Below are 72089 nucleotides of genomic sequence, written 5' to 3'. Positions count from 1 at the left end.
AGTCATTCATTACATTACTTCGGTACTCATGACCAAGCTTACCCTTCTCATTCATACTTAAATTATTGTCTGGGTCGTAGCCCGCCCTACATTATGACTCCTACGGATCGATTATTAACACATTTAACACATAACGGGTTTAAAACTTCTTTCTTTCATTTTAAAACTTAGGTTTGTGTGCCCATTACGATCATCCTTTTGTTCATTTACTTTACATTTACTCATAGAACTCGTTTGGCATAACTACGGTCAATTATCGACACAATTCTGATGTGGGTAAATTTTATCCTTTATATGTTTTAAATCCGTCTTGCGGATTCAAATGTAACATCCATACATTTTACTACTTCTATATTTTGAATCCGTCTAGCGGTTTCTAACTTACCATTCATACATTTTCTTCCTTCTATGATTTGAATCCGTTTCGCAGATTCAAGCATGTCATTCTTGAATCCGTCTTGTGGATTCAAACATTCCCTTCGAGCCTTTCATTCCTTGAATCCGTCTCGCGGATTCAAACATTCCATTCATATCTTTCATTCCTTACACGTGCTGAATCCGTCTCGCGGATTCAACAGATCATTCATACTTCATTCCTTTCATGCTTCGAATCCGTCTCGCGGATTCCAACATATCATTCATACTTTCATTCCTGAAAGTCTTACATTTCTTTTCACCCCCACGTCCACCTACTACCTAATTCTAACGGACATACCTGTAACAATTATCACGGTCTCATGAATGTCATACGTTTCTTGTGTACTGGCCAGGTACACAATCCACATACTAGTTTCGTGCCTTCGCGTAATCGCCACCTTATGTCCGCAGAATTAAGTTTCGGCACGTGTAACATTTTCAAAACTTCCTTACTCTGTCATTATTATATTTCATTTAGAATTTTCTTTTACTTGCTTAATAATACCATTTCATGCACCAATAAGCTAAATCTACGTACCTCGGTCAATATGTCATATTACATACCTTGGTGCCAGCGTTAGACCGCATTTACAGATCATCATTTCCAAGCAATCATGCCGACCTTACATATAACATACTGTTAGTTATCTTCACATACATACTTAAGCACATACTTACCTTGGCATCTACCCTTAGATCTTGATCGAGTCTCGGATTGTACGGGTTCTTGGTCACGAGAGCACACCGGTTTGAGTTCAAGTATTTACCTCCTTCTACTTGATTCTCTCAAACCAGGGCTCTGATACCAACTTGTAACGCCCTAACACGCTTTAACTGAAAAAAACGCAGCGGAATTACGTACCATAAAATTTCTTTCATTAAAACGTTTTATCCTACTTGAAAGTTCATTATAAAATAACCTTTTTTACAATATACGCATCCTTCGTACTCATTTACAAAATGAGAGTCTAACTTATGTCTATCAATTTATATACTCCAGGATCCCCGTACAATCTATCTTATGACTCGGTCTTTGCTCGCTACACCTCATGATGATAATCTGTCATTCATACAACCTGCACCCACCACATACAATCGAAACATTAGCATGCATTATATACAAACAAGATTCTTAATCGTGTAATCTCGATATGTTCTATCCACATATTCTTTCAATCCCGTTATCTTTCTAGATTTAGTCATTCCATCCGGGTGTCTAATCCTTAGCGAAACCTCGATGGAGTACCTGCACTACATTTCATTCTCGAGGCACACTATTAATAACGTCAATACTTAAGTGTATTGAAACCACGTATGCATTACATACATAACTAAGTACATACAAACCTACATACATTCATACATACATTACGGCGTACAAAGATACCTACTTACATGCTTACATCCATACATACACACATACATTACTACTTACAAACATACCTACTCACATTCTTATATACATACATACATGCTTACATACATACATACATACATACATACATACATACATACATACATACATACATACATACATACATACATACATACATACATACATACATACATACATACATACATACATACATACATACATACAAATATACCTACTCACATACTTAATTCATTACCCCGCGTACTCGCTCACACATCCCGAACTTAATCACATGTCATAAATGCTTTTAAAATATCTTTCGGATATGTTTCGGATCTTAAGAATGAGTTCCGAACTCACCCGTAACTTACCAAGCCTTTCAATAGGGTTGAGGAACCTTATAAGGACTTAGCGAGGCTTGGAATGTGTCCACGGGGTCCGAATTCGAAGGAAAAACAAAGAAATCCTCAAACTTTACAATTACATCAGACCTCCACCGTAAGCTACGGTGGCTACCGTAGCTTATGGTGGCCCCCAAAGCTTTACGGTAGCTCTAGACTGCCTTACGGCAGAAAAAGGAAACCCAGCTCCCACCGTAACTTACGGTGGCACCGTAAGCTACGGTGGTGCCCAGATCAGCATTCCATTTTCACACTAAAATTCGCGTAACTTGCTCGTTTTGCATCCGTTTCACTTGAAACTTGTTCCTAAACATCCGTAAAATAATTCCTTACGTATTAGCCTAAGAACCCTTGCCCGGGTCCTTAATCATTACATATTTTATTACCAATTCTTCACTCATACTTATTTATTCGACCCGTTTGGTCCCACAAACTATCTTCGACTATCTAGATCATTACTTATCTTAATACCTTCATTTATTGTATATCATACATAATTTCCCCTCCTTAAAAAAAAACAATAAATTTCTTATGTATACTACGAAGTGAGTCGGGAGTCACTTACCTTGAGCGTTCGTTTTCTCATTGGCTTCCTTGTCCCCTCTTGACCCGTTAGTCCTTCTTGCTTGAGTCCATTTCCACATGATCCCTAATGCTTTCGTGTCACCGAAATCACATCCTTGTTAGTGTACACGATTTTGCATATAAATGATCATATCAAAAGCATAGCTCACATTTGACATCCATGGTCAAGTCTAATAAGCATAAAGCATACATCCAAAATCACATCTTTTCAAACTCAGGTAATCCATCATGTTAACGCATAAAACGCATATTAATTTAGCACATACCATATGACACTATATACTTTTCATACTTATGATAAAATGTACTTACAACCACATGATCACATAATCATACTCGCATACACATTTTCTTACATATACTTTCACATGTAATTGTTTTATGATTCTACATTTGATAATATAATCCATGGTATTAATACGACATAACTTCCGACATTATTACTTACCAATTAACTATTCGTTTCACATATCATACGCATTCACTCTTAATTACCATGATTCAAGCGCATCAAATACAAGGCGAGCATTACACCTTTCAAGCACAAGATACAAGTTCCTAATACCTAATCTTTATCGAAACATACATTCTTCCGAATACTCATACGAATTCTATCTAAAGCACACTATTCAAGTTAGTTTGCTACTAACCTCGTCTTTCCACCACTCATTCATAATCTCAAGCTGTTTCATATAATTCTCATATCCAAACGTCACTTAGACATTTCATCAAACACTTGGTGGGTGTACCATTAATTAAGCATAGTGTACAAGTATCATTTGCATAACATGACCAATCCATATCAATATCATCAAGAACATCAAATTCAATAGAATTTCACATAACTTCTCTTCTAATTCAGTTCTAACTAACAATTTATCAATATGAACAATCATCATACATACCCTCAACCAATTTCACACTTTACAACTCATACTCATTCTATTCTAAGTGGGTTTCCACTCCCAACATTGATTTAATCAATTTTAAGCATTCATAATGTTCTAGATGGTGATCTTAGCTCAATATTATGCTAATTTCATATAAACTCATAGAATTTCTTGAAACCCAACATATTCAAGATCATCAAACTATCAAATTCTTCTTACCTTAAGCTTTAATAGGCCTAGATGATCAAGAAATCATTGACATGCATGAGTAACAGCCACGATTAGGGCTTCAATTGGCTGGATTTGAGTGATTAGAAGGGTTTCCCTTCCCTTCCTTGGCTCTGTCGTCGAACACACACACACGCGCGCCTGATGTGTGTGTGTTTTATTCTTGTTTTCATTTTATCATTCAAAGTTTCTTAATTTGTCACCATTAGTCCCTTAAGTTCATGACACCATCATATTTAGCTTTAATTTAATTCCTTTACTTAATTTGCTAGACATTTAACTAGGTTTACTAACCCAGTTATTATACCTCATTTTGTTAAACATGATAACAGACTAGCAAATTGATAATTCGGTTTTTGGGGTGTTACAACACACCTCACTTTTTCGTTTCATGATTCATCTCCTTTATCAATCATTTAATCTACATCTCTTCCGTCTGTATTCCTCCGGTACTGATCGGAATTAAACTCCGGCGACATCTATTCTTTTAGATCCATCACATATCAACCGACTAGATTATAGAAAATCAAAATTACTTCAATATTTTAACAGATTTGATTGATTTTATTACCTAACCTGCTTTAATTGAAACATTTGTCCCCGTTTTCTAACGTGCGGTACCGATTTGCTTCGTGGTGATGCTCAGAGTGGTGAGTGGATGGGCCTGGAAGCCGCGATGGACCGGAATCGTGTTCCTACGGTTCCGGTTGAAGTTATGAGGGTTTGTTTGGACCGCTGGGATTCGGTGCACGACAGTTGTGGCTAGCGTGTACGGCTCTATCTGTGTTTTCTTTTGGACGTCGGATGTTGTCGGAAGTTACGAGAGAGAGAGAAAGAACGAAAGGATGAGGATGAGCATGAGCTGTCGCCTCCGTGTGCAGTGGTGGTTGTGGAGTCAGTGCCAGTGGATCAGTGCGGTGACGGAAGTGGCGTTGATGTTAAGTGAGGATTCAGTATTTCTGTTGTTGATTTTTATTTGTTGATTGTGATATGTGTGATATAGGTATTTGAAGTTTGTTTTTTTTCTTTTTGAGCACCTGTGGGTGTGTTGATTCAGTCTGGTGGAAATATGACGTTGAACGTTCAGACATTTAAGTTTAAACTGTGTGACGATTGTGATAGGGTGGAGACGACGTTTCTCCCTATGGTATGCTTCAGAACAGTTGTCGTCGGACGGGAAAATGATTATCTATACCTAACCACGTTAACGCCACTAACATAATGTGTGTAACAAAGTCCAAAACGCTTGACGTTGCCACCGCAACGTGCGGCACGGGTAAAAATCTAGTCATATATTAATTTATAAAACTCACATAATGTCTAACACTACAAACATGTACAAACAACCAAAGGAAGGGTACAACTAAAAATAGCATAAACCACAACTAAAGGCACACTTACAACACCACATTGCACTAACGTGTTGCAAATTGATATATTATAAATTGCTTCCATTCTAAGAGGGTGTTTGGGGTTGAGTTTTGAAGGAGATTTTTAGATTATTGAGTTTTGAAATCGTAAATAGTCAGTTTTGAGTGTTTGGGTAAAAAAAAATTAAAAATGGATTATTTGCGTTTAGAAAGTTACAAAACGCAGTTTTCCAAAAGCAGCTCCCCCCTACTGCAACAAAACGCAGTTTTCCAAAAATTGATTATTTGCGTTAGAAAAGGATTTTCACTTGTTTATTTTTTTAAATATATATTTGCCAAACACTCAAATAGTTGATTATCTGATATTGTGATATCAAGCAACATAATCAAATCCAAACACTATCTTTCAACATCACGTTTTGTTACAGTTAATTATCTGATTCTGATTATTCAAAACGCGTAATTTATTTTCAAAACTCAACCCCAAACACCCCCTAATTATATAAACGTATGAATCATCGGATGTTATGGATATACACATTTTCGAGTTGTTTGGTTTTAATTCTAAGTTGTTATTTTTCATTTCTTAAGATTTTGTAATACATGTTGGCATTGAGATTTTCCTAAAAAAGGAAGCTTGGTGTAATGGTTTTCTCATTCGAATTTTCCTCTAAAGCGGTGTAATTTTGTGTTTTTTCTCTACGTCAAGTTATTTGCAGTTTGGTTTTCAAGAGACCAAGTTAAAGTTTATGAGGAGACCAAGTCAAATGTGATGAACAAATTAATTTCTTATTTACCCTCTTTAGGCAATCAGTTCATTGTTGATCAGTTCTGTTTAGACATAAAGGAAAACATGAAAACATACCTGATTGCAGCAGTACAGGCCAACAGAGAATCCAGATGGAGACACAGTATAAGTTTTGACATGATTGTCATCTTGGTCTGGTTCCTCCTTAGGGTGCAATCTAATGATGGTGATGATAAGAAACCGACAAGGGAATCGGTTATGGAGAGGGAGACGAGATTGATGTTATGTGCTATTAGGGTTTGTGAAATTGTCTAACCCTTTAACCTCCACATTATTCTCCTTATATATACACCCAGGAGGAAACCCTAATTAGTTAATAAGGGTAATTAGGCCCATCAACAATTACCAACTAATTATTTAATAGGATTGTTAATATTTTGATCCATAAAATGTAAATGATTATAATAGGTACTGGATTAAATATAGAATAACTATATTTAATCTTACATTCATTCTTCATTGTTTGGTCATAGAAAGGTGAACACTATTTTTGCTATTGATATTTGCTCGATGATTGTTCGGTATGCTCCTCATAAGCTCATAAAAACGAGTTCTTGGCGTCAATGAAAATGTTACAACAATTATTTAATGAAGTTAGGTCATCTCTATACTCCTAAAGAAAAAAAGGAGTTTCTTTTGCAACAAAGGTGCAAATTATTTTAATAGTAGTATATGTAAAGTTTCATTGTTGACACATCTTCTAATCTTCTAATCTTCTAATTCTAATAAAAGAGTCCTATTAATGCCACATGGTATTTTCTCATTCAAAAGTCCTATTAAAGCCATATGGCATTTTCTAATTCAATTCACTAATAATATATATTTCATATGCATAAATATTATAATGCATAACAATAACAATTATCTAATACTAATAAAAGAATCATGTTAATGTCACATGACATTTTCTCTTTAAAATTATATCTTAATGCCATGTGACATTCTCTCCTTTACTATTATTATTAATTCTTCTTCTTATTATTATATATTAATATACAATTTATTAATTTATACACAATAACAAATAAATAAATATTGATATTATATCATATTAATATATCCAATTTATTAATCTATACATAAGTATAAATAAATACGTAATACATAAAAATATTTATCTTATACAATTGATGTATTTTATTTATTTATTTTTATTTTTATATGTGACATTAAATTTTATTTTTTAATCATTGCTGATCAAACCAAATTAGGTTATATACTTGTAGACCTAGATTGTCTAATCTAACAAAATAATTTGTTTGCAAATAACTAAACACAGGTATCTCTTAGTTTAGCAATATTATTATTTTATTAATAATATATTAGATTAATATCCAACTATTATTATTAATATATAACACATGTGGTGTCCGATACAAAAAAAAAACTTTATTGCGAATATAACTCTTTATTCAACGAATTTTATACCTCCATGCCAATAAACCTATAAAAACGAATATGGTATATAGTTTAAAATTTAAATTATATTTTTATAATTTAGATTATATTTTAATTTATTTTTGTAATTAAATATCAACAATGATTAAGTTAAATAGAAGGTATTTACATAGCTTTTTAAGTTCACATTTAAGCGATGACATAAATTAGTGGGGTGGGTTTTATTTGGATTAAAAAACAATAAATTTAATAAGTAAAAAGACAAAAATACCCCTCATTAAACCGACTTTTTTGATGAAGTTAATGTGCTGGATGAAAATGACAAAAAGAATGCAAAACTCAGAAACAAATGAGAAAAATTGTTATTGCTATTGTTATTATTATCTATTCGTAATTATTATATTATTATAATTATGAATTATTATCATCTAAGTCACTAGGTTATAGTATATGTATTACACGGATTTACGTAACATATTGTTTGTATCCAATCCGTGTAATACACGGGTCTATAAACTAGTTATACATACTAAAAACATATACAAAGGAGAGTGAGATGGTCAGTACTCTAGACACACAAGGTTGTTTTTAGAATCCTGAAAATATAGAGCCCTAGACTAATAGAAAAAGTGAGCCCATAAAAATATAAAATATATATAAAAATAAATTTTATATGACAATTTAATTTTTAAACTTCTAGTAGACCCTGGCGGCTCCCGTCGGTGATGCACATACACGTTAGTATCACAAATTCCTTTTTAGGATTCTATTATTATAATTGATTTTAAGCATATTTGTTTTTTTCTTATAACTTTTAAGATACGATGTTTTATAAAAATCCGAGTATGACGTTGCGACGCGTTTAATTTTATCTACGTCTAAAATATAAATTTTACTCAAAGACGAGTTGTGAATAATAATGTACTAATGACTGAAGCACAAAGTCACAAACACACATGTTATTAAAGGTGCCTGGCGGTTTAGTTTTTATTCAAAGTGTGGTCTTATCCTTTTCGTTAATTTAGTAATACAATATAACATTTTATTATTTCATATATAAGTTTGCAACTTTTTTGTGCAATATCACTTGTACATTGTGTTTTGGGTGTTTTCTAAAAAAAAGTTGATTTTTTATTTTTAACCCAAAGGTTTTTACCTTTTACAATTCTAACCCTACATAATTTGTTTTTTAACTTTAACCCAAAACTTTTCATTATTTGCAATTTAACTTCACAACTTTTGTCACTTATACTTTTCATCTTTCGCAAATTTTCATTTTACGTATAGTTCTAAATTTTTCGAGTTAATACGACGCAATGTGCATGTGTGGTTCAACGTGTTTACCTCTATTTTTCCATGTTTGACAAGTTCGTCGCAACACGCATATCCTAGGTCGAGTCAGTGTTGGTGGTCGATGACGGTTGTGTGATATTAGTATTATTTGACATCGTTTTACGCCCCGCCGCAACGCGGGGTGTGCTTTGCGGGGTTTTCAAAGAAAAAATGGTTATGCATATGGTTGTCGTAACGTTGGCTTTAAGGGTTTTCCAAAAAAAAATTGATTTTTTTTTTTTACTTTTCACCCAAAAGTATTTCATAAATTACTTTTAACTCAAAACTATTTGTTTTTTTTTACTTTTAACCCAAAACTTTTTATCTTTTGCAATCTATCCTCATAACTTTTTTTACTTTCAACTTTGGTCCTTTATAGTTTTCATTTCCGCAAATTTTTCGCTTTATGCTTGGTTCTAAATTTTGTGACTTAACACATCGCAACGTGCGTCTTTGGTTTAACGTTTTTACGTTTCGTTCTAAATTTTGTGAGTTAAAACGACGCAACGTGTGTGTGTGGGTGAACGTTTTTACATCATCTATTTTTTCCCCGTTTGACAGATTTAACATAACGTGCAGGTCCTAGATTGACTTAGTTATAACTAAAGAATCCCTGCCGCATTGCGGCGGGTCGCAATCCTAGTTACTATAAATAAGCAATAAAAACATGCAATAGAACTTGTATATTGTGCTTTATGAGTTTTTCAAAAAAAAAACTTGATTTTTTTATTTTTAACCCAAAGGTTTTTACCTTTTGCAAATTTAACCCTACATAATTTGTTTTTTTAACTTTAACTCAAAACTTTTCATTACTTTTAACCCGAAGGTTTTTACCTTTTGCAATTTTAACCCTACATAATTTGTTTTTTAACTTTAACCCAAAACTCTTCATTTTTTGCAATTTAACTTCACAACTTTTGTCACTTATACTTTTCATCTTTGGCAAATTTTCGACTTACGTATAGTTCTAAGTTTTTCGAGTTAATACGACGCAACGTACGAGTGTGGTTCAACTTTTTTATGTTTTGTTTCAAATTTTGCAAGTTAGCACGGCGCAACGTGCATGAATGGTTCAACTTTTTTACCTATATTTTTTTATGTTTGACAGGTTCGTCGCAACACGCAGATCCGAGGTCGAGTCAGTGTTGGTGGTCGATAACGGTTGTGTGACATTAGAACTATTTGACACCGTTTTACGCCCCGCCGTAACACGGGGTGTGCTTTGGGGGTTTTCCAAAGAAAACATGGTTATGCATATAGTTGTCGTAATCTTGGCTTTGGGGGTTTAAAAAAAATGACTTTTTTACTTTTTACCCAAAAGTATTTCATAAATTACTTTTAACCCAAAACTATTTGTTTTTTTACTTTAACCCAAAGTTTTTTATCTTTTGCAATCTATCCTCAAAACTTTTTTTTACTTTCAACTTTGGTCCTTTATAGTTTTCATTTTTCGCAAATTTTTCGCTTTATGCTTGGTTCTAAATTTTGTGACTTAACACATCGCAACGTGCGTCTTTGGTGTAATGTTTTTACGTTTCGTTCTAAATTTTGCGACTTAACACGACGCAAAGTGTGTGTTTGGGTGAATGTTTTTACATCGTCTATTTTTTCCCCGTTTGACAGGTTTAACATAACGTGCGGGTCCTAGGTCGACTGCGTCTTTGGTTTAACGTTTTTACGTTTCGTTCTAAATTTTGTGAGTTAACACGATGCAACGTGCGTCTGTGGGTGAACGTTTTTACATCGTCTATTTCTTCCCCGTTTGACAGGTTTAACATACCGTTCGGGTCGTAGATCAACTTAGTTATAACTAAAGAATCCCGCCGCATTGCGGCGGGTCTCAATCCTAGTTTTATACAATTTGGAAAAAAATAAATTGTGATGTGCTTACTTTTATCTTCTACTCAATAAAATTTAATTTGAACGAGTCAAAATGATTTTTGTATTTTTTTTCCGTGACAAACCGAACAGATACCGTCTGAACAATATAGTATAAAACTCGTTGAAAATAGAATTGTATTCGCAATACAGTATTTTTTGGTACCGTAAGCTACAACGAGGGCAGAATGGTACTGGTATCGTTACAAACCACCTAATACTGACTAAACCCAACCGATACCGGTTGAAAAAAATTAGTAATGGTATTTTGTTTTATGGTTTTCGATCGATGTATGTTGTGCGACTGGTCGGTTAGAAACACCAAAGGTGGATCTGTCGGTGGATTTTTCGGCATAAGGATGTCGGAGATGAGGAGATCGGGAGGGGAGATGCTGACGACAGTGTCTTGTATCAAACTTTAAGTTTTGAGAGCGTGAATTAGGGTTATGCTGGTGATTTGAATTTCAAAAACCCTGTTACTTGTCTCGATTGCCACCAACTATAAGTCATTCTAAGATGATTCCTTCTTGAAATGTTTTACACAGTGCTTTTTACAGTTGTACATGTCAAAAAAGTGGTAAATTACCAAAGTTATCCTTTCAATATGCATATATATATATATATATATATATATATATATATATATATATATATATATATATATATATATATATATATAGGAGAAGGATCATTACAGAACACTAATTATTGCGAGAACAAAAAGAACAACTCTAAATCACTAAATTTTGGGATTTAAAGTTCATATTTCTTAAATTTTCTGTTTCTTACATTCATATGTGTATTATTTATACATAAAAAAATCATATATTTTTCCCCACACATAGTTTACAAACATGTAGGTAATTTAGCCTACACATAACCTACATGTGTGTAGGTTTATTTAATACCTAAAGATTTTTCATATTTTGTTTTAAATTCTAGTGTGAGAAACAATAAATCTTACATTTATGACATTTTCATTTACTTTTTAGGTTTTTAGGATTGAAAAAATGAGTGATTCATTTTGTTCTGCGTGTTCTCGCAATATTTAGTGTTCTGCATAGAACCTTCCCCTATATATATATATATATATATATATATATATATATATATATATATATATATATATATATATATATATATATATATATATATATATATATATAAACGGGATCAGAAGAAAACGTTCAAAAGTGTGAGAACGGTGAGAACGCTTCCGGGCCCAACACGTGTCACGCCGCTTAGAAAAGGGTGGAGGGGCTTTTTTGTCCTTTCATCTTCTGCTTTTCCTGTTCCGCTTTTTCCCAATGTTGTTTTAATTTTTGGTTTTTGAGAATTTTGGCGTTAACCAAATTCAATAATTAATGGCGTTTTAATGGTTCCATTGTATCAACATTTTGGCGTTTATGGCGTTTATTCACAACGTATGCCATTAGAGCCCGGGGGGGGGGGGGTAGGAAATCTATTTGAATGGCGTTTTTGAAGGAGTTTTAAACAAGATGGCTCATTATTTTATTATTTTTTATAAACATTTTGCGTTTGGGTTATCTTGGCGTTTTACAATTGTTGGATTATATTTCAGCTAGCCACAGTAAAAAAAAAAAAACAAGCGAAGAAAATAAATTGAAAATGCTAATCGGATCTCTCCTCACAATATTCACTGTCATCAGTCTCTCTGTTCTTTAATAGTACAAGAACTGACACCAAAATATGGCGTTTTATGTAAAACTTAACAAACCCATCGGTTTGATTATTTTGCCTGCTCGTCTGTTGTAGTGGTTTTTTTCCTGGATGTTTGGGGACATAGATCTATGACGTGTGGGTGGGTTTTTCGCTTTTTCTTCATGCTGATCTTCATTTTTATCATCATCCCACTCTTCATTGTCCTTAATCTCTTCTCCTCATCCAAGCCTTCTTCAAGAACAAAAAATACAAAATGCCATATGACTGACATTAGTATCTTTTTCTTGATTTTTTGTCCATCTCATGCAGCAAAATCTTACTGAGTTACTTGCCTCCATAACAATTCACTCAGTGAAACTTGACGAATAACAATACTGAATATCCAAGAAAGCATATTAGCCATCTTGATTTTTTTGGCGTTTTACAGTGAGTGGTATTTTAGTAGTATTGGCGTTTGTTTGTTTTTTTTGTTTGATCAAATGGAAGTTGCTGAGATGTATCGTTTTAGAGGATCTCTTTTTGGCGCGTAAGTTAGGCGGTGCGTTATTATAATAAAGTATTCGTCTTTTCAGTTACTGTGTTGTAATTACTGTTTTTGACAAGCTTTATCTCTGAAGTCTGTAACACGTCCCATCTTTCAAGTTTGGCGTTTTAGATTCTAATATAATAAATTTTCCCTATCTTCAGTTTTTCTGATTTGAAGTTGCTGTTTCTAGTTACATTTTCAAGTTTGTTTTTTATTTTTTATTTTTTATTTTTTTGTGTTTTTATAATACTTTTTTAAACTAATTTTATTATAGTTTGAGAGTTTTTGGTGGGGGCGTTTTAACTGGATGATATCGTTTAAAGAAGCATTTTGGCTGTTTTGGCGTTTTTATTATATATGACGTTTTATTATATACAACAATCAACTGAAAAGGAAAATAAAAAAAATAATACATAAAAAAAGTTTTTTTTATAATACTTGTCCAAAGTCATTTTATGATGATTTGATAAACGCCAAAGGTGTAAGACATTTGCTTTTTTGGCGTTTTTATTAGATATGGCGTTGTTTATTAAATAACAATCAACTGAAAAAGAAAGTTAAACAAAATAAATATTGATCTTCAAATCTTCACTGTCACCGGTCTCTTTCTTCTTTTGAAGCATCTTCACTGGCTGTTTCGACTTTCGTATGAAATCAGCTTCTTTTTCTATAATTTTTGTTCATTTCATGCAGCAAAAATGTTATTGGTTTTATACTCTTTCAGCCAAAATGTTATCTTTTTTGGCGTTTTACCGATAAAAAGAACGCCACAAATAAACCATCTTAAAACTGTAAATTTGATCATGCTAAAATCAATAAAGTGTTGTTGTATGGTGTTGGATAACATTGTTAATCCTCAGTTAAGAAATATAACTGACAATGTTGTCCACACCATACAACTACACTTTATTGACAACAATATATTTGATGTTTGGGATTTCTAACGTTTATCAGTCTAGTGGTATATATTAAATGTAAGGACCGCTTTTTCCAAATTAATAGTTTACTTATATAAACAAGATTTTTCGGACAATTAAAATACCACTTTAACACTTAAAGAAATTTTTACAAAAATTGGGCATGACCCGTTTGCAAAACGGACATACCCCCTGTTTTGACATAACATACAACGTTTACATACGACCCATTTTACATAAAACCATTCCAACGAAAATAACTAATTTTCAAACCTAAAACAATTTGACAAAGTTTAACCAAGTAACAAAACAAGAACCCAAAAACATGCATATAAGTTGCGGAAGCGCTTGGTATTATAAGGCTTGAACATGTGCTCGTTCCATATCTCCATATCGCCTATAGAGGTGCTTTACCTACATTGACATCCACAATTTAAAAAGTTAGTGTTCGCCATAGAAAATCATAACCTTACGTTTTAGCTTTTTCCATATAAAACCTTCTTACTCTTAAGCATACAACAACCCAATAAATGGGTTAGGCATAACCACTCTCGTAGAGAGTTTGACATACACATTCGACCCGTGTAATTGGGTTTAGCATAAACACTCTCGTAGAGAGTTAAGCATACCGTTCGACCCGTAGAATCGGGTTTAGCATAGACACTCTCATAGAGAGTTAAGCATACACATTCAACCCATGAAATTGGGTTTAGCATAAACACTCTCGTAGAGAGTTAAGCATACACCTTCAACCCGTGAAATTGGGTTTAGCATAACTCAACATTACTTTCGTTAACTTACCCAAATCCACAAGGGATTTGTCGCTTACTTACTACATTGTCACGTTCGTTATACAAGGATAGCTTTACATTAAATTTAATATAAATGGGAAATATAATAAAGATTCGTATAAAACGAAACATACCTCGATCTTGTACACCTCCCGCTTGACTAGTGTTAGAGCTTTCTTCCTTCACGCCTACATTACAACATTCGTTTACTTAGTTGAATCAAGTCATTCCATCATTTCTTCTCATATCACACATATAATCGTCTCTTAAGCATTTTATCAAACACTTGGTGGGCATTGAATTTTACAATTGTAATGTACAAGTGTTCATAGCATAGACTTTACTTGATTAACTTTCTAGTTCAACAAGAATTGGGTAAATCCCTATCTTTCCTTCATCTTATGATAATTTGTCTAATTTCTTTATCATATACAAGATCATGCAAGAACTCACAATTGTAAGCATATTATAAAAATCATCTTGTTCATGCAAGTCCTACAACATATGGGTATAACCCTAACTCTTTCAATAATCGAAATCAAGCATAATTCTCAGTCTATTATGAGTTCCTAACTTACATTTGCACAAGAATTGCTCTTAATTTCATGTTTAGGTCAAAAACCCATTTCTCATTACTCACTAAAACAGGATTTTCGACTTACCTATTGTTGCTCGAGCTTAGATGGTTGACAATTCGGGTTCTAGCATTGATTTGAGCTCTCAATTTCCTCTTAATCTTGAGAATCCTTCAAAACTAGGGTTTTCCCCTTTTGGTCTTGCTTCTGGTCGACTACAACACACATCAGTGTGTTTATTTTTGTGTTTTCCTTATTTTAGTGAAATTAATATCACATTTAACATGTTCAGCCCCTAAGTTTCAAGTGTTGACATTTTTTTACACTAACTTTCTTTCTTACTAATTAATATCATATCATTTAACTTGGTTAAATTCTTTGCACTTTTATATACTTAAAACAATATAAATGGATAACGTATTTTGGGGTGTTACAAGTCTACCCCCCTTAAAAGAGGTTTCGTCCCCGAAACCTGAGCACATAACCAACGTAAATACTGACATACCGAAGAGAAAAGGATAGTGTTTCCTCATTTCATCTTCTGCTTCCCACGTAAGATCCGAACCCTTCCGGTGCCGCCATTGCACCAACACCTGTCTAACAGCTTTGTTGCGGAGATTCTTCACCTTGAAGTCTTTAATGGCTATGGGCCTTTCGATATAGTTTAACCCTTCGTCCAACTCGATATCATCAAGAGGTACTAGTGCTGTCTCATCCGCAAGACACTTTCTCAATTGCGAAACGTGGAAGGTGTTGTGAATCCCGTTTAGAGCAGGCGGTAATTCTAATCGATACGCAACCCTTCCAACCCGAGCCAAAATTTTAAACGGCCCAATGTAACGAGGACCTAGCTTTCCCCGTTTGCGAAAACGGATTATACCCTTCCATGGGGACACTTTTAGCAAGACAAAATCTCCGACTTGGAACTCGATAGGACGCCTTCTCTTGTCTGCATAAGCTTTTTGCCGATCTTGAGCTGCTTTCAACCTTGTTCTAACCATTTCGATCTTTTCATTCGTCACTGCTATTAAATCACTTGGTGCAAGCTCCCTTTGTCCCACTTCGCCCCAACATACGGGAGTCCTACACTTTCTCCCGTATAATAGTTCGTAAGGTGCCATTTGAATACCATTATGGTAACTGTTATTATAAGAAAATTCGACCAGTGGCAATTGGTCGTCCCAACTTCCCCCAAAATCCAAGGCACACGCCCTCAACATATCAACGAGCGTTTGAATGGTTCTTTCTGACTGGCCGTCAGTTTGAGGGTGGTAGGCGGTACTTATGTGCAATTTCGTACCCACACTCTCGTGAAACTTCCGCTAGTAACGAGAAGTAAATCTAGTGTCCCGATCTGAGACAATCGACACGGGCACTCCATGACGGGATATGATCTCGTTCATATAAATTTCTGCCATTTTCTCGGAAGAGTAAGCTTCTTTGATGGGTAAAAAGTGAGCGCTTTTTGTAAGTCGGTCTACGATTACCCATATTGTATCGTGCCCTTTCTTTGTTTTAGGAAGTTTGGTTATCAAATCCATCGTTAGTTCCTCCCACTTCCATACCGGTATCTCCAAAGGTTGTAATTTCCCATACGGCTTTTGATGTTCTACTTTCACTTGGGAGCATGTTAAGCATTTCGCGACGTATTTAACTATGTCACGCTTCATACCCGGCCACCAATAATTGGCTTTCAAGTCCCGATACATCTTTGTAGCCCCGGGATGGACCGAATATCGAGACTTATGTGCCTCGTCGAGCAAGGCAGCTTTGACTTCGCAGAATCGCGGAATCCAAATTCGGCCGAACCGCGTCTTAAGCCCGGTCGAATTTTCTTCTAGATTATCGATCACACCTTTTAGTCGTTCCCTCTTCAGGTCTTCCGCTCCGAGCGACTTTATCTGGGATTCGCGTATTGCCTCGAGTAATCGTGGCGTAACTACCATCTTCATGGATTTCACTTTTATGGGAGGTGGATACTCTTTACGGCTTAATGCATCGGCTACTACATTTGCCTTCCCCGGATGGTAGAGGATATCACAATCATAATCTTTGATAAGTTCCAACCACCTCCGCTGCCTCATATTTAGGTCTCTCTGTTCAAAGAAATATTTAAGGCTTTTGTGGTCCGAGTAAATGGTGCATTTTGCCCCATATAGATAATGCCTCCAAATTTTTAATGCAAACACTACCGCCGCTAATTCCAAGTCGTGTGTGGGGTAGTTCACCTCATGAGGCTTCAATTGTCGCGAAGCATAAGCGATAACTCTCCCTCTTTGCATTAGAACACAACCCAATCCCTGGTGTGAAGCGTCTGAATAGACCACCAGGTCTTCGGTTCCGTCTGGTAACGTTAGGATCGGGGGACTTGATAGTTTTTCTTTCAACATTCGAAAAGCCTCCTCCTGTTCTTTTTCCCATACAAACTTCTCTTTCTTTCTTGTCAATTTTGTTAAGGGTAAGGCTATCTTGGAAAAATCTTGTATGAACCTTCGGTAGTATCCAGCAAGACCCAGAAAACTTCTTATCTCTGTTGGATTTTTCGGAGGAACCCACTTCATTACAGCATCGATCTTTGAAGGATCAACCACAACACCCTCCGCATTTATCACGTGCCCCAGAAACTGTACCTCCCTAAGCCAAAAGGCACACTTTGAAAATTTTGCGTAGAGCTTCTCCTTACGGAGAGTTTCAAGTACTTCACGCAGATGTACTGCATGTTCGTCTTTGCTTCGTGAATAAACCAAAATGTCATCTATGAATACAATTACCGATCTATCCAACATGGGTCGGCATACACGGTTCATAAGGTCCATAAATGCCGCCGGCGCATTAGTTAACCCGAAAGACATTACTAAAAACTCATAATGTCCGTAACGGGTTCTAAATGCGGTCTTTGGAATGTCTTCTTCTCGTACTCTAACCTGATGGTACCCCGATCGCAGATCTATCTTGGAGAACCAACTCGCCCCTTGTAACTGATCGAAAAGGTCGTCAATTCTAGGTAAAGGGTAGCGGTTCTTTATGGTTAGCTTATTTAACTCCCTATAGTCGATGCACATGCGCATCGACCCGTCTTTCTTCTTAACAAATAAGACGGGCGCTCCCCAAGGCGACACACTTGGGCGTATAAAGCCTTTGTCTAGGAGGTCTTGTATTTGTGTCATTAATTCCCGCATTTCCGTGGGAGCTAATCTATAGGGAGCCTTCGCGACCGGTTTCGCATCCGGATTCAATTCGATATTGAACTCCACTTCTCGCTCGGGAGGGAGTCCCGGCAATTCCTCCGGGAATACATCCGGAAATTCGTTCACAACTTCAACATCTTCAAGCTTTGGGAAGCTTTGTTGAGTATTTACTACGTAAGCTAAGTATGCTCTACTCCCATTGAGCACGTACTTAGTGGCTTGAACGAGAGTACATAGCTTCGCTTCCATCTTTCTTTCGCCTTGTACATTTAATCGTCTTCCACTTGGAGTTTGGAGAAGTATAGATTTGGATTCACATTTTATCTCTGCACGGTTTTGAGACATCCAATCCATACCCACTATTACTTTGAATTCCCCCAAGATCATGGGGATAAGATCAATAGCAAACTCCTCATCCTCAATGGTCAATTTGCAATTTTTACATATTTCGTGCAACAAGTAACTTTTACTATCTGCTATCTCTACTTCTAAGGGCATCGACATTCGTTCAATCTTAAAGGATGGACGTTGAACAAGTTCACTAGAGATAAACGACATGGTAGCTCCGGTGTCAAACAAAACGTACACCGGTATAGAATTTATTAGAAAAATACCTGAAACCACATTTGGTTGGGACTTGGCTTCTTCAGACGTGATCTGAAACATTCTCCCCTTTGCCCTAGAACCCTCTTGCTTCTTATCTTCTTTCTTTGACCCTTGTTGAAGCTTTGGACATTCCGACTTGATATGCCCTTTTTCGAAACAGTTGAAACAAGTCTTTGGGTTGTCCGGGCATTGATAGGACGAATGCCCCTCCTTACCGCATTTAAAGCACCCCTTCTTACCTAGCAAACACTCTCCGGTATGAAGCTTTCCACACGTCTTGCATGGTGTAATCCCACCTTTCGACTTACCCTTTCTTCCTTGATCCTGAAACTTCCCCTTTTTGGATGGACTAAAACTTGCACCTTTTTCACTTGGCCTCTTTTCACCTCGCTCCTCTTGCCTTTTAATTTCGATCTCTCTATCCCGCGCTAAATCAATGAGCTCTTCAAGAGTTTCACATTTTGAGGGAGTGATGAACTCTCTAACTTCTGCCTTTAACACGCCATAAAAACGACTTATCTTCATCCTCTCGGTTGTTACCAATTCCCCACAGAACTTCATCTTATCCATAAAATTGTTTGCTATTTCATTCACTTATTCGTTTTTCTGCCGGAGGCGTAAGAAATCCTCCTGAATCTTGTCGATCGCCGACTGTGGACAATGATATCTCATGAAGGGCCCCTTGAACTCTTGCCAAGTCATAGCTTGCAGCCTATCGTCGCCTATTTCCTTGCTGTGTGCATCCCACCAATCTTTCGCTTGATGGGTTAATAAACCGGTAGCGAACATCACTTGGTCCTCCTTATCGCACCGGCTTCGTATAAACACCGCCTCTATATTCGAGACCCATCTTTGACATTCGACTGGGTCAATTTTACCGTCATACGTCATCGGATGGCATGCCATAAAATCCTTGTAAGTGCACCTTCGTTCCTTACCTCTACTCTTGGATCCTTCGATTAATTCCTTCAACTCTTCGAGCTTACTAGTCATCATAGCATCCACAACCCCCAGAACTCGGCTTTCTACTTCTTGAGCCAACCGTGGAAGATTGGCTTGTATAACCCCTTCCGCTACTTCTGTAACTCTGTTCTCGAATGCTTCTTGTCTAGCCACATCATTGTTATCATCATTATCATCGTTAATATTTCTTGCATCAGCCATCTACACAATGTTAATATTTCGTTTAATACAATTTAATCATTCAGCATATCTTTAATCATTAATCATCATTCATTTAATCCATTTCATCTCATTTGCTTCGTTTCTTTTGATTCTTACAAATCCATTCTCGTTGTGTTCGCTAATAGTGATTACACACACTTGTTAAACCTTATATGGTCACAACGTAGCCAAGAAATAAGCTTTCGAACAAACCGGTAACACAAAACATGAAAAACAAACAATTCAGCGTTTTGGTATTGGGTAAGCCGTCGGCGACGGCTATGTGCCCGTCGGCGACGGGTTCGTATAATGGCCGTCGGACAAAATCACCCGTCGGCAGGGTGTCTGGCCGTCGGCGACGGGTGTCTGGCCGTCGGCGACGGCCAGCCGTTTGCTTATCCGCTGCAGCTCAGTTTCTTGGCTGTTCCGACTGTTTTCCGGGTCTGTTTTCAGCTTCCCGGGTCCCGGTATTTCTCATTTAACCCATCTTAACATTTCCCAACATAATAAGCCTCAATTCTTTGACCGTAGCGCATAATACATGAACATATTAAACAAATGTTTAAAAATTTTACCTCTTTGGCGATCTTGGAGCGAGCACATTTGCACGAGCCATTGGTTTGAGTTCGGACACTAAGACTCTTGCCGAATCTCTCAAACCTTGGCTCTGATACCAACTTGTAAGGACCGCTTTTTCCAAATTAATAGTTTACTTATATAAACAAGATTTTTCGGACAATTAAAATACCACTTTAACACTTAAAGAAATTTTTACAAAAATTGGGCATGACCCGTTTGCAAAACGGATATACCCCCTGTTTTGACATAACATACAACGTTTACATACGACCCATTTTACATAAAACCATTCCAACGAAAATAACTAATTTTCAAACCTAAAACAATTTGACAAAGTTTAACCAAGTAACAAAACAAGAACCCAAAAACATGCATATAAGTTGCGGAAGCGCTTGGTATTATAAGGCTTGAACATGTGCTCGTTCCATATCTCCATATCGCCTATAGAGGTGCTTTACCTACATTGACATCCACAATTTAAAAAGTTAGTGTTCGCCATAGAAAATCATAACCTTACGTTTTAGCTTTTTCCATATAAAACCTTCTTACTCTTAAGCATACAACAACCCAATAAATGGGTTAGGCATAACCACTCTCGTAGAGAGTTTGACATACACATTCGACCCGTGTAATTGGGTTTAGCATAAACACTCTCGTAGAGAGTTAAGCATACCGTTCGACCCGTAGAATCGGGTTTAGCATAGACACTCTCATAGAGAGTTAAGCATACACATTCAACCCATGAAATTGGGTTTAGCATAAACACTCTCGTAGAGAGTTAAGCATACACCTTCAACCCGTGAAATTGGGTTTAGCATAACTCAACATTACTTTCGTTAACTTACCCAAATCCACAAGGGATTTGTCGCTTACTTACTACATTGTCACGTTCGTTATACAAGGATAGCTTTACATTAAATTTAATATAAATGGGAAATATAATAAAGATTCGTATAAAACGAAACATACCTCGATCTTGTACACCTCCCGCTTGACTAGTGTTAGAGCTTTCTTCCTTCACGCCTACATTACAACATTCGTTTACTTAGTTGAATCAAGTCATTCCATCATTTTCTTCTCATATCACACATATAATCGTCTCTTAAGCATTTTATCAAACACTTGGTGGGCATTGAATTTTACAATTGTAATGTACAAGTGTTCATAGCATAGACTTTACTTGATTAACTTTCTAGTTCAACAAGAATTGGGTAAATCCCTATCTTTCCTTCATCTTATGATAATTTGTCTAATTTCTTTATCATATACAAGATCATGCAAGAACTCACAATTGTAAGCATATTATAAAAATCATCTTGTTCATGCAAGTCCTACAACATATGGGTATAACCCTAACTCTTTCAATAATCGAAATCAAGCATAATTCTCAGTCTATTATGAGTTCCTAACTTACATTTGCACAAGAATTGCTCTTAATTTCATGTTTAGGTCAAAAACCCATTTCCCATTACTCACTAAAACAGGATTTTCGACTTACCTATTGTTGCTCGAGCTTAGATGGTTGACAATTCGGGTTCTAGCATTGATTTGAGCTCTCAATTTCCTCTTAATCTTGAGAATCCTTCAAAACCAGGGTTTTCCCCTTTTGGTCTTGCTTCTGGTCGACTACAACACACATCAGTGTGTTTATTTTTGTGTTTTCCTTATTTTAGTGAAACTAATATCACATTTAACATGTTCAGCCCCTAAGTTTCAAGTGTTGACATTTTTTTACACTAACTTTCTTTCTTACTAATTAATATCATATCATTTAACTTGGTTAAATTCTTTGCACTTTTATATACTTAAAACAATATAAATGGATAACGTATTTTGGGGTGTTACATTAAATATGGCGTTCGGGGTTTTTGTTTTGTGTTTTTTAATTGAATGTCTGAGTTGTTGTATATATAGGATTTTTTTGCGGTTTTTTTAGGCGGGATTTTACTATAATTAAGTTTGGCGTTTTATATCTAATGGCGTTTTTAGCAGAATGTTGTGTGATTTTTGTTTTGGCGTTTTATTTTCATGAGATAGCGTTTTGTTTGGAGTAGTCAAAAGACGCTTTTACCCTTAATGAAGCGCGTCCACGTAATAAAATTGATGTTATTTACGAAAACGCCACCCGGCCAATCTAGTCCATAGATTGTTTTGATCGGATAACCCATACGCGTTCTCACCGTTCTCACACTTTTGAGCGTTTTCTCTAAATCCCGACCCTATATATATAGGGGGCCGCTAAAATGAAAACCACCCCCAGTTGTGAGAACCGAGAGAACCACTTTCCAACCATTAGATCTTCGAGATGGATGGATGAGATTAAAAGTAATTAAAATTAATGTTAAATAATTTTTGTCTTATTATGTTCTTAATATTTTAATGCAAAAGGTTATTTTAGTAAAATTACTCTTTTTTGCCTTTTTGTCTTTATTATTTTTTATTATTTTTTTGTATTATTATATTAGTTTTTATTTTTTAAACAGATTTTTTTTATTAAAATCATTTTAAATTCATATTTTTAACAGATTTTTTTAAACTTTTTACGTTTTACGTTAAACTTTTTATGTTTTACGTTAAAATTTTTACGTTTTACGTTAAACTTTTTACGTTTTACGATAAACTTTTTACGTTTTACGTTAAAATGTTTACGCTTTACGTTTTACGTTAAAATTTATACGTTTTACGTTTTACCCAAAATCCGCGACTCAGTAGGCGTCTGAGATAGATTGAACTTATCATCATCGGCCGAAAAAAAATATAAAAAACCAACAACACAAATCAAAACAATGTGTTGATTCTTGAATAAAACGGGGTTTGGCTCAGAGTTTCTAATAATCAAGGCTGCAAAGTGGGGTTACAGGTTCAAAAAACTACCCTCCACCATCCTTGCCGTGCCATCGTCATCAAAATATACGTTTTTTTTGGCATCATCACCGCCCAATCCAACAGATCAAAAACCCACATAATTGCAGTTATCACAACTTTTGTACAAAAAAGAAAAACAACTTTTGTACCAAAATTCATAAACCCAGCTCAAAAATCCTTAACTTTTGTACCAAAAAAACCAATATTCATAAACCCAGTTGAAAAATTCTAACTTTTGTACCAAAAGCATGATACCTTGTGTCCTGTAACAAGACCCACAAAGGCACTCTCTTGATTTTCCTCCATGTATAAAGAACAGCAACTGCTACCATCATTTCAACCAAAAAAAACACACGAAAATTCCTCAAAAAAAGTGACAAACTTTCAACACAAAAAGGGGGAATTATAGTAAAGATTATGAATTTAAGCTATATAAGAGGATTAAAGATAGAAATAAACTGAAATCTTAGATACGACACCGTCGCCGTCCGTCGGTTATCAACCACCGACACAACAACCGACCACCGTCGTACACCTTCACCTACCACTAAGCACCGTCGTCCACCTCTCTCTCCGACGCCGTCGGTTCACACCCCCTTCACCCATCCCTTCGCCCATCATTCACCGCCACCACCGCCATCGACACACCGCCGCCCCTAATCCACCACATCAAACAAAGAGGGTCTTGTCACCGAAGAATGGCTAGCGGTTGTGCCGGTCTTGTCGCCGGAGAATGGCTAGCGGCGGTTGTTAGATGGTGATGAATGGCTAGCGGTTGTGCCGGTCTTGTCGCCGGAGAAGGAGGGGGTACAAGGGGAGTGGGTGCGGCTGCAGATTAGGTGGGATGGGGGATCGGAGAAGATGAATATGGTGGTGGGTTATGGTTTGGGTTGAAGATGTGTGTGTTTTGAAGGTCTGGGTTTTTGAAAAGATGAGAGAGAAATGACAGTAATTGAAGAGAGAGAGAGAGAGAGAGAGAATGTGAAGACTTAAAATAGAGAGATAGATTAGACATTTGGAGTAAATGACTAAAATACCCCATATTCTTATTGGCAGGGGCGGATCTACGTGGAGGTGAGGGGTTGCCCGAGATGCCCCTCAATTTTCTTGGCGAAATACAAAAAAATATTGTGTTTTTCGGTTTTATGTATTTGAATACTACTAAACAATTATTATGATACCCCTGAATATAATATTAGTAAGAAATAAAGAAGAAAAATGAAATAATATGAAGAGTGGTGAGATCTTCGCCGAAGTTGTAGAGAGACTAACGAAGAAGACACCCTTTTTTTTTGTTTTAAAACCAAAAGATTAGCAATTATTATTTGAATTTTTTCCTTCTCTTGGAATTTGGAAAGTGGGCTGTAGCCCACGTGGGTTCAATAACATGGCTTTATAGCCTAGTGGCATCTTGGTGGTGGGATAAGACTTTGCGACCAATAGGTTCTGGGTTCGATTCCCACAAGGGGGTTTTTCCCATATTTATTGGGTTTCCTCCTGAATTGGTGTATAGGCATTATGCCTAGTGGAGATAGATATGATCAGGTGGTTCCGCTGGTGGCACGATAATACTCCAGTGGTCCGTCAGTGATCCAAATTTGTCGTTCAAAAAAAAAAAAAACTTATCATTGTTTCCCTATTTTATTTATTAGTTTTAGTTATAATTTACAATTACAATTACAATTACAATTTCACTTTTTACATGTTATTATTCAATTAGTTATCTATTAGTATTTAGTAACTTATCTATTAGTTTATTAATCAATATATTATTTATTATTTAATCAACTTATTACGTATTAGTTTATTAATTTTTTTAATTTGTTTTATTTAAAGCTCACTACTTATAACAACCTTTTATTATAAATCATCTATTTTTAAACTATGTAAATACCGGATAACGCTTATCGCCGTATAAAAATGCTTTGATGTCGAAATTATTTTGTATTAGAAAACCTCAAACACTTTAACAAATATACTAAATTAAAGTCCTTGATGAATTATTAGTACATATCAAAAGATACAAAAACTTACATTAGGAACCAACCCGAACCAAGCCGAAAATTTTAATGTTCGCTTGTACAGTAAAAAATTTGGGATACCCCTGAGTTTTTCTTCTAGTTTCGCCACTGCTTGTTGGTGGATAGTGGTTCTCGTGGTTCTTACAACTGAGGGTGGTTTTCATTTTAGTGGCCCCCCTATATATATATATATATATATATATATATATATATATATATATATATAGAGAGAGAGAGAGAGAGAGAGAGAGAGAGTGAGAGAGAGAGAGAGATCGGTTATTGTACAATACCCTTATCCTACAAATTGTACGCGATGACCCCAACCGTTAGATCTTCTGTCTATCAAACCCGAACTTTACAAACCCGGACATGTACATAAAGTCGCATGGGACTCACAAACTCTGACTCACAAAAATGGTTATTCGCATGTTATGTCCAAAATCGCATGGCTTCACAAACCTTGACATTTTCATAAATCGCATGGACTCACAAACTCTGACTCACAAAAAGGTTGTTCACATGTTATGTCCAAAATCGCATGGCTTCACAAATCCTGACATTTTCGTAAATCACATGGACTCACAAAAGAGGTTGTTCGCATGTCATGTCCAAAATCGCATGGCTTCACAAACCCTGACATTTACATAAATCACATGGACTCACAAACTCTGACTCACAAAAAAGGTTGTTCGCATGTTATGTCCAAACTCTGACTCATAAACCCTGACATTTTCAAAAATCGCATGGACTCACAAACTCTGACTCGCAAAAATGGTTGTTCGCATGTTATGTCCAAAATCGCATAGCTTCACAAACCCAGACTCACAAACTCGGACACTAATCGCGTACGCATAGGAAACAAAGACCAGGGACATGTGTAGGGCTATTATCGTCGCATACGTAATGTATGATATGGGAATTTGTATTCTACACTTCATATATATATATATATATATATATATATATATATATATATATATATGGGATGAGGATCATTACAGAACACTAAATATTGCGAGAACAAAAAGAACAACTCTAAAACACTAAATTTTGGATTTTAAGTTTCATGTTTTTTTTTTAAGTTTTATGTTTCTTACATTCATATGTGTATTATATACACATAAAAAACCGTATTTTTTTACCTACACGTAACTTACATACATGTTTGGTAATTTAACCTACACATAACCTACATATGTGTAGGTTATACAAGAAGTGAAAATTTTCCGTATTTTGTTTTGAATTCTAGTGTAAGAAACAATAAATCTTACATTTGCAACATTTTCTTTTACTTTTTAGGTTTTTAGGATTGAAATAATATGTGATTCATTGTGTTCTGCGTGTTCTCGCAATATTTTGTGTTCTACATAAAGCCTTCCCCTATATATATATATTACAATGTATAAGGAAATGGTATTCTAAGATACCAATAAGTTAAGATTTTATTTAGTTTAATGCATAAAGCACAACCCTAAAATGAGAGTAAATTACTCTTTTAAATACTAATTACATTTAACTTCCTCATCCTTATTACTTTAGTGGAGGTTCATTTGAGAATAAAATCTATACTATATTATAATGTATGAGGGAGGGATTCCCAAAAGTTAAGAACTTCTTCCCCCCTTATTTATAAATAAACCCCTAAAATGAGGGTAAAGTGGTCTTTTAAACCATAATTATTTTTTAGTCCCTCAATCTATTACATTTAGATCCTTGATATTTAACATAATTATAGGTAATTAGTTAGACTTCCTCCCTCTTTATAATTCAAAAGAATCATTAATCTTTAATGTTGCAACACACACGTATTTATTACACTTATTATTTAATACCTTTGCATCATATTTCTTTTTTTTCCTTCGATATTTTCTATTCTTACTATTTAACATTTATCTTAAACAAATAAAAACATAGTGATAAGTGGGTGGGCTGAAAACACAGCCACGTGTCTTCATTTTGGACTAAAATAAAAACATAGTGATAAGTGGATGATGTGTTGGTGATTAATACAAACAAATTTCATTTTACAGTAATGGCTAATAAAGTCAAAATTGATCATTTCAAACATAATTAATTAAATTAATCAATAAGAATTAAACATAATATGATAACAAACTAGAATAAGCTAAAACAATCACAATCGATCTAGCTTACTGTAAAAATACCAAGTCCACCATACATGTATACAAATCTATACTATATTATAATGCATGAGGGAGGGGTATTTTAAGATACCCAAAAAATAAGAACTTTTGATAATTTGGTCTTTTAAACACCATTTATTTTTTAGCCCCTAAACTTATTACATTTAAATCCTTGATTTTTAACAAAATTATAGATAATTAGTTACACTTTTCCCCCTCCACAACAAACTTATATTTTTTTACGTATTCTTGATATATCTTATAAACTATAATGTTTTAAAAAAATCCAAAGACAGCATGACGACCTACACATTTTTGTCGACGTTTTGGTAGTTGTCTTATGCAATATCGACGCACGGATTAAAAGGTACAAGTTGATGATGCTTTAGCGTATAAGTGATTAAAGAAGAAAATAAAAACTAATATAATATCTACAAACATGTTTATTTTTTTTTTAAGTTATACAGGGGAAATTTTCGAAAAGGTATTTTTATGTATAATCATATAGTTTGAATTTGGCATTGGTCAATTACTTTTTATCATGTGTAACAGTTGTTTTTTCATTCAACTTTTTGCATACACATATAGTCATCGTACCCATCATAAACAATACCTTTTTTTAACAAAATTTCCAGTTAACAACTCTATCCGCATGAATTTCGAAACAACAGATTCCGATTATTCCTATCTCAAATTCAAAATTCAAAACCTTTCTACTCTAACTTAAACCCCCGACATTTCATACCTCAAGACCCGCGCCTCCTAAATCCTCCTCCATCATCTTTTCTCTCAACACCTCCGGTCATTCACTGCAACCATCAGGTATGTTTTCTACTTTTCTCTCTCTCTCCAAGACCCCTCTATCGATCGAAACCCCACCACCATCATAGCATATGCTCTAACTAATAAAGCTTTTAAATCTTATTCAAAATATGCAGTAAACCCTAATCCCATATCAGAATTCAAACATACTTTCTCTTCCTTAGTTCTCTCTCGATTAGCGAGAGTACATACACCCAAATTTATCGTTCGATCGAGCCCTTATTTTTTTATTGGTTGAATAAATCAGCGTGCATTAATCATTACACATGTTGTTTGACTTGATTTGTTAAGAATTGTTTGAAATTATTACATTATTTTGTAAATAGGAGGTTGAAAACCTAATTCCTGGAGATGTACCAATGGAGCACAGGTCAGAATGGGCCAGGACGGAGCATATCCAACAACCGGAATAGATACAACCGGGGTAGGAAACGGGGCTTGAAGGTACTATTTGTTGTACTATGTGTTTTACAGTATGATATTTATGGATTTTTCTAGGGTGCAACCACTATCAATGCCAGTTTTGCCTAGCCAATCATCACAAGAATTCTCAGGTATTGAAGTTGTAATTAGAGCCTGTTTAATTCACTTGCAGTTACCAAACATAGTAGATCTATTGCAGTTGAGATATGAATTATGCATTATGATGATTGATGAACACTTTTTTAGGTTACTGTTTGTAGGTGTATATATATATATATATTATGAACATGATACTTTTTCTTTAATGAAGGTTATGGTTTGACTTTTGTAGTTGGATTGGATTTCGCTAATAGTTGGTATATATTTTTGCTAAAGGAACGTTTATATGATATTATTTTGTTCGGTTACTTTGAAACCATCAAACTATGTATCACTATTAACGGGTTTGTTTATTAGTCTAAGCTGGATTTAAAAGTAGATTATGGCGTATGCCATATGATTAATCATTTCATGTTTGTTTGGTTGATATGACTAAATGCTTGAATTTTAAACTTTAGTTTTTATAACTTCTCTTTCCCTGCAGGTTTTATCAATGAAACTAGCTATGGTGAATCTTGAACTGTTCATTGACATTGACCATATGTTTTTTTACTTCAGGAAGATTTTGATAAATTTGATGACATGGACATGATATACAACACCTTTTGGAGAAGGTAGAGTAACTTGAAGGTTTATTTATCATCTGTCCACCTGGTCTTGTTAAGGTAAACCAAAAACTTGTGTTATTGTTTGGTTATTTTTGATTTTTTCGCAAGTTTCACTCCTTTTCATCTCTTTATTTATGATCTTACACAATCTTTAAAACTCCGATCTACAATAGGTATTCAACTGGGAGATACAGTCTAGGAGCAAGTTATTGATGTGGGCCCTAAGAACAGTTTAATATTGGTTGTTTTTCCAACATCAGCAGGAGCCCATGCAATCTGTGTAGCTTCCAGTTTTGTGAAGGGAATTTTGGGCGGTTCAGGACCTGCAGTTGGTGAGCTATGTTACGATTTGATATGTTAGTTAAAATCACATGTTTTTTTAAACAAGAAGCATATTTTGTTTGTTATATAATCTTATTACTTATTTACAGGTAACAGGGTCAGGACCTGCAGTTGGTGAGGATTTGGTTGGCATGATAAAATGTCGACTTCTGGCTAGAAATTTGTCACTCAAGATAGAACAAATGGCATCAGGAAGGTGAAACGATTTACAAGTGCGTTGCCTTTAAATGTTGTATCATGTTACAAGTGCGTTGCCTTTAAATGTTGTATCATGACTATCATCATTTGCTGGCAGTGCAATTGTGATGTCGCCTAAGCTATTTTCAGCTGCAAATGTGATAAGATTTTGAACATTTTCTAGAGGCATCTGATTACAACTTCAGTGTACACATGCTGTTTTTTTTAATCAACATCATTTTTTAGTTTGGATAGTACTATATCGAACTCATTGGTCAACATATGGTTCGGGTCAAAACGGGCAAATTTTTGGTGTGGAACGAAACGAGTTGGGTTGGTGAATGATCATAATAAATTAATGATCAATATTGTCTCTATTCCATTATATGTATTTTTATGAGTTGTCTAGGATGGTGTTTTCAGAATCGAGTATTTGTTTGTTAAGTTAAGTAATATTTATGCATTGTGTTCATATTGATTGCAGAGACCGTAAAAGGGTGTTAACATGCTAACTAGAGTGCGTTGGGATGTAAATGATAATGGAATAAATAATAATGGAATGATTTTATGGACTCATATATGTTCTATAGTCTTGTTTGAGAAAAGTCATGTATTATGAACATGATTCCTACTTTTATTATCAGTTTTTCCTATTTTATCAAAATAATTCTAAAAGGATACCGATCTGTAGCTATACTTGATATGCCTTTAGATGTAAATAATCTAATGGGTCAAATTTGTATAAAATAAAGCTAAAAGGAAAACGGGTCGAATTGGTTGAAAATTGTCCAAAATGTACTTTTTGATCCCACTCCTTCATCACGTTAGGGTTAAACTCAATGCGTATATGTTATCCATTTAACTTTTTACGACACAATGTCGAATATTTTCACCATCTTTTACTATGTTACAAATTTTACAAATGTAACTATATATAAAGATAAAAATGTAATTTTACAAATTTTAAAACTTTAAGCGATAGTATATAATACAATTTCTTTAAAAGATAATGTTGACTTTTAATTCAACTTCCCTCCTCGTGATATTTAAACGACTATAACTTTTTATACGTTAATATTTTTTTAAAATCTATGTGATTAACAGTGTATGTCTTCCCCGCCGCATCGCGCAGGCACCATACTAGTTAAATTAATAAGAAAAAGAACAAAAGGTACAATTGCAAAACATTAAATAGTTTTTCTCTTATATCATTTATTATTATCATTGAATAATTAATTAGTCATAAAGACTATCATCCTCCACACTAAAATTTTTGCCTATACACATCAAAATTTATCCTACACGTTTTGAAAATTATCATACACATATCGAAATTTATCATACACACCTCGTGATTCATCCTATACATCTCGTAATTTATCCTACACTTATTTTTTTTTCCTTTTTGAAAAAATATATATTTTTAGAAAATAAGTTACAAATTTAATGTAGTTAGCTATTAAAAAGGAAGACACCAAATTAATGATCTATATAAGTTTATCAATATACCCTCACCTTAATATTAAATACAAAAATTAAATGAAGTAAAATAAAGTATTCTTTTTGGTTGATTTTTTTTTCTTTTTTATTCTTACGAAAAATTTCTTCTCATTTGAACTTCTCCATTATTACTTTAATCCCGCATCTTTAACCAAATTTTGATTAATTAATTATTAGTTACACTTTATCCCTTTATAAAAAAAATTACCCCCACAATTTTTAAACGGTCATAACATTTTCGTACATTAATATTTTTTTTAAATCACACCATAAAGACGATCATTTTATTCTCTTTAATTGAGTATAGTATTGCAATAGTTTTTTTAATTAAAAAATTAATATGTTATATGATTAATAGTGCCTAGGAGTGAGCAACAACTGAATTGTTAACCAAAACCGAAACGAAATAGATGAAATTGAACTGAAATCAACCAAAAACTGCATTAACTAATAACCGATTAACCAAAAACAGAATACCAAAAAAAAAAAAAAAAAACAGTTATCGGTTTTTTTCGTATCCTTGTTTAACCAAAGTTAACCGAACAATTAGTATTTATACGTTTGTACATCCTGTTCATGCATTTCATATTTTATACTTTTATTTCATGTATTTATACTTTCATTTCAAGTATTTATACATCCATTTCATGTATTTAAACCCTAAATTCATGTATTTATAAGTAACAATTTTAGTCCAAGCTTGGTTTTGGCTATTAACCAAAATTATACTAACCGAACCGAAAATTGTTATTCTAAGTTAACGGGTAATAGCCAATATCTTCAATTTTGGCTTCGGTTGAGGGTAATAATTGAACTGACCGAACCATACAGGCCCTGACAAGGTCTGTGTTTCCTGTCAAATTGCACGGGCACCCTTATAGCATATATATACACACAACAACAACTAAATTAACGGTCGAAACTGGAATGTTGGAGAGACGAGATACTTGGTGACCAAAACAAAGATCAGGATTGCTTTTTAGCAATATTGAAATAGAGGGTTCGGTGCTACCGCTGGGACATGAGATACTGCACCCCCTCTCGCATCCGCACCGATACTTCAATGAAACTAAATATATATTAAGATATTTTATTCACGAATCATGACAATTGTTGCAACCTACATACTTGATACTTCAAAACGGGATATCTCAAGCCAGTCCTTGATGTAATATCAAGTATCAGATTTCAAAATCACATTTTATACCGACTCCAAACCTAATATAAGAATATATATATATATATATATATATATATATATATATATATATATATATATATATATATAGGGTAGGGATCAAGAGTGAACCATGTTTATATTGTGAACAAAAACGAACGGATCCTGACCGTTAGATGATGAGATCTTGATTATAGGATTTAAAGGGTTTTTAAATTAATTAAAACAATAAATTGATATATAATAACCGAATAAGGGCATTGTTGTAATTTTTATTCTCTATTATTTATTTTTGGAGGCCACTAACAAGGATTTCCGTTTTTTTATCATGATCCCACCTAAATCTCATATTACAGATTTTGGATTAAAAGTCGTTACCATAACCGTTTCCTATTTTCATTTAAATTATTTTTTCTAATTGTAAACAAATTTTAATATTGATTAATCAATATCATTTACCGTAACCATTTCCTATTTACATGTGCTTTTTTTATTTTTTTAGTTGTAAACAAATTTTAATTCTTTATGTATACGTTTAGTAGTTGTTTGGTGAGTATTTGTTTTTATACACATGTGTATAGTTGTTGTTAAGTGACTGTTTGTTTTTTATACACATGTTTATAATTGTTGTTCCGTAAGCAATTAGTTTTTATACACATGTGTATATACTTGTAGTTGATGTTCAGTGACTGTTTGTTCTTTATAAAAATTTGTATGGTTGTTTAAATGAATGTTTGTTTTTTATACACATATGTACATATTTGTTTACTTGTCGACATTAGTATATTATAACCATTATAAAAACTAATTGTTTACCGAACAACAATTATACACATGTGTATAAAAAACAAACAGTCACTTAACAACAACTATACACATGTGTATAAAAACAAACACTCACCAAACAACTACTAAATGTATACATAAAGAATTAAAATTTGTTTACAATTAAAAAAAATAAAAAAGCACATGTAAATAGGAACCTGTGACGGTAAATGATATTGATTAATCAATATTAAAATTTGTTTACAATTAGAAAAATTAATTTAAATGAAAATAGGAAACGGTTATGGTAACTACTTTTAATTTATGAATTTTAAAATTTGTTTACAATTAAAGAAATTAAGTTAAATGACAATCCTACCCTTATTTTTAGTGAAGAAGATCTATGGCCAGGATTTGTTCGTTTTTTTCACAAATAGGAAGTGTTCACAAATGAACCTAACCATATATATATATATATATATATATATATATATATATATATATATATATAGTCTAATACATTAAGGTTTATAAAATATTGGCATTCTTTACACTTCGTTTTTCCTATCCCGTAATAGACAAACCCAAATGAATTATTTAGAAATATTATAATTCATTGAGTTGTTTTACCTTTTTTTGTGATGTAATTTAATCCAGACGTTCATCTCTATCTTTTAGTCATTCATCTATTGATACATTTTCAAGCATATATGTTGCATATGTATGTTCAAAATCTCCAATTATACATAAAAGGATTTTCAATAAAAGTTGACTGAGAACATAAGAAAATCACTTCCATTAAGCAGAGTGAAACAAGAAAGTTACAATAGTGAATGGAACAAACTTACTGTAATACGTATAATTTTTACTGAATCAAATCGTACTTATACCTAGTGGTGTTCAGAATTCGATCCGGATTCGAAAAATTTGAAATTCGACTCGATTCGAATTCGATTAATAAGGTTCGAATTCAAGTTGATTTGTATTCGAGTCTAGTAATCTTAATTCGAATAAAATACGAATTTATGATTTTCAATTCGATTCGAAATTCAAATTTAATTTATATATACTTTTTTAATATATGTATATACACACATATAACTTCTAAACTTATGAACTACATCCATAAGTGATAAGATTATTATTTATAACATTACCAAACCTACTGACAAATAGCCTATACTATTTATTTTTAAATTTTTACCTAACTTAAATCGCTACCAGTAACCAATCTATCTTCTAAATTTTGGTGTTTTGATATATTGATAATTAATTAATTTTGTAGTAGTTTTAGAAAATGAAAGTAAAATAATTAGTTGTTTAAGGTGGATTTGAATTAAATCGAATTTGGTTCGAATTCGAGTTTCAAATACTAATCGAATCGAATATGAATTTAGGTTAAAAAAATTCAAAAAATTCTATTCGAATAATTCAAAAATTCGTTATTCGATTCGATGAACACCCTAGCTTATACCGCCAGAACAATATAAATATAGGTACTTGTATTCATTTTTTTGGTTTCGGTTCTGACATGAGTCGGTTTCGTTATTTTTTTCACTACCCGTATTAAAACGATCCTGTACCATAATATAACTTTGTAACTCACAACTATATATCTGTTACTTTTATTGTAAATCTTATTTTATGTTTTATTTTATATACCGCATCTCACCCTATCACTATTTGTTACTTTTATTTATATGGTTGTAAATCTATTTTATGTTTTATTTTATATACCGAATCTCACTCTATCACAAAGAATTTCACTATTTACGTATATTTAAAGATGTAAAGATAGTTATATTTGTAAATACATTGAATAAGTTTAAACTTTAGAGATTATATTTGTAGATTTAAAGATGTAAAGATGATTATATTTGTAAATACATTAAATAAGTTTAGACTTTAGAGATTATATTTGTAAATACATTAAATAAGTTTAGACTTTAGATACAAAAGATATATGATATTTAAAATTGAAAATTCCTCCCCAAGATTCTCACGTGTGCATCCATCTCCTAACCCACGTGCAAACCCCCAAAATCCCAAAACGCAGTCGTTTAACATCAATTAATTTGAAAACCGCTCCTCATCTTGCAACTTTACTTTCTTCATCATCTCTCCATAAACCGCTTTTTCCCCTCTCTCTCTCACACACTAACACCAAAAACACACACACACCAACTTCCCCTTTTTCAAACGAAAACCACCTTCTAGGGTTTCCTTTTATCCCCTTTTCACCTTCAAATCCCCCAAAATACTTCAATTGCACGACAAATTCGACATCAGTTTCATCGTTTCTCACCATTTTCCAATGCAATTGCTGTAATGACTCATCTGTTTCAACGATTAGACTGTAATGGCGGAGCATCTGTATCGTATAACCGTACTGATTTCGTTTATTATCGCTTTTGTTGTTGTTGTAACCCTACCTGCATCGATCGTTGCGATATCAGATTGGGATGACGTCAGTGGTTTTGAATCTTATGATAGTGATTTGTTGTTCCGGCAGGACTACTCGCCGCCGGCTCCGCCACCACCGCCGCCGCATCCTCCGTCGGCTTCTTGTCAGGATGATTTAGGTGGAGTAGGTTCGTTGGATACTACTTGTAAGGTTGTTTCTAGTTTGAATTTAACTCGGAATGTGTATGTGGCTGGGAAGGGGAATTTTTATATACTTCCTAATGTGACTGTGAATTGTTCGTTTGTTGTCGGTTGTGAATTCGGGGTGAATGTTAGTGGTAACTTTAGTTTAGGCGAGAATGCGCAGATAGTGGTTGGATCGTTTGAGTTAGTGGCGATGAATGCGGTTTTTGCGGAGGGGTCGGTTGTGAATACCACTGGTTTAGCGGGCGATCCGCCGGAGCAGACTAGTGGGACGCCTCAGGGGGTTGATGGATCGGGTGGAGGGTATGGTGGGAGAGGGGCTGCGTGTGTGGTGGATGATAAGCAGGATCCGGATGATGTTTGGGGTGGCGATGCGTATGCGTGGTCAAGCTTTTTGAGGCCGTTGAATTATGGGAGTAGAGGTGGGACTACGAGTAAGGAGGTGGATTATGGAGGAGGTGGCGGTGGGAAGATTATGGTGGTTGTTAATGCTACTGTTGAGATGAATGGTCGGTTATTGGCGGTAGGTGGAGATGGGAGTCCGAGGGGAGGGGGTGGTTCGGGTGGCAGCATCTACATAAATGCTTATAAGATGTAATCTCTCTTTCCTTTTTAGAACAGTTTATAAGGTAAAATGTATCTAGATTGCATATATTGCGTAGTTAGTAAGTGATCTCTTTTCCCGTTTTATGCTTTTTGGACATGAATTATTGATAGCTAAGTAATATGTTATGTTGGTGGGTTTCTTTATTGGAACTTTGTTAGGAAACATTCTTAGGATCTTGTAACCGTGGATGTCTCCATTGTAGTAGTCTTATGAAGAGGGCTTTTTTTCATCTATCTGAACCTAATAAGTAACATAATAAATTAGAACAGCTTGATGATATTATTGGACTTTTCTTGATGTCCCTGACTTGCTAATTCTGGCGGTGGTAAGATTTATGGACTTCTTTCTTCCTAAAATTAAATGATAGAAGCTTTTGCTATCGGGAATTACTCACTACCTCTATTCTGCTTCTTGATAATCTAATATCTTGTTATAAACTTTTAATGACACATCAAACACGACATTTATGATTCTTAACCTTGCTTATAAGCACCATTGCTACCATAGCAAAGAGGAATCTTTTTATTCCATACTTGGTGAACAATGTTTTCTCAAGTGCCTTGATTTTATCCTAGTTTCTCAGAATTTGGATTCTATGTAGTAATGTTTTTGTGGGGTTGGTTTTTTAATTTCTGCGCCAATACGGCAATACCTTATGTCCTTATTCCATGAAGCATCCATAGTAAAAAAACTAGTGTTAATGGTATAAGGTCTAGTAATGCAAGCTATGATGCTTTAAGTTCCAAACAAACTGTGATGCTTAAGTGGGTGTAATTTAATTATACATAGGTAAACTAGGGTAGGTAAACTAGATTACTTAAGAATTAGACGATGGTGTACATGATAGTCGACTGTTTACACGGATTGTTAGTTTTATCAGTGAGAGATTATTGGAAAATCATATATTATCTTAACGAGTGTTTCTTTATCGAATATCTGTATGGTGTATGAGGAATTGGCCATGTGGACATCTAGATGATGTTCCTCAAGTTAATTTTAAATATCTATTTTGATTATCTATTTTACACAACTTTTATCATATATTTCTGCATGTATCTTTCGTGTTTAAACATGACATATATATAAGGTGAATTCATATAATGTGTGTGTACAGTTTGACTTAATCTGAGCTACTTGTGTTGAAGTGCAGGACTGGAAGTGGCATAATAAGTGCTTGTGGAGGTAATGGCTTTGGTGGTGGAGGCGGAGGAAGAATTGCTACTGATGTGTTTAGCCGACATGAAGACCCTAAAATCTTTGTTCATGGTAAGAATTTTATGTCTTGTTCTGTCCTATAATTTGTGACTTACGTTTCTCTTTTATTTGCGTATGCTTGCCGACTTTTATCTTTTCTTTATGCGTTTCCTTTTCCATTTATTTATTTTTTAATGAGATAGTGGGGTACGCAGTTATGAAACCACCTTTTGTATCACTCTTAAAGCAAAAGTGACAATTGTATTATGCGGTTCTCAACATAAATTGGTTTTGAAAATTGAAATGAACACTCTCTCTACATGTATACAACTATATACACATTAATTAAAATTATTCGAGCGAGCTAATGAGCATGGCAACCTTGGGTTGAGCTCGGTTCATTTACAACCTGAGCCGATTCCGAGGGAGCTTTTCTTGAACCTTTTTTCATGTGAGTCACAGCCACACAGGCTATATGAACATCCCTTGTGTTGATTTATCATTTATGCAGCCTTCTAGCCACATTGAGTCTTATCTTTCTTTTAAATACGCTTTGCAGGTGGTAATAGTCTTGGCTGTCCATCAAATGCGGGTGCTGCAGGAACTTTTTATGATGCTGTGCCCCGAAGCCTTATAGTTGACAATTTAAACATGTCAACTGATACAGACACACTTTTTATGGAGTTCCCATACCAGCCTCTTTTGACAAGTATTTTCATTCGAAATTGTGCTAAGGCTGCAGTTCCCTTACTTTGGAGTCGTGTTCAGGTCAGTAAAGTATATGTTCAAATGCATAATGTTTGCATCATATTTGTACGTTCTTTTTCTTTGCTGTTTTAAATTTAGTTTGTTTGAAATATCTTATGTGTTTTATATCATGGATGAACATACGATATAATTATTTGTTATTTTATTATGTTTTGTTTTTAGGTACAAGGCCAAATTAGTCTTCTGGATGGAGCTATCTTGAGCTTTGGGTTGGCTCATTATTCTTTATCAGAATTTGAAGTACTTGCAGAAGAGCTGTTGATGAGTAATTCAATCATAAAGGCAAGCTACTACTTTATTCAATTTTAACCTTAACTTTTGTCTAGTGTTATATACAAGTTTTGAATAAAAGTCTTGCATCCTTTAGGATCTGCCTTGCTTCCCAAAAACATTTTTTTTTAAATTTTTTATCAGGAGATATATGGTTGTCTATAATTGTAGGTATTGAAACGATGTTTAGAGCTTTACCATTTTAAGAGGTAAAAACAACACATAAATTTTATATTTAAACCTGAATAGTTTTATCGACACATAAATTTTTTATATGATATAAAGTTGTCTATCATATTTGACACAGTATTGGTTATAAAAAAATAAATAAATGTAGACTTGAGTATTTCAGGTTAAACCAACTCATTTCGACTCGTACCAAACTCCTTTTGATCTGAACACAACCGACCCACCCATTTTACCTATTGACGCTACGCTTTTGATATTTACAGGTCTATGGTGCTCTGCGTATGTCTGTAAAAATGTTTTTGATGTGGAATTCACAGTTAGTTATTGACGGTGAAGGGGATAGGAATGTAGGGACCTCAGTTCTTGAGGCTAGCAATCTGATTGTTCTCAAGGTACTCAGAAGACTATGTGATATGCCATTTTCTATTTGTTTTATTGAATTCTCGTGACTAACCGCACACTTGTTTCTCAGGAATCTTCTACAATACATTCTAACGCAAATCTTGAAGTTCGTGGCCAAGGTTCATTAAATTTGTCAGGGCCAGGCGACTGTATTGAAGCACAACGATTGGCTCTATCACTGTTTTATAGTGTCAATGTGAATATCTACATCCTTTTTAAATCTTATTTATATATATTTTTTTGATCTAACAATGTCACATCTGAATTTAAACTGAAAAAAACCACATTTCTTGTTTGAAGGTTGGTCCAGGTTCTATTTTGCGTGGCCCCTTAGAAAATGCTACAACTAACGCTGTGTAAGTAGATTTTTCTTTTAGTAATCTTATGAATGTGATGAAACCCAAATATTACTTGTATTGAAATCAGTGAAATATTATTATGTTGGATTACCAGGACACCGAAATTGAATTGTGATCTTCCACAATGTCCCGAAGAGTTACTTCATCCACCTGATGACTGTAATATGAACGCTTCTTTGGCCTTCACTCTTCAAATATGTCGTGTTGAAGATATCCTGATTGAAGGCCTTGTAAAAGGGTCTGTTGTTCATTTCCATAGGTCAAGGACTGTTACTGTTCCCTCCACGGGTACCGTCAGTACATCCGAGATGGGTATGCTCACATACCGAAATATAGCATTAACGGAAGTTCCTCTGTTTCGGTAAATGGCTTGTTAAATGTTTCAAAATGGGAATTGTGTTTTGTTACAGGTTGTACAGGCGGTGTTGGTAGGGGCCAGTTATTAAGCAATGGGATTGGTAGTGGCGGAGGGTACGGTGGTACAGGTGGATACGGTTGTTATGGTGGGACATGCATTGAAGGTGGTCTTCCGTATGGTGATGCTGATTTGCCATGTCAGCTAGGTAGTGGAGGTGGAAATGATAGCATTGCTGACTCAACCGCTGGTGGTGGTGTTTTAGGTGTGTGCAACCGTGCAAGTCATTCATTTAGACCTTTTTACTTGCTATTTATCTTTCTATGTGCGTAATTTATAATCTATTGTGTAGTAATTGGTTCACTGGAGCATTCGATATCGAGTGTGAGTGTTGATGGATTGCTTACTGCTGATGGAGGAAGTTCTGGAGGCAAGACTGCCAACAATCCGTATAATTTGTTGGGTGGTGGATCTGGCGGCACGATTCTTTTGTTTGTGAATTCGCTGTCTGTTGGTGAATCCGGAGTTCTTTCAAGTGGCGGCGGTTATGGTAATCCAAATGGGAGTGGCGGCGGAGGCGGTGGAAGAATCCATTTTCATTGGTCACATATTACAACTGGGGAGGTGTATCAACCAGTTGCTAGTGTCAAAGGGAACATATCAATTGGGTTTGTGTCTCATTTCTTTCTACTTGTTTTTTTAACTTCAATGTGACAGATTATGATTCAAATCACTTATCAAAATCTTATTTTTTTGAACGTTAAGCACAATATTTGCTCCTAAATTTTGATAGTAAGTGTTTTTGCCCATTTGAAAGTCCATGATTTTATTGTTGTACTTTAATAGCAATGTAGGCATATGTTTGGTCTTGGTTCTCGAGATAAAACCGTTTTCAATGATAAATTTAGGTTGGGTTTTCTAGGCTTTGGAGAAAACACCAATATTAAGAACTGAAGAGAAGCAAATAAAAATAAAATGCAAAAAGTGAATATATTTGTGGAAGTTAAGATAAGAAACTTAGTATTGTTGTTTTGTTTATTATTATGAGCATTAAGCAATCTTATGTTTATTTAAGCCTAATGACATAATGACTTAAACTTCCAATATGATCTTTACTTCAACCTTACATGTATTTGGATTATCAATTAAAATAGAACTTGACAAACGGCACGAAATGAAGACAATAAGTTATTTAATGCCTTATTAGGGATTTTTTTAATGTCTAAGATCAATGTTTGTTACATAATGTCTATAAATAACATCAATGTTTGCTATTGTTTTAGGGGAGGGCTCGGTGGAAATGATGACGGTGCTGGGGAAAATGGAACCGTCACTGGCAAGTCTTGCCCTAAAGGGCTTTACGGGATATTTTGTGAGGTAGTATAGTGCTTTCCCACGTGGGACACACTTCCATTGTTTATTAGTTAAGCTGTGTTATTATGCGTGTTTACAGGAATGCCCTCTTGGTACCTACAAAAATGTGACGGGATCTGACCAGTCTCTGTGTTTCCAATGTCCATCCAACGAGCTTCCTCATCGTGCTCTTTATGTCTCTGTTCGAGGTATTGAGTTACAGCTGATTTTATATGATCGTTTATAGAAATTCATTTATGAAGGTTGATTTAACTCATCAATGCTGATTTGTCACAGGGGGGGTAGCCGAGACACCCTGTCCTTATAAATGTGTTACAGACAGATATCACTTGCCAAATTGTTATACGGCTCTTGAAGAGTTGATTTACACATTTGGTGGGCCTTGGTTGTTCGGTCTACTTCTATTGGGCCTTCTCATCCTATTTGCCCTTGTGCTTAGTGTCGCGAGAATGAAATTTGTAGGGTTTGATGAGTCACCCGGCCCCGTTCCTACTCAACAAGGATCTCACTTGGATCATTCTTTCCCTTTCTTAGAATCATTGAATGAGGTTATTTTTTTACTAATTTTGAGGTTTCTAACTTTCTATATGCCAGTATAATAATGTTCCTATTATAATCGTTATACATACTGGTTTTCAGGTTCTGGAAACTAACAGAGTCGAGGAGTCACAAGGTCATGTTTATCGAATGCACTTTATGGGTTTAAACACTTTCAGCGATCCTTGGCATCTTCCTCATACACCTCCTGAGCAAGTGAAAGATATTGTGTAAGTTCCTTTCTTTATTTTGTTTCTTACTTTTATCTGTTCTTTATATATTATGGTGGTGATTACTATAAGATTAATAAATAAATTGAACCTGCAGATATGAAGGGGCATTTAATAGATTTGTTGATGAGATTAACGCGTTAGCCACTTATCAATGGTGGGAGGGATCGATTTACAGCATTCTTGTTTTTCTTGCTTATCCTCTTGCATGGTCATGGCAACAGTGGAGAAGAAAGATAAATTTACAAAGAATACGTGAATATGTTAGATCTGAATACGACCATGCCTGCTTACGTTCTTGTCGGTCACGTGCCCTCTATAAAGGACTTAAGGTTAGTTCTTTATTCCAAATCTTATTCGTTCTTTTAGGAAAAAAATCTGAAAATGTGGATATTTCTTAAATGTGTAGGTAGCTGCAACATCTGATTTAATGCTCGCCTATGTGGACTTTTTTCTTGGTGGTGATGAACAGAGAAGTGATCTCCCTCCTCAGCTTCATCGTAGATTCCCATTGTCGTTATTGTTTGGTGGTGATGGAAGTTACATGTCACCTTTCTCACTTCAAAGTGATAATACCATTACTAATATAATGAATCAGGCTATGCCTCCTACAATATGGTATCGGTTTGTGGCTGGTTTGAACGCACAGTTGCGGTTGGTTAGACGCGGTCGACTCAGAGCTATGTTCCGGAGTGTTGTGAAATGGCTAGAAACGTATGCCAATCCTACTTTAACGATTTACGGTGTACGTGTAGATCTTGCTTTTTTTGAGGCTACAAATCGTGAATATTATCAATATGGACTACTTGTATCTTCTGTTGAAGAACCTGAGTTTATTTCCTTTGAGAATACTGATACAACCACTAAAGAGAACCAACATGCAAGGTAAGCGAATGTATTTCATAAATATGTTTTATATAAGAAACTCCATATCATCGATGCTAATGATCATACGGTATCTTCTCTTTCTGTCAGTAATGATGACGGTCCAACGAATGAAGCAACAGAGTATACAAGCTTAATTCAACCCAGAAACTCTGAAAAGAATACAATACAAAAGGGGAGTTATGGTAGGATTTTAGATCTTAACAGTTTGCAAGTCTTCAACGAAAAGAGAGATATATTCTTTCCCCTCTCTTTCATTATCCACAACACAAAACCAGTTGGTCATCAGGTTTTTTTCTAGCTCTCTCGTTATGTGTAGGTGTTTGGTGTGCTTAATAGCTAATAAATGTCTGAACACGAGTTGTTGGTTGTTGGTGCAGGATCTTGTTGGGTTGGTGATCTCGATGCTGCTACTAGGAGATTTTATTTTAGTTTTACTTACCTTACTCCAGTTATACTCGATTTCATTTGTGGACGTGTTTCTTGTTGTCTTCATATTGCCACTTGGGATATTGCTTTCGTTTCCAGCTGGGATTAACGCTCTGTTTAGTCAAGGACCGAGACGTTCTGCAGGTCTAGCTCGTATGTATGCTCTCTGGAACATGACATCCTTTGTTAATGTGGTATGTATCCTAAAAATAACATAAATCCTCAAGTAGGAACCTTAGTAATGTCTAAATTTTCACTAATACAATTTCGTGATTTGTTTTCTTTCAGGTGGTTGCCTTTATGTGCGGTTATGTTCACTACTACAGTCAACACAGTACTAAATTCCCAGACTTTCAGCCATGGAACATGTGAGCAAACTTTGGCAGTCTTGTGTATTTTTCTTTAATGAAACACAAGAAGTGTTGTTTGTGTTAATTTTGGGTGGTGTTTTGATGCAGGGAGGAAAGTGAGTGGTGGATTTTTCCGGTTGCGCTTGTTTTGTGTAAATGCATCCAGTCGTGCCTTGTGAATTGGCATGTTGCTAATTTGGAGATTCAAGATCGATCGTTGTATAGTAATGATGTTGTGGCATTTTGGCGATCCTGAGATGATATCTTTTTGTTCGTTTTGACAGTGTGGATATTTCGGGATTTTTAATATAGCTGACACAGATATAGAGAGAGAGGTGTTTTAGCAGGTAGAAAGTGTGTGAAACTTGAATCAATGCTGTTAAATGTAGGTTGATGTTTGTGAATATATAAACTGGGAGCAACTCCCACACACTTTACAAAGGAAAAGAAAAAAAGAAAGAAAATACGATGTATCATTCTTTTCTTGTTCCTTTTATGGCTGTATCTTATTCGTAACAGCTCATTTTGAGCAACTTAAATTGTGCTATTAAACTAATAAATCACTATTTAAACAATTGCAACTATACTAAGAATGTAACAGCTTTGTTTTATTTATTTATTTAGATTTATTGGTGAAAGTCTTCTTTTAAGCCAACGGTAAACCATTGCACAAAAAATTGTATCAAGGTTGATACAATGCAAACATGATAATTTGGTACCTCACATACACTTTTGCATTGAGGGTGATGAGAGGATACTTGTGTACCAGTATGCATCTCAGGGGAAGCCTTGTTTCTTGTATATGTGACCTTAGTGTCACGTAGACGTCTTGTGATAGTGTGGCGCCCTTAAATGCTGTCGAGGGTCAGCCTATCATTCCCGATCAATGGGACCAAAGAGTAGTAGTCAAGACCCCACACAGTTTGGCACAAACTTAGTATCGCTAGTTCCATTCTTTCATGAACTCATTAGCCTAGTCGAGACAAATCTTAGGTTGGGTTGTGAAAACTTATTAGAATAAATGGTAAATGGGCTTTAAAGCCTCAATTTGGTCGTTGAGGCAACCTAAGGTTGCAAGAGGTTTTTTAGTTACTTTTGCCACTTGTCTAAATTCAACTGGTGTCATCTTTTAATTTTCTTTTTAACTACCAATACCTCACTAATTTAATAACTCAAATAACTTGTAATATTTAACTTTAAAAAAAAAAAAGACTAAATACACAATATTTCTTGAAGTTTTTTTTAAACACTACTCTATAAATTTTATTTAAAATGGACTTCGTTCAAAAAAACATTTTTTTAATATAACATAAATATTGACGGTTTAAGTTTTTTTTTTATTTTTATATTGAAAATATATAACTTTTCTTTGTTTCGAAATAAAATAATTATTTTTAATATTGTTATTGTTATTTTTTGGTACTATAAAAAGTAACCATATGCTACAATTATTTAATAAATATTTAGGTTAGGTTAGGTTGTGAATGTGTATAAAAAATAGAGTTGGGTTGGGTTGTGTAGGTGGAAGGGAAAGAAAATATCTTCTTTTTTTATTTAAGGTTGGGTTGTGTTAGATTGTGAATGTAGATAATCTTAGGGAGTCTTGACTCCCGATCAATGGAACCTCTAAATGATCGTTGAGACACTATCTAAAGATCTAAAGATATGCATTAGTGGTGAAGACCCCACACAGCTGAGCACAAATTTTACTATATGTAAACCATTTGACATGTCATATTAGTGTTACTTAGATTCCTCATCTCAATATAGTTTTCAGGGTTGCATGTGCACAAAATGATCTTCATGTCCAAATGGAGACCCAACAAAAAAGCATCTTTCTGGATGAGTAATGGACTTTCAAGGTTTCAGATTTGAGTCTATCAAAAACTAGCCCAACTAACAAACTCGAGTCATATCTTCTTTATCATATAGTTGGTACACAGGATATTGTGATTTACTATATTGGGAAACTCACTTCTAGAGGTTGAGGTGCCTAAATAAGTTTTGGGGCCAAACCGGTTTGGGTCGGGCCAAAGATGCTCAAATTGGGTCTTTGTTCAAACTGGTTCGGGTGAAGTCTGTTTTTGAGGGGAAAGATCGGGTTTGACCAGTTTGAAACCAGGTTTGAACAAAACCTAATTTGACCAGTTACACCCGAACCAGTTTGAACAAATTATAGGGTTACATATTTCAACTGTACGGTTAATTCGGGTTTGACTGGTTTCAAAGTATATCAGTATATGATTACAAACCAGTTTCAACCAGACTGTTTGTTTGAGGTCCAAACCGGGTTCAAGCAAACCGGTTTGCAAATTGGGTTTGGTTTGGGTATAAAACCGGATTTGGTTCGAGTTTGTTGGCGACTACCCTTTATATTCTGTATCAGTTTGATGTGATATTAATATGATTTATAGTGTTCTTTTTACTACATTAGTTCTGTGTGTAATTCTCAGTGAATCATCTCATTTTTATACTTGGAAACACTAAAATCAAATATAAGAGGTATCAATTATATGGTAAACAAAACCAATTGCCTTCATAAATCTCTACCTCAATAATCTATATTTATACATCATTTTGCAAATAGAAAAAAAAAAAAACCCTAAATCTTCATTTACATCCTGACATGTAATATCCTTTTCTTCTCTGACTCATCATGGTAACTTTTTTACATGCAACACTATTTTTTTATCTCTACACTTTTTGTTTTAATGAAACAACTAAAAATGTAAAACTCGTAATAACAATAGGCTTCCACACAAAACTTTCAAATAAAACTACTTCAAAAGAGTAAATACCATTTATCAAAAGCTCACTCTTTCAAATAAAACTACTCCAAAAGTGTGTCCAAATAAAGGAGCATCCACAGCAGGATCAGTTTCAATTGCAGGTGAGTGTGGAAATAGAGGTTCTTCATCTTGAACAATCATGTGTCCAAATAAAGGAGCATCGACCCCAGTACCACGAAGTCTCATCATATTTGCAAAAACCTTGGGCTTCAAATGAGATAAATCTAAAGAACTTCCTTCATGAACCATGTTGAGAAAATTCTGATTGAAAATGTGTTGCAGAAATCGTGGAAACAATAAAGAGTAAAGCTGCCAAAGTGATTTGTTGTGTATTCTTCAACCAAGTCTTCTTTAACCAAGTCTTCCACAATCATATCTGTCAAAGATATAATCACATTATCAGAGTTCCAAGTTTTCCATCCAAGTTCATCACTTGTGAAACTTGAGAATTCCGGCTGATCCAAGTCATCACATTATCGTTCACTGGTATAACCATTTCCGGCGTCGGCTCCATCTCCGGCACCGGCCCATTAGAAGTCGGATCCTGCTTCGATTTCTTACGAGTCACAGTTACTTACTGAAATCGTGTAAGCCACAAATGAAATCATACTCACGATTATTGAAATGACGATTACATTGTTCAAGAGGTTACTCATTTTTTGAGTGTGTTTACTGTTTGTGGGTGTTTGGAGAGCCTATTCATCTGATTTTGTAATGACTTTTGAAGAGTATGGGGGTGTTTGGATAATACCAACATACCATTTATCAAAGCTCACTTAGAAACCGGCCCAATGATCATCCCACAGATACACGCACTTTTGTTGAATTACTTGATGAACAAAGACAAAAAGGACCACCATCCTACCATTATTTAGAAGATTTTACTCCTTTTTCTCATTATTAGATGGTTGTTATAATGGTGGAAGAAGGTTTGTTAGAGGTGTTGTTGTTCGTGTTATCCTGCAATAGGTCCCAAACTGGGAACACCGTTTTTGTTTCATGAAACCACTAAAAATGTAAAACTCGTAATAACAATAGTCTCCCACACAGAACTTTCAAATAAAACTACTCCAAAAGAGTAAATATCATTTATCAAAAGCTCATCCCTAATATAGCAGACCACGATACTCAGTGTTACCTACAACATTCGATAGAGAATATGAATATTGTTGGTTAGTTGAGCATGCTTCTAATAAACCATAATCAGAAACTTTAGCAGTCGCTTTCTTATGATTTAAGAAGTTTGAGCTTTTGATGTCTCGATGAAGAACTCTTTGTTGTGTGTTGAGGAGATTATGAAGATAGTATAGCCCACGCTCAAAACAAACATACCTTAGCTCGAAGCCATCAAGGTTCTGAGGAGGTAAATAATCGCTCACAAGGATCCTCCCCACATCCTCGTCGCAACAATTAGAAGATAGATCATGTACCATCCCCATATATGGTTTTCTTTTGTATACCTTTATGAACCCACTAGTCCCTTTTGTTGATCAACATTGGCAATGTTTATCAGGGGCGGATCTGTCACAGTGGCAGGGGTAGCCCCAGCTACCTCTCAACCTTTCGCCGGAAATACAAATTTTTCTACTTTTTAACGTTTTTTCGATTCTGCTATCCCTGAAAAAAAAATTATGTTACCTCTCCTCAATAGCCCAACACGCTCGTGGTTAAAGAAAAAGACGTTTGAGTTGTGTGTGATAACCAGAAAACGAAATCTGGTGATTTGAGTATGTAGATGGTTATTTTTTTTAGGGTTCGAGACTGTTCAGAGAGAAGAGTTTTAAGGTGGCGGCTGGTAATTTGGTACTAGGGTTCGAGTAAGAAAAGCTAATTGCTAAGTTTATTTTATTTTCAAAAAAAAAAAAAATGCAATTTAGTTCATCGTGTGGGCTGAATCCATAAAGGTGCAATTATGGGCCAATGTGAATGAAAATAAATTGAATGTGACATAGTGGGGATAGTGCACGGTCCTCTCAACTGCCGGAGTGATCTTGCTTCGGATGCCGCTACCCGACCAAGCTAGCTCCGCGATGACTTTCCCATATCGAGTTCTTACCCTGGGCGACATATGCCCCTGACATAGGCCAATGTGAATGAAAATAAATTGAACATATTGGGATGTTTCTCATTTTTACTGCGATAAAACCCGGTTAGGCTTGGTTTCAAATTGACGATCTCTAGAGAGTCCTAGTTCTAAACTTCATTGTCACCATCAATGTCCTTCAAAGTGATGCTAGTGAGAGTTGAACTTGAGACCTCAAAGAGAGAAACCAAGTGACTAACCAATAGACCAACTTATCAGAACCCGTTAGGTGACTTTTGGTTTGAACATGTGATTTGGTGCGAATTCAATTTTGAACATGTGATTTATGCTGAAAAACCAACATACAAAATTGCTTTATATACCATGCGATTTCATCATATTTACCAACATGCGAAATTGCTAAAAAAACAACATACGATTTCATCAAAAAACCAATATGCGATTTCCAACATGCTTTTGTATAACATGCGATTTCACTATATCGTACGTATCTTACGTTAAGGGATATTGTATTTTACATTTTCACTATATATATATGTATAGGGCTGCAAACGAACCAAAGTTTCGGCGAACAGTTCGTGAACCGTTCGGCGGAAAGTTCATTTGTGTTCGTTCGTTTATTAAACAAACAAACACAAACAAGAAATTTCGATCGTTTAGTTAAATGAACAAACATGAACAGAGCGCGCGTTCGTTCATTTATGTTCGTGAACGTTTGGTAACATGTTCGTTTGTGTTCGATAGTTCATTAGTGTTTTTAGCTTTTATATTTTATTTAAATACTTCAAAATTCCGACAAATAAAATATTTAATAAGTGTCAATGTATTTATATATTTTGTTTAAGAAACGTTTGTTTGTGTTCGTTTGTTTCCATTTGTGTTCATGGACATTAGTTTTTGCTCATTTGTGTTCATCGTCGTTCGTTTTCATTCGTTGCCTAAAACTAACAAACAAACACAAACGAACACGAACAAGTTTATTTCCTTAACTAGCAAACACGAACATAAAATCTCGTTCGGTAAGCGTTCATGAACAGTTCGTAAACACATATATTTCTTAACAAACAAACACGAACAAGGACTTATTCGTGTTCATTCGGTTCGTATGGAGTCCTATATATATATTGGGATAGTTCTCAATTTTTTTTTATATTTGAATAACAATTTTTATTATATAGAGATATATATCAATTGATTTATTTAGCAAGTAGGGCTCGGTATTTTTTTATCTTGCCGAGGGCCAATTTTTTTAATATATTTGGAGACGCATGTGGTAATTAGGGTTTATGACTTTATGTGCAATTGATTATAGTTTAAATTTGTTTTTCCTAAAATTATGGTACTTGGAACTTAGAAGATGAAAAAAAACAAAGTCTTGTTAGCAATCTTTTTATCGTGTTTTTATTTTTGTTGTGTTTACATTGTATCAAGTATAATAATTTTTGTTTCGAATATTACCCCTGAACTATTGGTCTAGATCCGCCACTAACGTTTATAGCTCGGAGAAACAAACAAAATATTTACAAATTACAATAGAAAAATAAAATATTCATTATTCAATAATATCTTGTATATCTATTTCCGGTGGTATAAAAAATATTCTTGACCCTTTTGTGTAATTAATAAACCATGCAGTCCTTGAAAAAACAATTCAAGAGAACGGAGGATTTAAATATGGTTATTGTATCGAGATTTGCAGGCTGTAGTGGGCACAATGTGATATGGTGGTAACCATGTGCAACCCTACCTTTTCTGTCGCCGGCGTTCAGTTTTATTTTATTACTACAGTTTATTTTAATGACATGTTCGTATGGGTATGAATCATTTGATATTGTGACCACAAGGATCATATATAAAATCATTATTTTGTTGATTAAAATTTAAGTTAGTGCAATAAATAGTTTAATTGTGGTTCCGATACTCTTTAACTGAACTCAACTGTTAATTATCTTTTCCATAATTTATCGTTTATTGTATTTGTTGCTATGAAGATCAGAGTAGCTACTCTCGAGCCTTTACATAAGAATAGCGGGTAGACGAGCAACAAACAGCGCGCTCATCCTCTTCTGAAACTAGCACGTCAGCCGGGAGTAGTGCCGCCATCCCCTTCTGAAACTAGCACGTCAGCCAGGCGTAGGATGGACCTCCCTTCCGTCGGGTCTGTAAAAAAATTAACCGGTGCCTCTTTCTTTGCCAAGATCTCTGCTCGTCTGAGAATATCCATTAACGTGTCTTGAACAAAGTCATGGCGATACTTAAACCCGACAACTTTCTACAGTGTAACACATGCTCCCCGTATTTATCCAGGTATGCTTTACGGCAGACTGGACAAGTTTCATCATTCGGGAACATGGGGATCATCAGACGGTACTTAAAGATTGACCGGTACTCCACCGCTGACATACGTTTACTATTTGAACATTATTTTTTTATTATATTGATATTCATGTATCCTGTTATAAATATCCGTAAAGTTGTGATATTTGACATAGTCTTAGGTTCTTGTAAAAATAACATTTTTCGTGAGAAGTGTGAGAAAGCATAGGAATTGACATATAGTCATTATGTGTTGTACTTAGACATGATGTTTTAGGTTGTTTTGGAAAAAAAAAACACGAAAAATAACAATTTAAAACACAGTGCAATGAATCATAGGCTTAAAACTCAAAACACCATGCCGAACGTTAAGTGGTATGTTTTAAGTGTTAAGTAGTATGTTTTAGTTGTGTTTTAAATTTCATGCATATAATACATTGCATTGTGTTTTAAATTGTTATGTTTGTTGTTTTTTATTGCCAAAATAACTCAAAACATCATGCCTAAGTTCAACACATGATACTTATATGTCAATTTCTATGCCTTCTCACATTTCTTACGAAAAAAGTATTTTTATAGGAACCTCACTCGACATATATATAATTTCTCGAAAACTATTTTTTTTTTTATAGTTTAACATGCCCGGGGACTCTTCATCTAAGCCGAGTCCTTGCAACTTCTTCTGCATGAATTTAATAATTTAACATGAAGAAAAAATCTTTAAATACCAAACTGACATGATTAAAATAAAAATAAATGCTAATTAAATGTTAATTACCAAAATGAGTGACTATTTTCTTCTATAAAGTAAAGGTATTTATAATTTTTTTACCTAAAAGATTATTATATGGTTTATTCAGATTAAAATAAAGGATTCTTTTCAAGTATAAAGATCATTTCATTTGCCTTGAAGCATGATATTAGGCCACCGGAGCGGTGGCTTTTTTGCACGTTATACTTTTCTTCCATGCGTGAAACAAACAAACAAACCACCGTCACCCTACAAAATTAACGAGTGATAAATGGTTTCTGTGATAAAATTGACGCGTGATAAATGGAAGAATGTGAGGGGGTGTGAGGGTTTATTGTTGGTGTTGTGAGTGATGGAATAATGGTTAATAACATGGTGAAAATTGATTGGATATTGTGAGTGATAAATGAGTGGTGAGTGATAACCACCCCTACCCCCTTATACATGCTCTTAAAAGTTATGGTTGGGAATTCTCGCTGGCTGTCGCTTTTCTTTTTATTTTAAATATTTTGTATTTTATTTTCAAATCATTTTGCTAATATAAGATTTAGTCTCTATTTTTGTGGCAGGCATACTTTCTTGTTAGCCGTGACTATTTTTAGTTTTAATTATTTTGTATATTACTTTTAAATCTTCAACTTTACTAATATACGCCTTTAGCTCATTTATTTTAAAAAAACTTTCCTTTTATTGGTTAACTTTGTGTAGAAGGTCATGGTCGAGAATAGTGTCAGACAGCTGTCTGGCACTTCCTCCTTGACCGTGGGTTTTTTTTTTAATTATTTTGTATTCAACTCGTGTAATACACGGGGTTATAACCTAGTTAACAATAAACAAAATTAATGCCAACAAATTTTGATTCTTCTATAATCTTTAATTCATACATCAATTTGTTATTAAAAATAGGCGTATGATCCACTAAAAAGTGGATTTTACCTAAGTAATCTAAGAAGAATTGTGATAATGACATGTGTCACTTTTTATAAGTAGGAAGGGAGAGCATTTTGTTACTAAAACATTTTGGTGTTTATAAGTAAGAGTGTAAAAATGACATGTGACACCCCTTTTGTTTTCTACACAAGAAAATAAAAAAAATCCAATACAAAGAATATAGCACCAAAAATATAGTACAAAAAATATAGCACAAAAAAAATTCATCACAATAAATCTTGTAAAAAAATCTAGAAAAAAAAATTTTAAGACAAAAAAATTCAACACAAAAAAATTAGTAAAAAATATAATACTCAGCACAAAAATGCTATACAATATAGAAATACAACACATTTTTGTGGATTTTTTAATTGTCATATTTTACATATCAATATGGTAATCAAATTAAAGATAAAAAGACGCTCGATTTTATAGTGAAAGTTTTATAAAAAAAATAATGTCAAATAAAAAAGTTATAACATTTAAAAAATTGGGGGATGAAATATAGAAATATACGTGTGCGACTGTAAAGAAAGAAAATAAATAAGGGGGATACAGAGTGATGCGGCAAAGGGGTTTGCCGCACGGGAACACCGCCGCCTACCCCACTTTGCCGCTCGGTTTCAACATCGATCGGGGACCAAATGCCGCTCGGGAAAGATGATTCAAGCGGCTATATAGCCGTTGACATTAAAATTCAATTTTTAACTTTATAAATTAAACAAATTCATTTCCATTTTCACTAAACAAACTCAATCTCCATGGATGGCCTTGTAATTTTAGTTTTTTTTTTTAAACTTAGATTTTTTATTTATAAAAGTTTGATGTTTTTTCCATTTTATCTTAAATTAAAAAAAAAAGTTTACCACTTCAGCAAGTGTTTAACCATTGCCAACACTTTTCAGCATAGTTTAAACAATTTTCACTGATTGACGTGACACACTCTGATTGGTTGATTTTTAAGTTTACCACTCTCAAGTGATTAACCACTCGTTATACCCTAAATAAGATTTTAACAACTCATCTTTTTTTCTAAATATTTATATTAAATATTAGTTTGAAAAATAAATGATTAAGATTACTTAGAAAATAAATAAATAAGATTGTAACAACTCATCTTTTCTAAATATTTATCTTAACTATGATTAAGATTACTTTTTATCTTAATTTAGGCAAAATCTATTTATACTTTCTATAGAAGGAGAAATCCAAGTGACATAAGAAAAGCTGATGTGTCAGCTAGAGAGCATGTCCAACAATGCGTTTCTTATCTCATTATTACATCATAAAGCCTAATATATAAATCACTTTAATTTGATTTCAGACAACTGTCTTGTGTATTCAAATGGTCTGGCCCACATTCCAAACGGCAAATCACTGCTCTTCTATAAGAAAGTAGCAGATGCTGCCTTTGGCAAATGTATACCTAGCAGCAGCTGTTTTGAAATTGCGCGTAATTTGAAATTCAAAATGCATGGGGATATGTAATTTTCAATTAATGCATGGCACTCACTCACTTCTGTCAATTATCTTCTTATATAAACGTGTTCTCTACTTTTGTATTTTCAAACCACATTTCTAATGTATCTCTCCCTCAAACCCCTTCTTCTCAATACTCGGCATTTGTTCATAAAGGATAACAGAAAATTGAAGCTCTCTCTGTCCCACTTTCAAAAAAAATTCTGGGGATATGTGGTTTTCCTTGATCATGGTAATGTGATATATATGATTATGTTTGTTTTTCTTTTTGATTTTTACTAATGTTTTTTTATCTGAGTTATGACTAAATGATGATTGTGAATGATCTGCTGCAGTTGATGATGATGATGATTGTTGATGTGGTCTAAAATATACATATTTTTATATCAATATTCCTACACTTTTGAGTGGCAATAGGGCTGTGTTTTATTAAAATCTACCCGTTTCTGGTTTATATAAACAAATTAAAGGTTTCAAGTGCAAACGAATAAAATGGTTCAGCTAAAAAGATAAATTGTGATAATTAAAATGAGTAAACATTGATATCATGATTAAATATTAAAGGAGATGAGATTTTTTTTTTTGAAAATTAAACTTCATTAAAAAGAAACGACACGTTTGATCCCCAAGGCGGAGACCAAACGGCCCAAAACCTTACATCATATCACATTTACACCATTTTTCCCAAGTACATGTTATATTTCTATTCCTATGTTTGTACCATAAAAAGCCGTACGCCTTCACATCCGAAATGATCTCCGCAATTTTTGTACTCTTGTTATTAAATATGCGATCATTCCGAGCCTTCCATATTCTCCAACACCCTATAATCATCAAACCTTGAACCATATTCTTTGTCGCCGCATTGAGTCTCATGTTATTATAAAGACCCGTGAGATCCTTCAAGTCGCAAATATATAGAACCGGAAACCTGCACCATTTTGCTATAAACTGCCACAATAAAGTTGAAAACACGCAACCTGTAAAAATGTGCTCTGCAGTCTCCTCGTTATCTTCACAAAATATGCACAAATTATTCTCCACTTGGATGTTCCTCTTGATCAAAGCTGCTTTGGTCGGTAGTCTTTCAAGCATCGCTCTCCACATAAAAACATTGCATTTCAAAGGTAACCACTTACACCAGTCAAATTGAGCCGCCGTAACTGATATGTCTGTCGAAGTAATCCAATCTTTTACATTTGCCACTGTGAACTCTGAACCGATACCATGCCACGACCATGAATCTTTCTTTTCAGAAAGCTTCACAGTCGTAAGCATATTAATACAATCCGTCAATTCCAAAGTTTCTTCTAAAGATGTCGGATCGCGCCGCCATTTCCACCCAAAACTCCTAGCACTTCCCGCCTTCAATACCCGATCCGACACCTTACAATGTTTGTCAGTTTCAAGTCTGTAAAGATTAGGAAAACACACCTTTAATGGTTGCCCGCATAACCAAGGATCCATCCAAAATCGAATCAAATCACCATTTCCAATATCAGCTCTAATAAGGCTATTAAAGCCGACATCAGCCACCTTCGATTGCTTTCCCCATTTCACAATATTATACCAACCCCCTTTGTACCTAGTTTGAACTGGATAAAGATCCCAATTGCGAGCAGATGAGTGGACCGCATCTACAACCTTTTTCCACAAAGCATTGCTCTCGCTCCTATACCTCCACAACCATTTTAACACAAGAGCTTGATTAATTAATGCAATTAAATGAGTTTAAAAACTTAATAGTTGTATTATTACTCAAACTTAATTGTCTGTCTAAATGTAATGCAGGTATAGAAATTGAAATATTGAATATTTAAAGATTGCTTGATGGACTTGCAAAATTAATCTTCTAGATGGGCTATAAAGGAACTAAATGGCTAGTTGACTTAGGCCGTTAAAAAGATGAGACGATTGAAACGCGAAGTGGGCCGCCCAAAAAACTTGATGTCCCAGCCATGCATAATTTCGAATGGGTGAATTGCTTTGCATTTGATTGGGCCTATTTATTTTCAACATATCACGGCAGCAGAGGTTGGAGAACACGGCATCACAGGGTCGCACAAGATAGTGTCGATTTTGGGGACTTCTTTGAGCAATCTTGGAGCATTCTTGGCGCACAATCGGAGATCTCAAGGCTTTGGAATCATCGGTACGAGTCAAGGGCGAAGAATCGAAGGATCTATCGGGTTTTCTAATCCCTTGTTTTGTCGATTTCTTTCTTTGAAACTTGTTATGATGAATTCGTTGTTAGACATCTTTGTTTTGTTTTCACGTTTTAGTATGCTTGGCTAAACATTTAAGCTACCTAGACTTGATGAATGGATTGATGTAAAGATTTTACCGGTTTTATTGATTGCATGATTTTTATGGACTAATTGTGTTTAGTAAACGGTTTGGTTTAATGGTTTGATGTATATGCGTGCTTTGATTTGGTTTATTGTTATTATTTGCTTCATATGATTCTTAGTGACGGTCTATATCACAACATAGTCATATTAGGGTTTAGGATTTCGGCGAGTGTCTATATCACGTTAGAAAACCTTAACTCTTTAGGGATAATTGGCCAATAACCCCTAGAAGTAATTGGTAATAATTTGCTAAGTCATTGTGTTCTACTAGTCCTAATACCTAGGAAGTGAGGGGCTATTGGTAGGTCTTACCCGGCGAATTGCTTTAGATAGTCCTTGGGAAAGGTCATGTCTTGGTTTACCTGTCGGTTTTTGTCACACCCCGGTTTCCACGTGTCTCACCGGTGGGCCCGGTGGGGGATTACCGTGACGTAGTTGGCAACAATATAGTCAAACCACACAATTATATGAATGCACAGCGGAAGCATAAAGATAAAATAATTCAACCATTGATTGTAATATCGAATGTATCACAAGTAGTCGAATGGTATCCACAGGGGATCAAATAATAATAAAAATATTGTTCAACAGACATGGCATCAAAAGCTTGCGAGACTCTTTGGGATGCTAAGGAGCTATAGCCAGCCGATTACGTTTAGTACCTGCACTTAATCTTTTTGGGGAAAATACGTCAGTTTACACTGGTAAATACATTCAACCGACACTTTTGTAAAATGTTTATTAAAATTGATTTGAATGCACAAGGCACAAACTCTTTTATAACTTGGGAGAATTATTTAATATTATACTTGTGAACGAATTAAATGTTCCTTCTTTGCGTTCAGTAGCCCGGATCTAGTCCGGGTTAAAGATCAATAGACACACCACTTTGCGTAAAACCGAGGTGGGTAAACCAACGGTTACGTCTTTTATTAATATAGACATAATGCCGGGTGTACGCCTACACCCGGATGTCGAGGTCGTGGCCATTTCGTAAAATGATGCCTAGGATATCCGGGACATGGTCATTAACCCCCCAAAGGCTTTTAAGTAACAAGACTGTTTAAACGAGCCAATCAAATTATTCAATTAACCACCAAACGATAGAAGATTTGATGCTCGATCAAGCGGTATTTTATATATACCGTAACCCAAGCCCGTAATACGGAAAATAAGTTAAAAGTATTTACCTTTGCAAGTATTGTCCTTAATTGATTAAATCACAGATATCTTTTACTGGGGCTCCTATTCTGGAACGAAGGTTTTAAAATAACCTATTAGAATCCTAACGGGTCTTTATATTAGCCGTAGCCTAGACCGATCAGTTTCAAAGGATAGATACGGTTTAATTGCGTGAAAGGCGAAAACCGAGAATGGAATGTGATTCTGACCCAACAAGTTCGAAGACTTGTTTTATATGGGTTTAATATTCACACTTTGGATTTTGGGGTCAAAATAATATGGTTTGACCCGTATCGGCTAATTTATGTAAACTAGTTACATAAGCCGAACCGTGCGCGCAATAGGCGCAACGGGTAACTGTAAGAGTCCTACACTTGTTTCTCAAGTCAATATGCCTTAAAGAGGTTGTGGTATCAGTAGGATACCTTCCGTGATGCCCGTAACGAGTTTAAGTTCATTATACGCCCTGTAGGGGTTTTTCGGTCATTTTAAAGACTTTTAAAAGGCTTTCTGAGTTCTACAGAAAATCTGAGTTTCCCGTTCAGTTTATAAAGTCCAAAATACTTTATTTATTATTTAAAATCAGTAGCAACTGGAATCGGGTCAAAAGACCTTGTAGAACTCAAGTTTTGGCCGAAAAGGGCATATTCGGTATTTACCGAACCTTAGCCATAACCGCAGGTTATGAGCAGGTTAAAATTAATTAAAAATCTTTAAAAATCCCAAAATATTATTTTACAATAGTGAGTAAAAGGTCTGGTGACGAAATCTTGGTTTAGGTAGGCGTTATGCTAATCGCGCCGTTTATTACAAAAGTTTCTTAATTGCGCTATTTAGCATAACTCCTATTCTAGACCTCGGATTGGCGTGAAACTTTAGGGACATGCTTAGAATTTAGTAATAAAGGTTATGGCCCCTTCACGTGTCCAAAATACTCGTTTTATTTTGAAAAGGGCGTTACGGTCAACTTTTAAGCAATTAACGGAAAGGCGTAAAAGACTCGGACAAACAACGAACCGGTCACAGAGGGTGATACCATCACGTGACCTGGTCCTAAGAGAGTCCTAAGGCATATCTACATTGTACTAAAACGGGTCAGAACTGAAGTCAAAGCAAAAGTCAAACTTTTGCGACATTCGGCTCCGAACCAGGTCAATATAGCAAATGGCCGAATCAAACGAGCTTAGACAAGTTTATATACTTAATATCATGTTTTATAAGTGTTCAAACAGGTTTCATATCATCTATATTACAGATTATGCAATAATCGCAAAAATGGCTTTCTGTTGACTTTTTAAGTATACGTTTGACTCGACATTTGAACTAGTTAGAGTGGTGATCAGGGGGAACCCTTTTAGGGGTTTATTACCCACATAAATACCAACACATAACTACTTTTGATTCGACAATTCACTGGACCATTCGTGATTTATCGCAAAGTCAATCGTTAGTTACGACGGATTGACTTTTAGGCTAATCTAAGCAAAAACAAAGCCATAGAAGGTTTGGCATACTTACAAAGACTTGTGCACGACTTAGGAATGTTAGAAGAAAGCTTGTGAGCTCCAGGAATGATCAGAGAATGTGTTTTGAGGTGTGTTTCATTTGTGAACCAAGCATGGCCTTTTATAGTAAAGTTTGGTGCACAAGATCATCACAACACATCCTACATTGCTCATGGATGATCAACAAGTGTCCAGAGGTGCTAGGGGTCAAGTAGAGGGCGCCCATGCTTCATTGATTGCTCACAAGTTCGTCTACAAGCCAAATCATTGAAGCTACCCATGTTTTCCGTTACTGTGTGTCCCACGCGGCCCGCGTTAAAGGTTCCTGCATCTTGGTCGCGGGTCGCCTGAGTTCTCATATCAGGACGCGTAATTGCAGAAGGCTCGCGACCCGCATTAACTAACCCAAGACCTTAACGCGGCCCGCGTTAGGTCTAATTTTTCTGGATTTTTGAATATTTTATAATCATTACGAAATCCTTGTAATTAATAACGAAATCTTTGGTATTTAATAACCTGACCTTTCGGGTTTGAAGGGGTAACTTTGCAATTTGGCCCTCGATTATTTACAACTAAGGGCCTCGTGTTATTTACCCGCATTGTTAAGTCCCCGGTTTGTTTGTTAGTTATCCGGAAAGCCTTAACTTTCATTATTGACGCTTTTAACCCCTCTCATACGAATTTGATCATAACTTTCTCGTTTTAAAACGGAACTTCGCGGAATTTATATAGTACATTCTAGTGAGTGTATTTTACTGTTACAAAGCCTCGGGTACGTCAAAGGGTCACTCAGAGGTATAATTAAACATGTTGACACAATTAACCCCCTGTAGCTTGTAATCTCTCACTTTCTTCCGCGTTTCGCTTCCGTACGATCCATGATTTATTCGTTTGAAGGTACGAGCATCGTTTAGGGTTACTATACAGTATACTTACCCTTGTTTGACATTTATAACCCTCGAATTTACATACTTTCAAGGTTTGTCAACTTTAGTCCTTTATTTAATATTAAATGCCACGTGTAAACTTAAGACACGTGTCAATACATTATTGGACACAAAATTTCGAGGTGTTACATCCTCACCCCCTTAAAATAAATCTCGACCCGAGATTTACTCGAAAAAATAAGGGTATTTCTCTTTCATCGTGGATTCAACTTCCCACGTGAATTCGGGACCTCTCCGGGCATCCCATTTGACCTTTACTATCGGTACGTGCTTTCTTCGAAGCTTTTTCACCTGTCGGTCTTCAATCGACAAAGGCTTCTCCACAAACTTCAAGCTCTCATCTATATGCACATATGTGTGTGGGATCACCAATGATTCATCAGCGAAGCACTTCTTTAGATTGCAGATGCGGAATACATCGTGAATTCCATTGAGCTCTTCTGGTAAGTTCAGTTTATAGGCAAATGACCCGACCCGTTCGATAACCTCGAAAGGTCCTATGTATCTCGGGCTCAGTTTGCCCAGAGGGCGTTACGGTCAACTTTTAAGCAATTAACGGAAAGGCGTAAAAGACTCGGACAAACAACGAACCGGTCACAGAGGGTGATACCATCACGTGACCTGGTCCTAAGAGAGTCCTAAGGCATATCTACATTGTACTAAAACGGGTCAGAACTGAAGTCAAAGCAAAAGTCAAACTTTTGCGACATTCGGCTCCGAACCGGGTCAATATAGCAAATGGCCGAATCAAACGAGCTTAGACAAGTTTATATACTTAATATCATGTTTTATAAGTGTTCAAATAGGTTTCATATCATCTATATTACAGATTATGCAAGAATCGCAAAAATGGCTTTCTGTTGACTTTTTAAGTATACGTTTGACTCGACATTTGAACTAGTTAGAGTGGTGATCAGGGGGAACCCTTTTAGGGGTTTATTACCCACATAAATACTAACACATAACTACTTTTGATTCGACAATTCACTGGACCATTCGTGATTTATCGCAAAGTCAATCGTTAGTTACGACGGATTGACTTTTAGGCTAATCTAAGCAAAAACAAAGCCATAGAAGGTTTGGCATACTTACAGAGACTTGTGCACGACTTAGGAATGTTAGAAGAAAGCTTGTGAGCTGTAACACCTCGAAATTTTGTGTCCAATAATGTATTGACACGTGTCTTGAGTTTACACATGGCGTATAATATTAATAAAGGACTAATGTTGACAAACCTTGAAAGTATGTAAATTCGAGGGTTATAAATGTCAATTAAGGGTAAGTATACTGTATAGTAACCCTAAACGATGCTCGTACCTTCAAACGAATAAATCATGGATCGTACGGAAGCGAAACGCGGAAGAAAGTGAGAGATTACAAACTGCAGGGGTTAACTGTGTCAACATGTGTAATTATACCTCTGAGTGACCCTTTGACATACCCGAAGCTTTGTAAACAGTCAAAAACGCTCACTAGAATGAACTATATATATATATACCGTGAAGTTCCGTTTTTAAAACGAGGAAGTTATGATCAAATTCGTGAGCGAGGGGTTAAAAGCGTCAACAATATAAATTAAAGCTTTTCGGATAATAATCGAACTAACCGGGGGCTTAACTATACGAATAAAAGGCCCGAGGCCTTAATTGTAATTAACCGAGGGCCAAATCGCAAAGTTACCCCTTCAAACCCGAAAGGTCAGGTTATTAATTACCAAAGATTTTATTAATCATTTCAAAAGATTTAAAAAGATTTAAAAACCAACCCTTACGGATCGTAAAGGTCCTGCCTTACGGACCGTAAGGGGGTGAATGATTAAATTAGATCCGCCACTGGCTTACGGACCGCAAGGCCCAAGCCATACGGTCCGTAAGCGATGCCCAGCGACAGAAAATTGGCTGTTGGCTGTTTGAAGCGGTAAAACAATTAAGTATGGGTTTCTCAGAGTTATGGGCACCCCCTACTCGACCCATAGCACCTTAGGACACCTGCCATTGATCCATACTCAATTGTAGGGTGTGTTGTAATGATCTAAAGACTCCTTATGCACTATAAAAGGCCATGTATAGTCACAATTAAGAACACACTTCAAAACACACCTTCTGCTCTTTCCTGAAGCTCCAAAGTGTTCTTCTCTAGTTCTAAGTCTTACATCAAGTCTCTGTAAGTATGCCAAACCTTCTATGGTCTTGTTTTTGCTTAGTTTAGCCTAAAAGTCAATCCGTCGTAACTAACGATTGACTTTTCGATAACTCACAAATGGTCCAGTGAATTCTCGAATCAAAGGTAGTTATGTGTTGGTATTTATGTGGGTAATAAACCTCTAAAAGGGTTCCCCCTGATCACCACTCTAACTATGTCAAATGTCGAGTCAAACGTGCACTTAAAAAGTCAACAGAAAGTCATTTTGCAATTTTGTACATAATTTGTAATATATATGCTATGAAACCTGTTTTGATGATCATAAAACATGATATTATGTATATAAACTTGTCTAAACTCGTTTGATTCGGCCATTTGATATATTGACCCGGTTCGGAGCCGAATGTCGCAAAAGTTTGACTTTTGCTTTGACTTCAGTTCTGACCCATTTTAGTGCAATGTAGATATGCCTTAGGACTCCCTTAGGACCAGGTCACGTGATGGTATCACCCTCTGTGACCGGTTCGTTGTTTGTCCGAGTCTTTTATGCATTTCCGTTAGTTACTTAAAAAGTTGACCGTAACGCCCTTTTTAAAATAAAACGAGTATTTCGGACACGTGAAGGGAACATAACCTTGCTTACTAAATTCTAAGCATGTCCCTAAAGTTTCACACCAATCCGAGGTCTAGAATGGGAGTTATGCTAAATAGCGCATTTATAAGAAACTTTTGTAATAAACGGCGCAATTAGCATAACGCCTACCTAAACCAAGATTTCGTCACCAAAACTTTTACCCACTGTAGTAAAATAATATTTTGGGATTTTTAAAGATTTTTAATTAATTTTAACCTGCTCATAACCTGCGGTTATGGCTACGGTTCGGTAAATACCGAATATGCCCTTTTCGGCCAAAACTTGAGTTCTACAAGGTCTTTTGACCCGATTCCAGTTGCTACTGATTTTAAATAATAAATAAGATATTTTAGACTTATTAAACTGATCGGGAAACTCAGGTTTCCTGTAGAACTCAGAAATCCCTTTTAAAAGTCTTTAAAATGACCGGAAAACCCCTACGGGGCGTATAATGAACTAAAACTCGTTACGGGCATTATGGAAGGTATCCTACTGATACCACAACCTCTTTAAAGTATATTGACTTAGGAAAACAGTGTAGGACTCCTACGGTTACCCGTTGCGCCTATTGCGCGCACGGTTCGGCTTATGTAACTAGTTTACATAAATTAGCCGATACGGGCCAAACCATATCCTTTTGACCCCAAAATCCAGAGTGTGAATATTAAACCCATATAAAACAAGTCTCCGAACTTGTTGGGTCAGAATCACATTCCATTCTCGGTTTTCGCCTTTCACGCGATTAAACCGTATCTATCCCTTGAAACTAACCGGTCTAGGCTACGGCTAATATAAAGACCCGTTAAGATTCTAATAGGTTATTTTAAAAACCTTCGTTCCAGAATAAGGAGCCCCAGTAAAAGATATCTGTGATTTAACTGATTAAGGATAATACTTGCAAAGGTAAATACTTTTAACTTATTTTCCCTTATACGGGCTTGGGTTACGGTATATAAAATACCGCTTGATTGAGCATCAAATCTTCCATCGCTTAGGTGGTTAATTGAATAATTTGATCGGCTCATTTAAACAGTCTTGTTACTTAAAAGCCTTTGGGGGTTTAATGACCATGTCCCGGATATCCTTGGCATCATTTTACGAAATGGCCACGACCTCGACACCCGGATGTAGGCGTACACTCGGTATGATGTCTATACTATTAAAAGACGTAGCCGATGGTTTACCCGCCTCGATTTTGCGCAAATGTGGTGTGTCTATTGATCTTTAACCCGGACAAGATCCGGGCTACTGAACGCATAGAAGGAACATGTAATTCGTTCACAAGATTATAATTTTAAATAATTCTCCCAAGTTATAAAAGACTTTGTGCCTCGTGCATTGAAATCAATTTTAATAAACATTTTCAAAAGTGTCGGTTGAATGTATTTACCAGTGTAAACTGACGTATTTTCCCAAAAAGATTAAGTGCAGGTACTACACGTAATCGGCTGGCATTAGCTCCTTAGCATCTTAAGAAGTCTCGCAAGCTTGATGTCTTATCTGTTGAACAACATTTTTATTTATTTTGATCCCTCCAGTGGATACTATTCAACTACTTGTGATACATTTGATATTACAGTAAATGGTTGAATTATATTTATCTTTATGCTTCCGCTGTGCATTTATATATTGTGGTTTGACTATATTGTTGCCAATTACGTCACGGTAATCCCCCACCGGGCCCACCGGTGATACACGTGGAAATCGGGGTGTGACAGGTTGGTATCAGAGCCAACATTGAGTGAATTAAACACTATCCTAATGTGTTTAATCTCAGTGACACAATTGCACATACTTGAGTCTAGACAAGAACATAGGACAAATTCGAATTGTTATTCCAAGTTTGCCTTTTCCTTTTATTATGGTATTTAAAGTTTTATAAAGCAGGAAATATGCCGCCAGTGATTTTCCGAGGAAGAGGAAGGGGAAGAAGAGGCAGAGGAGAGATCGTTACTCATCACGATCACGAAGCCGGACCTTCAAATACGCGAGCTCCTTCGACCACAAGGAGTGAAGAACCGCAGAGGCGAAGAGACCTTTATGAACCTGCGAGGCATTCCACCTCGCACAGCTCGACGCCATCATACCGGCACTCATTCGGGCCAAACTCAGAAAATGATCCCAACAACCCGCAACCCTCCTTCATACCTCTACAGCGCTCGGTATCGCACCGAAATTTTGACGACCCTACTCCATACTTCCGAGGTCAGTTTCATCCAGCTGACTACATCCAGGAACCTTCAGGCTTTGTTCCGTTAGGACCACAAGATCACTTCCCCGAAGATCATATGGACGAGGATACTGATCCGACAAAACCTGCTCGTGGTACGCCCACGCATCCAATAGAAATCTCTGATGGGTCATCCTTTCATGGTACACCCTATCAGGGACCAGATAGCTTCATGGCGTTGTTTAATCAGCACGAGTGGTACCACACGCCACAGACATCACAACAGCCGCAACATCCGCGAGATCCCTCCGAGGATTCACGTTTCGTGGCAGTTACGCCACCACCTCCGCCACCGGTACAACCAGTAATGCCTGATCCGCCAAGGCGTAGGAGGACAAATGCTCGTATGTCCACCCGAGGAGGGGAATTTCACTTCAGCACCCCTCGACACTCTAGTAGTAGCCACTACCCGCCACTACAAGAAGAAGGACCTTCAAGTCCTGTACAGGAGGCGAACTCCACACCAGCTGCACCAACTTCGCCACCATTTGGGTATGACCACCCAATACCTGCGTACACGGGCCCAACGGCTTACAACCCGTTCGAACCGTCATCACAAGCACACTATAATTACAACTACGAGCGCGACCCATATGTGGTAGGGGCTAGGTATAATGCCCGCTACCCAGACGGAGCATATGGACACATGGGAATACCGGACTACTCGGCTCATGGGTGTCCAACACCTCCTAGACCTCCAGTTCCGCAACAGGCACCACAACCACGTTTCTCTCCTCCCGAACAAGAAGAAATACTCCACCATTTGAGCCGTGTGGAAAGAGACTTCGAGGAAGAACGTAAGAGCCACCGAGGATTCCTCAAGGGCTTAGCAAACCTACTGAAGGGCAAGAAGAAGAAACGTGACCATTAGTCCTTATGTATGTTCTAATGTAATGTTTATTTTAAATAAGTCCCTGCGTGGACGTTTATCGTATTTCAGTCCCTACGTGGACTTATCTTTTAGTCCCTGCGTGGACACTTATCTTGTATTAGTCCCTGCGTGGACTTGTCACTTGTTTTAAACCTCTATATAGGTATGTACTATTTAAAAGTCCCGTTTAGGGTGGTGTGTAATCGTGTTAAAATTTTGGAATGTTATATTATGAATTTCATGTTGTTATTACTATATATGAAATAAATCAAAATCATTCCTTTTTAATTTGATCTGCCTAAATAAAGAATCTTCAGAGTGAAACCTAGCCAGGTGTCTTTTTAGATCCGGCCAAGATGGTAAGACCTAATTAAAAGATTCAGATTCCCTGTTAACCTCTGTAACCATGTTAACAATCATGGCAGATGTAATTCGTTAAAATTACACACGCCATTCTTATACAAGAATCCTTAAAGGATTCCAAAGCCCAAATTAATGATATAATAAATCATGGGTTAAATCATCAATAAAGATGATCACTTGTTAAACATCCATAAGCGATGTAATGCCTACAGGCCAAACATATTGTCATAATAAGGCAAAAGACAGTGGTGGTTTAGGACTCCCTGTCAGAAGGAGTAAAAGGACTACGGTTCAAACCTTCATACCCTGATTCTCCGAAATCTCGGCTAAATATTATAATAACGTCCTCGTGACTAGGCTTTTATGCCACTAGCAATATTAATTGTGATTAGGATAAGTATGTTCAAATCCTAAATAAAAAGTGAGTAACAAATTAACCGGATATGGTCTTCGTTACCATGGTTAATGAATTGCCATTAAAGACAATTCAATGATAAACTCCTAAATAGAATTTTCATTATCTTCTGCAGCAGATACAAGCTACTATGGCGAATCCTAATGGAGGAAGTAGTCATACAAATGAAGATGATTATGATAATGCCCAAATAAATCTAACGGGCGCTCAACTCAAAGCTCTTGTCGACAACGCTGTGCAAGCAGCTCTGGATCGACAATATACAGAATCTCGAAGCAGAACAGTTTCCAAACCACCATCGAAGCCAAAGACACACTAAAAAACCCACAGCAAACCACTATCCAAACCCAAGAAGGACGACGATAACCACTCGTCCAAGCCCAAAAAGGACGACGACAATCACTCGTCGAATGAAAATAGTGTTCGTCGCGAAAGGGAGTATACTGATGCTTCCCGTGCCAGGGGCTGCACATACAAGTACTTCGTATCTTGTAAACCCCGAGACTTTACGGGGGAGAAGGGTGCCGTCGAATTTATGACATGGTTGGATGAGATGGACATAGTGGTGGACATCAGTGGCTGCGCTGAAAGGGATGTAGTGAAGTTTGTGTCACAGTCATTTAAGGGCGAGGCCCTAGCTTGGTGGAGGGCGCTGGTTCAGGCCTCGGGAAAAGCTGTGCTTTACAGCATGACGTGGGAGGAATTCGTTTCTCTCATCAGAGAAAATTACTGCCCTCAGCATGAGGTGGAGAAGATAGAGTCCGATTTTGTGTCATTGGTGATGACATCCAGGAACCTTCAGGCTTTGTTAGACATCTTTGTTTTGTTTTCACGTTTTAGTATGCTTGGCTAAACATTTAAGCTACCTAGACTTGATGAATGGATTGATGTAAAGATTTTACCGGTTTTATTGATTGCATGATTTTTATGGACTAATTGTGTTTAGTAAACGGTTTGGTTTAATGGTTTGATGTATATGCGTGCTTTGATTTGGTTTATTGTTATTATTTGCTTCATATGATTCTTAGTGACGGTCTATATCACAACATAGTCATATTAGGGTTTAGGATTTCGGCGAGTGTCTATATCACGTTAGAAAACCTTAACTCTTTAGGGATAATTGGCCAATAACCCCTAGAAGTAATTGGTAATAATTTGCTAAGTCATTGTGTTCTACTAGTCCTAATACCTAGGAAGTGAGGGGCTATTGGTAGGTCTTACCCGGCGAATTGCTTTAGATAGTCCTTGGGAAAGGTCATGTCTTGGTTTACCTGTCGGTTTTATTAGTCTATCAAGTCAAATTAATTACTCCAAACTACCCTAGATCTATGATTGGGAAAGAGTAGGTCAACATTAGGGTACTTACACAATAATTAGACAACTGGGAAGAAGTCTAATAACCGGTAGGATTAACGGCCTAGGTAGTTCCACAGGTTTCTCCTTGAGAAGGGTCGAGGGGCTTAGTTGGTTCTTAATAGGTTTAGTATCATACGATCCCGGTTCCATAATTCATGCAGTTAATTTAATTGGTAATCTCTTAAAAATGATCCAGGATTCTTGTCTAGGTGGTCTCGTTCTCATATAAGGAAAGTCCTCAGTCTTAATTCGTGTTTAGTCTAGTTCTAGTTAATTTAGTAGTTTAATATAGATTTCCGAGATTTTCCGTAACCCCCCCCCCCAAACAGTTAAAACAAGTTTAGTCGTGTCTGTCTGTGTCTGTTAGAGTCTAATTTGCGTGATACATAGAGTCCTGTGGTTCGATATCCGGACTTCCTAGGTTATACTACATTGATCGGTACACTTGCCGATTGTGTGGTTTAGGTCGAGTCTAGAATTTAAAGCTTTGTCGTGTCTAGTTTAGAGAGTCTAATATAGTTAATTTTCATAGTCTGTTTAGCACACATCAAGTTTTTGGCGCCGTTGCCGGGGACTCTTGGCAATCGCGTTCATTAGCTTTGATAGACTTTATTGACATATACGTGCTACGTGTTTTATTTGTTTTGAGTCTTTCATTTTTAATTTGTTTATCTTTAGTTTGAGTCTTAGTGACTAGTCACCTTTGAGATAGATCATTCCATGAACCACCCGAGTGGTTCCGATGACTATAGTGGTCCCTGCCATTCCGTATATTTCTTGAACTCTTTTATCTCATGTGTTGGCCATTGTCTTGAATATATTAGTGGTGTGGACCTAGTGGTAGGAGAGAAGATAGACGAGGGGTGAAGAGTGTAGATGAAGTCGATGAGGATGGGATTCCTTTAATCCCCGATGTGTTAGCGGTTAGTGATGACACCACCCAACCCCCACCCTTAGAGCTTAAGGTTCTTCCATCTCATTTAGAGTATGCTTTTCTTGGAGAGGGTTCCGAGCTACCGGTTATCATCTCATCGAAGTTAGAAGATGAGAGAAGTGAGAAAGAGGTGATAAGTGGTCCTAGTCTAGAGGAAGCGATAGGACCCAAGTGTGGGGATCCACCCGATAGGAGAGTAGATGATCTTGGAAAAAGGGTAAAGTGCGTAGAATCTAAGATAGAAGCGTTGAGCAAGGCTCAGTGTGGGGATAGATTTCGATTTGAAATGTATAAGTTTAAACCGCCCAATGATGGTTTGAGAGGTTGTGACAGGTATGCGGGTGTTCGGATAGATTCGGATAATAATAGGTATGATGGTGCTACAGCCCGTGAGGTTTGGTATGGAGGTGAGCTGCGTCTACATGATCCTCCGTGAGTGTTAGGAAAGTTGCTACCCGCTTGTAGAGTTTGTATTTTGAGTCTTTTATCTTGTACCATGAGTCTTAGTTAGTAGTTTTTGAGTCGGTTTTGTTTAGAGTCGGTACTGCGTTGGGTTTTGTTTTGCTGTGTTTGTGCAGGTTTGGATTGTACCACTCGTACTCAATCTCCATTCGGGTGATTTTGGAACTGCCATCTTGATAAACCCAAGCAGACTAGGCAGCGATCGCGAATGAAATGCTATACGATCGTTCGTTGGATTCAAGACTCGTACGGCTGGCACTGACTTTTATCCTAACCAGCTAAGTCTTTTCCAACTCTCTATGTATTTTATTTATTTTTTGTTTATTTTTAGTTTCCGTCTCTGCATTGGGACAATGCAAATCTTAAGTGTGGGTATGGGGATACATGTAAATAATCGAGTCATAAAAATTTTGAAAAAAATCAAAAAAATCAAAAAAATGAAAAAATCCAAAAAAATTGAAAAATCAAAAAAATGTCTTTCGAATAAAAAAGAAGTTTGCAAATTAAAGCGGAAAATGATAGAAAAGATGAATTTTTTCTTGGGTTCGAATAATAATAATAAGAGAATAAAATAAATCAAGCTTGCGTATAGTTAGGATATGTGGATAGGCCCGGGTTTGGTTTTAAGTCCCTTTGAGCTAATATACCTTAATTGTCGGTCTGCTAGTGGGTTTTCGCCTGGGAGATATGGGAAATCAAAACTGCCGATAATAGTATAAGGGGCACCGTTATTAGTTAAAACCGTTAGAGTTTGTGATTATGAAAGAAAAAAAAAATAGAATAAAAAGTGAGCTAGAAACTAAATGAGAGTAATGCATTCCTATGTAGTCTGAGCTAGGGATAGCGACTCTACAGCCGAATTACCGCTAGGGTGTGTGAAATCGACCGTGCAAAGAAAAGAAAAAAAAAGTACCGAAGCTTAAGTAATCTGGGTTGGGGATAGCGACTCTACAGCCGGATTGCCTCTTGGTTAGGGAAAGCATCGTCTACGCTCATGAATGGAAAAAAAAAAGAGAAAAAGAAAAGCAATGAAAAAAAAAGAAAAAAAAGTGGATTGTAAACTCTCTTGGTTTTGATATAAGACGGTTGGGAATTGGTCCAATGATCGTTCTCTTATCCCTATAAGCTTGAGGCGGGAGTAGGTGGACTGTAGATTCTAGCGTGAGACCCTAGGTAGACTGACCGCACTTAAATTAAATTTACATGATAAGGGTTTAAGATTGGATTCGGGTTTAAGGGGACAAGTATATTCGCAATCGCGGCTAACGCAAGTCTTGGCTTTAATAAAATATACATATGCTTTTGACCCGAGTGAATATTTATCTATGATTCCGTTGCATAATTCTTTTTCGAGGACGAAAAAATGTTAAGTGTGGGGATATTTGATGTGGTCTAAAATATACATATTTTTATATCAATATTCCTACACTTTTGAGTGGCTGTAGGGCTGCGTTTTATTAAAATCTACCCGTTTCTGGTTTATATAAACAAATTAAAGGTTCAAGTGCAAACGAATAAAATGGTTCAGCTAAAAAGATAAATTGTGATAATTAAAATGAGTAAACATTGATATCATGATTAAATATTAAAGGAGATGAGATGAAAAGAAAACGTAAGTGCATATGAAGATATAATTAATGCAATTAAATGAGTTTTAGAACTTAATAGTTGTATTATTACTCAAACTTAATTGTCTGTCTAAACGTAATGCAGGTATAGAAATTGAAATATTGAATATTTAAAGATTGCTTGATGGACTTGCAAAATTAATCTTCTAGATGGGCTATAAAGGAACTACATGGCTAGTTGACTTAGGCCGTTAAAAAGATAAGACGATTGAAACGCGAAGTGGGCCGCCCAAAAAACTTGATGTCCCAGCCATGCATAATTTCGAATGGGTGAATTGCTTTGCATTTGATTGGGCCTATTTATTTTCAACATATCACGGCAGCAGAGGTTGGAGAACACGGCATCACAGGGTCGCACAAGATAGTGTCGATTTTGGGGACTTCTTTGAGCAATCTTGGAGCATTCTTGGCGCACAATCGGAGATCTTAAGGCTTTGGAATCATCGGTACGAGTCAAGGGCGAAGAATTGAAGGATCTATCGGGTTTTCTAATCCCTTGTTTTGTCGATTTCTTTCTTTGAAACTTGTTATGATGAATTCGTTGTTAGAC

The 72089-nt window shown here is 35.7% G+C and overlaps 2 protein-coding genes and 2 long non-coding RNA genes across 5 annotated transcripts; 1 reads left to right on the top strand and 3 right to left on the bottom strand.

Annotated features, from left to right (window-relative positions):
- Window positions 1–13912: 13912 nt before the first annotated feature.
- Window positions 13913–19555, bottom strand: LOC110928056 (DNA-binding protein HEXBP). 2 transcript variants are annotated; one of them, XR_002586105.2, is made up of 3 exons: window positions 15262–15407; window positions 14734–14787; window positions 13913–14222 (listed from the first exon to the last, which is right to left on the bottom strand). XR_002586105.2 is itself a non-coding variant. In XM_022171289.2 (3 exons), exons 1-3 carry the CDS (start codon window positions 19536–19538, stop codon window positions 14206–14208), a joined length of 633 nt encoding a protein of 210 aa, XP_022026981.1. In that variant the 5' UTR covers window positions 19539–19555; the 3' UTR covers window positions 13913–14205. The 2 variants fall into 2 exon arrangements, 1 of the variants encoding a protein (XP_022026981.1); XM_022171289.2 differs by lacking the exon at window positions 15262–15407 and adding an exon at window positions 18977–19555.
- Window positions 19556–20859: 1304 nt separating this feature from the next.
- On the bottom strand, window positions 20860–22355 carry LOC110928055. The gene is made up of 3 exons (XR_002586104.2): window positions 22210–22355; window positions 21681–21734; window positions 20860–21169 (listed from the first exon to the last, which is right to left on the bottom strand). It is a non-coding gene; the product is annotated as an uncharacterized LOC110928055 (long non-coding RNA).
- A 13408-nt stretch (window positions 22356–35763) lies between these two features.
- On the top strand, window positions 35764–44702 carry LOC110929845. Its single transcript, XM_022173034.2, has 20 exons — window positions 35764–36855; window positions 38019–38134; window positions 38622–38830; window positions 38993–39112; window positions 39553–39681; window positions 39762–39887; window positions 39992–40047; window positions 40145–40362; window positions 40461–40670; window positions 40758–41073; window positions 41689–41782; window positions 41859–41967; window positions 42056–42327; window positions 42419–42546; window positions 42644–42878; window positions 42956–43431; window positions 43522–43720; window positions 43812–44054; window positions 44149–44228; window positions 44319–44702. The coding sequence occupies exons 1-20, from the start codon at window positions 36014–36016 to the stop codon at window positions 44464–44466; spliced, it is 4326 nt and encodes a 1441-aa protein (XP_022028726.1). The 5' UTR covers window positions 35764–36013; the 3' UTR covers window positions 44467–44702.
- A 2098-nt stretch (window positions 44703–46800) lies between these two features.
- On the bottom strand, window positions 46801–48828 carry LOC110929844. Its single transcript, XR_004889522.1, has 2 exons — window positions 48332–48828; window positions 46801–47576 (listed from the first exon to the last, which is right to left on the bottom strand). It is a non-coding gene; the product is annotated as an uncharacterized LOC110929844 (long non-coding RNA).
- Between the last annotated feature and the right edge of the window lie 23261 nt (window positions 48829–72089).

This window comes from Helianthus annuus, chromosome 3 (assembly GCF_002127325.2).
Source record: "Helianthus annuus cultivar XRQ/B chromosome 3, HanXRQr2.0-SUNRISE, whole genome shotgun sequence".
Classification (NCBI taxonomy): Eukaryota; Viridiplantae; Streptophyta; class Magnoliopsida; order Asterales; family Asteraceae; genus Helianthus; species Helianthus annuus.
This window is presented reverse-complemented; position numbering and strand designations above follow the sequence as displayed.

Excerpts from the sequence above, each read along its gene's own strand:
- LOC110928056 (XM_022171289.2), bottom strand. The coding sequence starts at position 19,538 with ATGGATAAGATGAAGTTCTGTGGGGAATTGGTAACAACCGAGAGGATG. Across the intron at positions 14,788-18,976 it reads CCAACCAAATGTGGTTTCAG|GCGTGAAGGAAGAAAGCTCT; the intron begins GTATTTTTCTAA and ends GTTGTAATGTAG.
- LOC110929845 (XM_022173034.2), top strand. The coding sequence starts at position 36,014 with ATGGCGGAGCATCTGTATCGTATAACCGTACTGATTTCGTTTATTATC. Across the intron at positions 42,328-42,418 it reads TCTTAGAATCATTGAATGAG|GTTCTGGAAACTAACAGAGT; the intron begins GTTATTTTTTTA and ends ACTGGTTTTCAG. Across the intron at positions 42,879-42,955 it reads CCCTCTATAAAGGACTTAAG|GTAGCTGCAACATCTGATTT; the intron begins GTTAGTTCTTTA and ends TTAAATGTGTAG.